This window comes from Gavia stellata, chromosome 1 (assembly GCF_030936135.1).
Source record: "Gavia stellata isolate bGavSte3 chromosome 1, bGavSte3.hap2, whole genome shotgun sequence".
In the NCBI taxonomy this organism is placed as follows: Eukaryota; Metazoa; Chordata; class Aves; order Gaviiformes; family Gaviidae; genus Gavia; species Gavia stellata.
In genome coordinates, this window is record NC_082594.1 from 75,922,179 (window position 1) to 75,983,126 (window position 60,948).

The 60,948-nt window shown below is 39.9% G+C and overlaps 1 protein-coding gene across 1 annotated transcript; it reads right to left on the bottom strand.

Moving 5' to 3' along the window:
• Window positions 1–45,112: 45,112 nt before the first annotated feature.
• CRLF2 (cytokine receptor like factor 2) lies at window positions 45,113–60,473 on the bottom strand. Its single transcript, XM_009808391.2, has 8 exons — window positions 60,398–60,473; window positions 53,386–53,497; window positions 52,457–52,629; window positions 50,724–50,863; window positions 49,822–49,984; window positions 47,701–47,815; window positions 46,571–46,655; window positions 45,113–45,385 (listed from the first exon to the last, which is right to left on the bottom strand). Exons 1-8 carry the CDS (start codon window positions 60,471–60,473, stop codon window positions 45,113–45,115), a joined length of 1,137 nt encoding a protein of 378 aa, XP_009806693.2.
• Between the last annotated feature and the right edge of the window lie 475 nt (window positions 60,474–60,948).

Sequence of the window (60,948 nt, forward strand, 5' to 3'; positions counted from 1 at the left end):
TCTTTTGAGGCTGATTCTGTAACAAAACAGTCCGGATAATTGAGTTTGTGCAGTAAATTAAATACAATATAAAGGGATTGGATTGTAACATTTTCTTAGACTGAAAAAGGTCTTCCCTAGAACCACTTTCCCACTGGAAAAATGCAGCTGAAAAATATTTTGAGATAACGTTCAAAACCCACAAGAGCTTCTAAAATAATCACCAAACTAAAAAAATCTTCATATGAAATTTGGGTAATATTATTAGATTCCTATTGATTTCAACAGAAGCCACATCAGACCCTAAAATATTTTTTCCAGTTATCTTAAATACAAAAGAAATGTGTGATTCTATGTGCAAGCACTAAACAATTTTAGCAAACATATGTACCTTCAGATTTTTTTTTAAGAATGGAAAGAATGTTCATTTTTATACACATGAAACAGGCATAGAAACATTTATATTCATAGAATACTATTATTTATTGTTTAATATTGCTCATGTTTGCTCACTCAAACAACCTAGAGAAAAATGGTAAGTAAGTAGACAATATAGGGAAGATACAGCACTGTCATAAAAGTGAAACAATCCCTCAGTCACCTGAACTAATGCACTTTCTTTCATGTGAAGAATGTTGGCCAAATTATAGAGGGAGTCCAGGCCAAATGAACTTTGTATTTTCATTAGGTTCCACTGGTCCATAGACCATTAGGTCCATATTTTATACCCACACAAAACAGGCTTCTCAAAGGATAAAATAAAATTTTCAGTTTACAGTGCACAGGACAGAAATGAAGAGCAAATTGAAAATTATAGTTTACTTGCTAGAACAAATATGGTTTACATTTATTCCTATGTAAATTTTAGCTTGTCTTGTCCCACTGAATTATTTGGCAGAAGTTGTTTGACCTCAGTGGAAACAGAATCCTCGCAGGAGGTCTGTGACCAGGTTGCCATGGGAGAGAACCATAATTTCTTCATCATGGTTTTGATAAGGATCTTTCCTGTGATTTTTTCCACGCTTCTACATTTTGTTCTCAATGGAGCTGAGCAGCACAGTTACTCAAGCAAAAGGAACCAGGGTAAAATCTAAAGATTCTTGAAGATGGCTAAACAGAGCTGACACAGAGCTGCCGAAATGCTCAATGGGAGCAGGATTGTAGGCACGCAAGGAGATCTAAGGGAGGAAGTTCTTCTTAGAGAGTTTACTTCCCCATATTTCTGTCCCAAGAGTTTTGCTCATTATTTGATTCTCAGAGGCAATCTAATCACTGTTGGCATCACTTAGCACTTCTGGGTTCAGTTCCCCAGTCTGCCATTTACACTTAGAGTAATTTTCTCTGGTCTCAGTGTATCTCAGTTTATTTATTTTAAATAAAACTTATTTTGCTATTTATTCTGGAGTGAGATTGATTTATTTTAAATATTTTTATATAAATAAACATTATGTAAGTAGGACATTACTTGTATAATTTTATTAAAATAACATAATATAGTCTTCTTAATGTAGTATTATTTATAAAGTACATAGACAATCAGGAGCAAAATGACACACACATTGTCTCTAGATTATTGGAAATTACATTGGTACTTGTGAATGGACAAAAAAGTCACTTCTGTTATCCCATTTAAAGTAATATCATCTTTACTTCTTTCCTCTGCATTGATTTTTCTTTTTTAAATTCTCTTATTTTTCTCTAAGTAAAGGTCTTAAGTGAAGAAATCTCTTTGCTATTCTCCAAATTAAAAGCAAAATTCCTCCTCAACACACTTGGTTAAAGGAATTGTTGGCCTTAACTAGGCTACTCACCTCCATTAGAGTAAAATACATTTGTCCCAGATGTGTATATAAATGTTTAATACATACAGTATTTCTACACTTAAATCTTTATTGAGGACATTATTTTTAGCGTGTGTCTAACCAGATGTGCTTTGTGCTCATTCTTTCATTTCTCTGACCATCTCTAAACATTTTACCTTACCCATTTTCATAACGATTCCATTCACGGGCAACTTCAAAAGCTTTGTACCAGTCTTCTTGTTGTATAGGATGCAAGGGGATCCGTCATCTCAGCCAGCATCCCTGCCATGAGCCATTTATCGCAACAAAAGGCACTGTGTTAACGACATGGCTCATCATCAGTCAGTCCTGATGCAGAAGATGTCAGATCCACTGCTGGAGAACAAGGATAATTTGGACTTTGCTTTTTGAAATGGAAAGATGGCAGGGGCTGTGAACAAAGTCACCTGTAAATTGGTTGACGATTTTCTACATTTTTCACAGCAAATCCCTACTCTGACTCTCAACACCTTTTTTTTTTTTTTTTTTTTTTTTAATTTTGCCTTTGGAAGGCATCTTAATTTTAAACAACCTGGACATTTTAGTTTACTGTCACATTTTAAATTTAAAAGAATTTTATAAATTTAAATTCCTGTTCTAGTGTGAAATGTTTTTTTCATGATCCTGTAATTGAAAGCACTGAGAAATCAGTACTATAGAAATTGCAAATATTTTTATAGAAGTCTCCAGAAAATGATAAACCTTCCTGCCACTGACATATATCTTTTAAAGTTTTGGTCTCATTTTTGACAAGTTTAACACTAATGTTAGCAAGAACACAGCTGCATGTTCTAATAGGAGTACGTCAGTTTTAACCAGTAGTTGAGCTGGAAATAATTGTACAGGCCTTTCAAAGACTTTTGCTCAATTTTTTTCTTCCTGAGTTTTTGTAAAAAGTTTGATTACTGGTATGTGAGTTTATCGTTATATCCTTTATTACTGCACTGTTTCTGATTTTTTTTTTTCCTTAAATATACTACTAAGCAAAATTGGACGTTACCTGTCACCGAGGATTTCAGCACGATATATGGCACTTTGCATTGAACTTCGGAGGGATACTATTTCTGGTGATAAAGAACTGATGTACAATAAGACCCCTGATTTACGATAACCATTTTTGAACTAGGTAAATAAGCCACCAGCTTGCAAGCACGTGTATGACTCATTTAACTGCAAGTAGTGTTTACTTGCACTTTCTTTAAACAAATGCTTAAAACTAAGCATGATCATAAGTGTTGAAGAATCAGGGCCTCCACAGATAAAAGGAAAAGTGAGAGATGTAAGTTATTTGCATTCAGCTAAAGCATTCAGTATGGAGTCTCATGAAAATTGGACTGAAAAATTAATTCAGTTTGGTTTGAATATACATGCTCTTCTGTGTTTTGAAGAGTGTTCAAAGGAACTTGGTAAACAGTTAAGTAGCAAGTATCAAACTAGGTTAAGGTGTCTAGTGAGGTACCATAGGGATCTCTATTAGGTTTTATTTATTTAAGTGTCATTAAGAACTGGAAGAGGGATTCTGTTAGTGAGGCATATAAAATGAATGTTAATGACTATAGTTTAATTAAATTCACAGTTAATGCTAAATTGGAAAGAAGTTGCAAACAATAGAGAAATAATACAGAGGGAGATAAGTATTGGGACAGGACAAAATAAAGTGAGGATCAGTTTGAGAAAACTGATACAAGCGGGGAAAAATATTGTAATGCAGAAGGTAGATGTTCCATAGGAGGAAGAAACAAATAATGCAGAGAATGACAGTGAATAGTAAAAAGCTCCACACAACTTTTTCTTCTTGGTGCGTCTATATTCATAAAGTATTATGTCATGAAGCTGCTTTCCATACTACTTTTGTGCACTGCCCTATAACATTTTGTTCCTATATTGAAGTTGTTTTTATTGAAAAGATATTGATTGATTCATTTAGTTGGATTACAAGGTAAAAAAGCACTGTCTCAGAATGCTGGAAGAAATAAGAATAAGAGGTGCAAGACCATAAACACCTGAAGACAGAATGGGTTTTATTTTGGATAGTAGAGAGCATCTTATCTGTTGTTAAAAGGATGGATGTAAAAAAAAAATGTGATGTGGGTTCCTTCATGTAGTGGGCATATGTGTGTTGGGGCAGGCTGGGGGACTATGAGGCACTGCCTGGACTTTTTAAAACCATAATCTTTACAATTGGGAATGATTCTACCTGAATGAGAGACATTATCCTCTTCAAAAAACCCCCAAAAGTTTACTGCCCACAGTGATTTTCTTGACAGAGGACAAACCCTGTAAGCAAGCCATACCACTTCTGACTCTGACTTCTAAGTTTCTGTGACACAAATTGTTCCTACATGTAAAATGCCAGTGAGGAGCCTGTAGTGTCTGGTTTATGTGCTTCTATACTCTGCTAGGAGACAAGATTTTCTGCATTTCATTAGTTTGTCTTAGTTAGTCAACCGTGTGTTCTACAGCACTTGTAGCTTCATCACTGGTTTGGAATATGCAGAGGTGCACCTTGCAAACTTTGAAAGCTCTAGCAGAGGTGTGCTTGCTGTCCTTATTCTGTAGCTCTGGGGAACAGGACAGTGCAGATTTCAACACGAAAGTTAAAAGGGGAACTCATTTGTTACTTTCTGCATCTTACTGATGTCCATTCCTTTCATAGGCCCCTCTGATTTATCATCCTAAAGTTACAGAATGGCTGTAGTTGATGTTCTGTCAAAGCTGAGAGGGGAATAGCTAACAGCTGTGTATGGATTGTATTGAAAAAAACACACATCCTATGATTTTACTTGTTCCTTTCTAGTTGCAGTTGGAAATGATACTAACAGATGTAGTTTAGTAGTCTGCACAATTTACGAGTTTTTTGCCTCAAACATCATGTGTCCAAAGGAGTGTTTAGACTTGATGGTTGATAGAAGATGGTTAAGCCACAACTTATCAGCTGAAATGCATCTAATGTTATCTAATTGGCTCTGTATTTACTACCTAACATAATCTTGTTTTCTTTCTCCATTTGCTTCTCAAACTCAGGACTCTTGCATATGTGGACATGTCTCGACATGGCTTCCTTCTCCTTGGTCCAAAAGTAAGGGTACACAAGACTCGAGACCAAGTTCCAAAATGAGGCATTAGCCACTTAAAGTGAATTGAAAAATGGTTGAAAATGCTAGTTCAACTGCTCCCAGCTGTGAATATATCACAAATTTTTCTCACATTGGTGCTTCTCTGCATGCCGAGAAGCACGGTTTAACTGGAAGCACGGTTTAACTGGATGCTATCTCATGGCAAAGTCTGAGAAGGATTCAGAGGGTGGTCTTCCTCTGCTGAAGGCGCCTGAGGCAGTCAAGCAAGCCTGTGTTCTAAGAGCACACCAAAAGCAATTAGGCAGGAGAAAAACTCATCACAGATGACAGAGTGGCCATAGCAGGAGATGGTTTGAGCACACTCATTTTATGACAAGGTGATAGCTAGAGAGCATTTGGCCAGGATGCTGGAGTCCTACATTCAATTTTTGCCTGTCTGACAGGATTCAAAAGTCCACACCTCCATTTCTCCCAGGGGTTCCCTGTTTATGCATTTTACCCAATGACAGTTTCAGATAAAACACATAAATACTTCTTCATATCAAGCAATCATTAAACAAAATATAAAGGACCAGCTTTTGGTGTTCAGATGGTAGTCTGAGATTTCCTATTCCTTCTCTCTCTTTCTCTCTCTCTCTCCCCCATCTTCTCCCATTTCCCTTCACCCAACCTCATCTCAGCTACCAGTTAGCTCTAGTACACTGGGTGTTTGGATTCACACTGTAAGACCCAATTCTGCATGCACTGGGTTAAGTGCTTTTTGTCCGATTTGCCTTCAAGATTTCATTCTGGGAACTGAATAAACTTGCAGAACTTGCTGACTGGGTGCCTGGGTCTCTGGTTTGAATGTATGTTTTCCTACAGGGAGGCAAATAGCATGCCTCTGAGAAAATGTGGTAAAGCCATGTTGTGAACATAACAAAAAAATCTTCTGTTTACATTTTGAGATCACTAAACTCAGGTATTGTCTTGGAAATGTCATTATTTAAAGGATAATAGCCAGTTGTAGTCTCACACTTTAGTGAGTCATTAAAATTGAAATGAATAGCAAACAATCTGAATTAGCAAGAGCATGCCTACAGCTACTGCTTTAGGTTTCAGGTTTTTTAACTTCTTTCTCTTCGGCTGCCTATGATAAGTGACAAAAAAATGCATTCCTGATTTTTCCTCATTATCCTTCTTCTTTCCTTGCCCTGGCTAAAGGACCTCCCCCAAGGTACAGTCTGTAGCTTACAGGTATTTGTTCTTTCTTTTATGAACATTGGCCTTGACTTTAGCAGGAGAGAGAGATTTTCCTTCAGTAAGGTACAATTAAGTGATCAGGGGCAAGAGCAGCCTGTCCTTAGTAGGCTAATTAAGACCTGTTAAAGTCAGCATCTCATTTTTACTACATGTATCAAGGCCTTATCTACTGCAGAAGTTTGGACTGCTCTAATGAGATCAAGATAAAGTGTCTTCATCCTAGGGTAACAGTCCACTAGGACTTGTACCAGTTTAACTATTTCAGAAGGAAACCACTCACCCACTGCCATATCTGTACTGATGTGAATGCAGACCAGGCCTATATAAAATGTGCTGTGTTCATGCCAGGAAAAATTCAGTGGGCTTTGATAAATATGCAAGAAAGATAAATTCAACAAAAAATAATTTCCAAATAATTAAAAAGAATTGCTGAAGGTCACTTTTTAATTTAAAAGAGTAACATTCTAAATAATTCTTGTTACTCATAGAAAAAAGTCGGTTGGGAATTCCCATAGTTGTGATCCTGTTTTAACTTTCTGAAAGGCTTCTTATGAAAAGTAAAGCTGAGATGCCTGTCATTTTTTGTTTTATGCAACTTTATAAAGAATGAGTTTTTTATATATTTCTTAATTCTACTGCTGTTTCAGTGAAAGCACTTTAAAAATTTGTTTTCTCATGAGCTTTCAAGAGCCATATTCACTCAATCCTCTGCCACCGATTTATGTCAGGGATGGCAAACCAAGCAAACAAGTTACTTAAAAGTATGCCCATTTGCAGTAAAAATGGGGCCAGTTCCAACTGCTCACCTGAGTTAGTGAGATTTTCACTGATATCAGGCCCATCTTCTCTTTCAACCAAAGGACGGAAGAACCTTGGGTTGCAGGTGGTTTTACATTCAGCTATGAACAGTTCATCTTATTGAGACCTTGTATTTAAAAGTGTGTTGAGACCCTCAGACAAAAGCAAAGCTGTTGGTGCAGAGTACAGACTCCCAGCACAGGCAGTATGAATGTCAGTGCCAGGAAGAGCAGGATCCAGGAAGAGCAGGATGTAGTGTTGGATTGTAGGGGTACAATACTGTGTCCAAGGACATGGTGTAGGTGTACCTGAGATGGCTTTAACTTACTACTGCCCTAACCAGCAGTACTATACCTGTGTTCACGTAGGTTTCATCAGCTGAGGGCTTAAAAACACTCTGGAGATCCTTGTAGCATCTATGCTGAGCTCCTTTCCACCACAACTGGACAGCAACTATAATGGAGTAATCTGTTTAAAGTTAACTTCGATATCAAAGTCACTGCTCTGGATCCTGGTATTGTTGTATTTGGATTTCAGATTTAGAGAAGGGACCTTCTGCAGGCCCTTTGTCGGGAAGATGTTGCTGACTGTGGGGCTGCAGAGTAATTCCTGTACTCTGTTTTTCTTTAACAAGAACACACCCATACCTCCTTCTGGAAAAATGTGTGCTATAATGAACCATTTTACCAAGTTTCTCTTGTGGGATTTTGCATAAATTCTTGCAGGAGCAGAAAAGGTAAAGTTAATGGCAGTTAACAGAAGTGAGGACCTGGAGAAGGTTACCTACTGTGCCCACAAGGCATTGCTGAAGAATGCTGATGAGGTAGATTCCCTTTACTTTCACATTGTCTTTTGTTCTCCCTGATTAGATAGACAAACAGCATTATCAGTAGCTCTTCATTCCCTAGTTGTCCCAGAGTCCTCTCTCAGATTGGTTTCCCAAAGAAGGATGTCGCAACAAATTCGTCACAGTTTCCTTATCAGTGAGTTTCTGTGAGTGAAAAGGGACAGCCCATGTTTCCCCCCTTCCCATCCTTCCTCCTACCCATCCAAAGCACAGAGTCACATCTGGAAAGTCCCCAGGGGAATGATGGCACACAGCAGTGGTGCATGGCCCTCTCATAGAGCTACTGAACTTCAAGTGAAATGTGCCTCTAAAAATGACCATTTAGTATAAACTTCATGAGAAACAAGAAGTACACTAACAGAGGTAGGTAAAAAACTTGAGTTAGTCCTTTAGATTTTACTTGAAGCTCCATATTAAAAAAAGGTGGGAAAAAAAGGAGTGCAATGGAACATTTCACGCCTTGATTTAAACCATTGTTTTTCAAAGGAAATGTAACTTGAAATAACCATGTATTTCTTGCTAAGTGGAAGCAAGTGTTATGCAAACAAAGAGTCATGTGTGAAAGTAATTCTTATCTTGCTGCCTGGACTAGTTGGGGGATAAAATAAAATAAATCCAAGTTAGGTCCAAATAGAAAATGGAACTCAAACCTCTGGAGCACATGGAGCAGAGACTGAAAATGCTGTAAATCAGGGGAAGTCAATTGACTGCAGTAGGAAGCATGCTCTCTTTGTGCACACCTGTAGGTCAAGACTAGCAAAAATGCTATTAAAAGCAATATCCCTACTTAATTTTTAAGGACTGTTTACAGATCAAAGTGCACTCATTATGAATATGGATGTCGTGTTTAAATAGTCCCTGCTTTACTGTCATATAAAGTACTCTCAAAGTATTTCCTTTTTACTGTGAAGTAAAACATTCTTGGCACGATCAGTCCTCCCCTGCTCTAAATATCTCTCCTACCAGCAAATAGTACATATACAAAAGAGTATATTTAAAAGTTTTTCACTACGGCTTACATCATCTTGAGGACATAAGAAAAAGTCCAAGCTACATAATCCATAGGACTCAGGAAAAGTTCTGGTTGTTTAGGACAGCTTCTGAGCCTGCTACAGTAAGGGGGTAATACTGTACTCTGTAGATGGTCCCATGCATTTTACAAGAGTTTGTATGAGGAGAGTTATTGAACACTATAAGTAAGAAATCAAATACCATTTCCGAGTAGCTCACAAGTGCATCTTCCCTGGACTTGAGGTCAGTGTTCCCATTTTATTGAAACCAGAATATGCGCCTACTGTCTCCTGCTCTCAACCCCTCTACTATGTCTTCAGCCATCCTTTTTCCTAAATCCTTTTCCCCCTCCCTCCACTGCAGGCTGTACAGCTTTCTTTTCATTTAAGTGCAAAGATGCCATCATGTACAAAGGAGCTCTTAAGCCATAAATCAGTAGAGACCAGGAACGTGTTTCACGGAAGTATTGTTATTAATTTTGAACTTTTTATGCTCTTTTAGAAGATATTAGACTGAATGGATCTTTGATCTGATGTACTACGACACAGGTTTCTTGTGGTTTTCCTCATCTGTCCAGCCTTCACTGCACTGGTGTACAGCCTACCTTAACAAGCCTGACTGAGTTTTGTGTCTTGATGCATCACCCGTGGTTCACTTCTAAACAACTTCGTCCTGAGATACAAACAACGGTAGGTAAAAATCAATAGTAAAATTCTTCCTACTATGTTTTTCCAGATGGTCTCTCTTCTCCAGAAAATCTCCTTCAGAATAAATGGTCTCTGCAGTGTGTTTTGAAGGTGGATGCATTCCGGTCAGGATGAACTAAGGCAGGAAACAGATCCCTCAGTAGGGCCCTTTGGTGAAATCACTCTGCCTTCTGTCAGTTGTCGGTACAGTGTGGGGTTTTAGTTCAAGCATCATAGTTTGGAAGAGGTTATTAGGACTTCCTAGTGCTTTCCCAATTTCCAGGGTAATAACCTATGAACTTTTGATGGGCCAAGGGTACTTTAAAAAAGGATTACCTTAACTCATCCTATTCAGAGACGATATTTGATATGAATGCTTTCCTGATATTTAAAGGTTCAGAACATGTATTCATCAGTGTCTGGGTTTAGCAGTCCTATCTTTAGTCTACAATGCTTCAGAGTAGTAGTGTAGGTGTTCTATGCATTTTGGAATTTCTGTACTACTTCTTATCTTCTAAATACACCAGAAGCAGTGGTCTTCACTGAGATCGATACACTGGAGAGTTTGATAGTCTTGACTACAGTTATTCTCTAGCATGAGTCTAAATTAGGAAAAATGTGACTGTAGTCAATGCAACCATGCATGTGTAAAGACAACATAACATGAACAGACAGGAGACTGACCTACAAGTTGTTTCCACCAGTGTAAAGTATAATACCTTTTTGTCATCCCTAATTTGAACTTTGTCTTCTACTTCATGGCTTGTGTTTATATTAGTTACTCTGTGGTACTATGAGTGGAATAATACATCTCTTGCCACTTGTAAAAAGCACAGTGGGAATTTTTTTTTTTTGTACAACCTGAAATTACAAAAGCAGCCAAGCAGAGTTTAGTCAAACTTAGAAAGCAAATATTTAAGTATGACTAAGTCTATAAATAGTAGTAGCAATCAGCTCAGTTTGTTACCAGTTCAGAAATCAGGGTTTTGCAAATGAAAATGCTTTCATGTCATAATTATAATGCAAGGGAAATCAACATCCTTCAGTCTTACAAAAGAGTTTGGAAAAAAGTCACTAGGAAAGAAATGGCTCTTATTCTTACCTCAGGTTTAATCCACAGAGGATTCAGCTCACATCAGTTTCAGCTTGAGTTGATAGAGGTGCACTCAATGTCCCACAGAGTCTGCCCCTCACACCTGCGTGGGGTTTCTTTCATCCTCTAAAGCACGGATGGCCAACTTTCATACCGTAAAAGCTATTTTTATTCCCAGCCAGGTGCTATGGGGCCAAACAGATATAGACATACTGCTACAGTGCTGCTCCAATTGACCAGACCAAACCCAGATCTGTACCTTCTCCCTCCTACAACATGATATAGGAACAGGCCAATTGCTGACGGGCCAGTGTTCCCCAAGCCAGAAAAATGTCCTTACAGGCTGAGTCCTGGCCCTGAGCCATCTGTTGTCTAGTTTGGCACAAGACTATTCCAAATCTCTTCCCTTTATTCTTCCTGAGGATCTGAGTGATTAGATTCCAACCTCCTTTCCAAAACCACCTTTTTTACAATACTGGCACTGTTTCTGCTAGTGACAACCCTTTCCTAAAAAATGAGCTCCTTCCTGTAAGTTATTCTGAAAGGTTCTGTAATACTAATCTGGCATAGCCCCACTAAACAGCATTACCCTTTGAAACCTTTGCTAAGAATTGCTTGTCTCATTATTTTCCTCTTTTTTCATGCCAATGGTTGGGCTTTTCGTGTGTTTTCCTTTGTTTCAACTGAGATGATGTTTTAAAAGGATCTGCTAGAAAAAGTCTCTCTGAACTCTTTCCCTCTTCTAGGAAGGAGGCAAAACAATTTTTATAATAATTGCTACAAGGTATATTCTATTTTTAATTATACCCACAGTAAATTAAAATAAACATCATAAAAGTTAACATTGTAATTAAATGGAATGAAAAGAGTTTAAAGCTAAAGGCTAGTGTCTGCTTTTAGTTATGTGAATGGAAAGTCATGTGGCGTGACTTCACTGACAGCACTGGTGCTGAGCTCGACGACATCCACTGAAAATCAGAGATGAGGGGAGATGAGGGTCCTTAACATGAGAAGTATGTCAAGTAAAAGACAACTATCAACTTGCTGATGTGCTGTGCCCTTGTCCATTACGATTTATTTCTTTAACATTGTCCAGTGAAATATATTCCTATCTGTAACAAAGTTCTGAATATCGACAAACAGAGGACTCAAGGATTTCCTGGTGGTGGATGCATTTCTGTAGGAGGCAAACAGCAGACACAGAAGAAAACTGTGGAATGCATGGTGCACTGTAATGGGCAACATCTTGATAGAAGGATGAGCAAGATTTTCCCTTTCCTACTGTAGATACCCCATGCTCTTTTGATCAAGTCACTGCTAGTTTATTACCTATCCTTGTGAGTCTGTAGCTGCTGCCTGTCCTGTATCAGTTAGGAATACCCAAACTGTAAATAAGGCACAAGTTTTAACTGTGCTGGTAACTAATCATCAGGAGTACTTCACATACAGGCCTTAGAGTCAAACCTGGTTATTTTCCCAACAGATGTATTCCAACTTAACCACCCGTGTCAGTGGACTGGATGCAGCAAAAGAGTGTGGCTTATGTTGTGCCCCAGGTCAGATGAGATGCTCACGCCACTCCCCTTTGGATTTAAGGATCCATGAATCAAACCCAGTGCTTTGGTTTATTTCCAAAGAAACTAAGTAAAACAATCAGAGACAGATCCCAAACAAACAAAACTGGCTGCCTTGCACCAGTGGAAGTAAATTCATTTAAAATGTGTTTTGACACCTAAGCTCGACCTGGAAAAAGAAAGCTTCCCTTTCATTGGTAAGCTCCACCTCACCTGCTTAAAAATATTACCACAGATGAAGTTTCCCTTTTTAACAATAAACTATTTAGTGAATGTTGGGCTTCAGCTTCTCACCTTTACAGCCAAATCATTAATTATGACCTTTTTAGTGCTGTTATTAAGCAGTTCCCTCCTTCTCCTTCAAATTCTTTTCCTTTTCTAACAGTGAACCTTCTGTGTCAGTGGCTCATAGTCTAGAGCAGTTGTAACGTGTAAGTAGCATCCACAGATCAAAGAGGGAAAAAAAGTTTACTGGAAAGGGGCAACGCAGCAAAGACAGGAGGAGGCAGTACATGGACAGGCAAAGCAATGACTCCTCTTTCTTTGTCCCTGTTATTAGCTGGGATTGTCTGGGGGTCGTTCTGCAGGGACAGCTATCGGGATTCACAAAAATGTGGAAGTTTAGATCATATGGGTGTCTGCCTTCTAGGGGAGATGAGAAGGCTGCAGGCATCTCTCCAGCAGGCGAGCCCCCAAAGCAAGCATGATGGGCTTCCATGGGCACCTGCTCCCAGCAGGGCTTCCTCTGGCACTGGCTCTGCTATGGCCTGGGCACCGTCTGGGGAGCCCTGCATGGAGGGAAGGGTCCCCATCTGAGGAGGATCCATCGTGACTGCCCTGGAGATTTCCCCAACACAGTTCACAGAAAGAAGGAGCAACTTTTCCTTTTGAATAAAAAAGGCCCTCCCTTTTATTCTGTCCAGGCATTGCTCCCAGAGGGGATGGGAAGGCATGGAGGGGCAGGGGTCTGCTCCTGGAAGGAATGAGAGCTGCATAACCCAACACAGTGGCTGCACTACAGATGCATCAGGCTTGTATACTTGCATTTGTTCAGTGTGAGTAAAGATTACAATGCTGACATGTTCGGTGTGAGAGCCAAGGCAACTTTTGCTCTTGCTCATGCATTCACTGAGGCTAACCACCAGCTGGCCACTGCCCAGGCTGCCATTCACACTGGGCTCCTAGCCTGATGGGAATGCTTTCCCTTCTCTGCTGAATATTCAAGGCATTTGGTGAGGGACCTGCTATTGAATTAGCGCAATGTGATCAGCAGAGGTGAGAGGCAGTCCTCTTGTAGCTACCTATGGCATTAAAATTGAGGTACCTTCCTTACCTTTCCTTCCTTACCTTTCCTCGGTAAGTTAATTTTAAACGTTATTCCTTCCTTCCTTCCTTGTTCTCTCTCTTTCTGAGCTGCTACGGAGCTTGAAATCACCTCAGGAGAAATGAAACAGAGATCTGCTGCCACCTTCTGATCACTTGGAAATCCTTCCATGTCCCCAACACAGAAATAGCGCTGTGCAATAGAAGTGGTTACATTTCACTAAATGATGAAAATATCCTTCTGTCATCTACAGCTGTACGTTATATTAGTTTTCATCAAAAATACACTGAGAAATTTGGAATGAATACAATATTGAGTGAAAGGAAGTGAAGGGAAGTGGGAAGGGGTCCCACTCTTGTGCGTATAATATAGAAAAGCATTACACATCCAGCTCCAGTGTAGGTACCCAAAGTTTCCAGTGAGCTCAGACAGTGTTAGAAGTCTAAATACTTCTGTGTATTGTACCAAAACTGGAAACAGCCACAGAATCCAGCTTATTCTGAACAATCACAAGAACTTTAAACCCGTCACTACTTTCATTTATTAAGAACCTCTTAAGTTTGTAATATTTGGCATGGAAAACAAATAATATTTGGATGGAAAAGGACGTGTGCAAACAGCCTATTCCTGGTGATGGAGTTTTTAAAACACTCGGGGGGCTATCTCTTGGCTGCCCTGTAGTCACTTATTTCAAACCTTGAATTATTCTGTTATGTAAATACTGCTAATAGCTAAATATAGCAGAAAGTGGCCACATACACATGTGTACACCATATTCATCTGTCAAGATATTTTCCTGGGTCTTCCGCACCAAACCCCTGACCTTTACAGCTTGAAATAAAGGCTCTTTTGTCTATAAGGAATGTAGCAGGCTGAACAGTAATTTTGGGCAGCCACAAGAAAGACAGTATTAAGCATTCACTTCTCAGAGGCATCGATATTGCTAATGATTTCAAACCCCTGACTCAGGTCTCCTGAAACCATTAGACAGGCCTTACGATCATCAGCGCTTAAGACAACAATAAAGATGTAAGGGTGTTTTTTTTATTTTTCATCTGTTTTTTGAATCTTTACAACTCTGGGTTTTAAATTTTCGTCAGTCACCCTGGCAGACAATTTTTAGGGGAAACTCAGCTTCTCCTGTGGGTTCAGGAACTGGGGTTTTAAGGGAGGAAGAACCACATACACACACACACACACACATGTAATAAACGCCCAAAGAAAATGTTAAATATTGGACGGCTATGAAATCAGGAAAGTCAGCAGCATAAGCATAAGCTTTTTGCAACCCACCAAAGTGCACAAGAATATTAGAGCTCCCTTAAGCTGCCATTTAATTGTGGATACTGTCCCATTACGGGGGTGACGGCAGCCCTGGCTGAGACTGACTGCTCAGGCTCATGTGAGAATTTGCCATCCCCACCCGGCCAACAGAGAAGACAAGACACCACACGTAAGGCTCTCTGTTGTCCTTTCACAGAGAAAACCCTGACACCTGGGAGGAATATACCTTGTAGCACCCCTGCTTAGGCATTGTAGGTCCTCACATCCCCTGGCCCCAGATGCCGCTGTGCCTGCAAGACGAGCTCTGCCCCTTGCCCAAAGGCAGAGCTACCTGGGTTGTACAGTGTGCCTGATCCAGTCATGGAGAAAACCACTCCTGACGAGCCAAGTCCTTCTGCGTGAGGTCAGCAGCCTGGATCACAGAGATAAAACTGTGTTTATCTGACAGGAACATCAGGACTGAAAGTCTTCAGTGAGTTAGGGAGAGGGACTGGGGACGCTCAGTTTTTGTTGCAGAGCTTAACGGAGGCTGATATTCAGAAAATGCTCAGCATCCACTCTCAGAAAATCAAGAATGGTGATGATCCCTAAAAGCAAATCTCTGACAGCATTAGTGTCTTCTGAAAATCTCAGCAGGAGTTTTTAATCAGGGTCAGCATTGTAACGGAGAGACAAGTAATGATTTCCTATAGTCTGTAAAATTCTGATGAGAGTAAAGTAAACATTGTTATTACAGGGTTACAGAGTCAATTTCCTATCACTTTTCACTAGGACTATTGTAGGGAAACATTTGGGTAACCACATGTTGTGCTAAAAAAACCCCTAAACACTAGCAACTTTTCCTTTTAAGGAAAAGAGACTTGTGAATGATTTAAAGCCTGATTTGGTAATTTGGGCCCTCTTTTACTCTGCAAAGGAATGGGGGAGAAGGGGGAGGGTGCCAAAACTATATTGCACATTACCAGATTTCCAGGATTCTGCATTTTCTTACTCATTAAACTTCACATTGAATATGCATCACATCTCCGCACACAGTTCCAGCCCTAGGGATTGCACAGTCCAAATGTATTTTAATTACATTATTTATTATTTAAATTAATTTAATTACAAAAAATAACAGACTCTGCACATGTTTGAAAATGCCATGCTGTACAACTAAATCTTGAGTAATTGTTAAATTTCTTGCAGGCCTCCTGCTAGGAAGTACTGTTTTTCTTTAAAAGTGAGAACACTATTATATCCGTCAGTGGAAAGTTTACACATTGTATTTCTTCTTTCATATGCCGTTAAACATGAGGCTCTCTCATTTCCCCCTTTCTTCAGAAGGCAGGAGACCCATCTGGTAATATTCTGCAGATCAGCATTTCTTAAGGAGAGTTTGATTTAAGTGGTGGTTTTGTTGAAGGCAACGAAAAAGAAACTTATGAACCTGGGTTGCAGCGCTATGTCTTGTGTTGTTATTAAAGTTACTCCATGCTTGTTCCATGCCAAAGACAGAGCTGTCTTTAAGCTGTGGAGAAAAAGTAAGAGGTATTCTCTTAGTTCTCATCCCACCGTATTTTGGACTAGCAGCAAAGAAAAAATGTCCAGTGTTTGCATATCTCTTGACTTGCTAGCTGATTTTGTTCTGAGAGTTGAAAACTGATGTGGATAAAATAAGAGCTCCTTCATAAGCTCATGTGTTGTTAAACTTTTAGATAAAAAAATTAAAAGAACCATTTTCAAGACTGATAAGTGTCTGCGTGCCTTTTCACTTCTGTGTTCTGGCTGGCACTGGGCGCACATATGTTGAGATACTGCAAAAAAGATATTGCCATCTTTCTTCCCTGGACGAAATTTAGCGGTTGAGCCTCTTTTCCTTTCTCTCTCTGAGCTGGGAATCCAGGGCAAAATGTGTGAAAATTGGGAATAAAGCTTTCTTGGCTGAGAGAAAGCAGCTAAGGGATTTTGCTACAGAGCAATGTTCCAACAAAGATCAGGAAACTCTTCAAAAGTTTCCTATTCGAAAAAAACAACTCTTGACCAGAAGTAAGGTTCATCCTACAATTACATTCTTCTTTTCTCAAACCATAAATGCCCCAAATTACCCCAGACTTCTGTCTCCTCTTCAGCAGGACTTTGATTGTGTAAAAGAAAACAGTGCATGAGATCCACTTGAGAATTTTCTGCTGCTGTTGCTGGTGTTTTGTATCGATTTTAGTCAACAGTGATAAAAGCTTAGTATAGGCATCAGGCAGGGAGAACGCTGTACAGGAAATGCCAAGTCAGATCAGTGATCAACATAGTTCATATTTTGTTTCTAAGAAAGGCTAGTGACAGTTAATTCAGTCATGGTGATTTAAGTAATTGCATCATCTGCAAATGTTAGCATCTCAATACTGAGCATCATATCTGAATGACTAGCAATTATGTTAAACAGTTCTACTGAAACACACTGAGGCAGCGAAATGCTAAGGTATGTAGTGGTGAAAAATGCACTTTTAATTTTAGCCTGGTTTCAGCCAATCTAGCTTTAGGAAATTAGCTGATGTCCAAAAATATAACAGTACTCTAAGCTGTCTTTGTAGTTGTTGTAGAGAGAAAAGCACTTGTAGAAGGTAACTAATCCAATCTAAGTGTCCCACTTGCAATATATAAATAGTCTACCTTGGAAGATCCTACCTTTCTCCCTCTTTCTGTAAAAAAGGCCAGCAGGACTATTCTCTTGACAGCAATAACGGACAATTTACAAATTACTTTTTTTTTTTTTTTATTCCACACCATAAGACAGTTTATTTGATGGATTGGGTTCCATCAGAGACTTAGACAAAGACTTCCTGAAAGTCCTTTCTCTCCCTTTGGGAGAGAGAGCAGTGGATATTGTTTACCTTGACTTCAGTAAGGCTTTCAACACTGTCTCCCATAACACCCTCATAGAGAAGCTGATGAAGTCTATGCTGGATGAGCAGTGATGTGGATTTAAAACTGTCTGAATGGCCAAGCCCAGAGGGTGGTGATCAGTGACATGAAGTCTATCTAGTTGGAGGCCAGTAACCAGCAGTGTACCCCAGGGCTCAAATGCTGTGATCAGTCCTGTTTAACATCTTCATTAATCACGGAATCACAGAATCACAGAATCACTATGGTTGGAAAAGACCTGTAAGATCATCAAGTCCAACCATCAACCAACACCACCATGCCCACTAAACCATGTCCAACAATGCCTCGTCCGCACGTTCCTTGAACACCTGCAGTGATGGTGACTCCACCACTTCCCTGGGCAGCTTATTCCGGTGTTTCACCACTCTCTCAGTAAAGAAATTTTTCCTAATATCCATCCTGAACCTCCCCTGGCACAACTTGAGGCCATTTCCTCTTGTCCTGTCACTAGTCACTTGGGAGAAGAGACCAACACCCCCCTCTCTGCAACCCCCTTTCAGGTAATTGTTAGGGAGCGATGAGGTCTCCCCTCAGCCTCCTCTTCTCCAGACTGAACAACTCCAGCTCCCTCAGCCGCTCCTCATAAGACTTGTGCTCCAGACCCCTCACCAGCTTCGTCGCCCTTCTCTGGACATGTTCCAGCACCTCAATGTCCTTCTTGTAGTGAGGGGCCCAAAACTGAACACAGGATTCGAGGTGCAGCCTCACCAGAGCCGAGTACAGGGGCACGATCACCTCCCTGCTCCTGCTGGCCACACTATTTCTGATACAGGCCAGGATGCCGTTGGCCTTGTTGGCCACCTGGGCACACTGCTGGCTCGTATTCAGCTGGCTGTCAATCAACACCCCCAGGTCCTTTTCCGCAGGGCAGCTTTCCAGCCACTCGTCCCCAAGCCTGTAGCGTTGCCTGGGGTTGTTGTGACCCAAGTGCAGGACCCGGCACTTGGCCTTGTTGAACCTCATACAATTGGCCTCGGCCCATTGATCCAGCCTGTCCAGATCCCTCTGCAGAACCTTCCTACTCTCGAGCAGATCAACATCCCTCCCAACCTGGTGCCTCCTGGAAACTTGCTGAGGGTGCACTCAGTCCCCTCATCCAGATCATCAATAAATATATTAAACAAGACCGGCCCCAAAACTGAGCCCTGGGGGATTCCGCTTGTGACCGGCCGCCAACTGGATTTGACTCCATTCACCACAACTCTCTGGGCTCGGCCATCCAGCCAGTTTTTTACCCAGCGAAGAGTGCACCTGTCTGAGCCACGATTCACCAGCTTCTCCAGGAGAATACTGTGGGAGACAGTGTCGAAGGCTTTACTGAAGTCCAGACAGACAACATCCACAGCCTTTCCCTCATCCACTATGTGGATCACCTGGTCATAGGAGGAGATCAGGTTGGTCAAGCACTACCTGCCCTTCATGAACCCGTGCTGGCTGGGCCTGATCCCTTGGTTGTCCTGCACATGCCCTGTGAGCGCCCTCAAGATGAACCTCTCTGTAATCTTCCCCGGCACCGAGGTCAGGCTGACAGGCCTGTAGTTCCCCGGATCCTCCTTCCAGCCCTTTTTGTAGATGGGTGTCACGTTGGCAAGCCTCCAGTCATCTGGGACCTCCCCTGTTAGCCAGGACTGTTGATACATGATGGAGAGTGACTTGGCAAGCTCCTCCACCAGCTCTCTCAGCACCCTTGGGTGGATGCCATCAGGCCCCTTAGACTTGTGAGTGTCCAGGAGGCATAGTAGGTCATTAACTGCTTCCTCCTGGATCACGGGGAGTTTATTTTGCTCTCCATCCTTGTCCTCCAGCTCAGGGGACTGAATACCCTGAAGATACCTGGTCTGGCTGATAGTGCAGCATGCCCTCAGCAAGTTTGTTGATGGCACAAGACGGGGAGGAGTGGCTGATATGCCAGAGGGTTGTGATGCCATCCAGAAGGAACACAACAAGCTGGAGAAATGGGCTGACAGGAACTTCCTGAAATTCAGCAAGTGGAAGTGCAAAGTTCTGAACCTGGGGAGGAACAAGCCCATGCACCAAAGTATTCTGGGGGCTGCCTAGCTGGCAAGCAGCTTTACAGAAAGGCACCTGGAAGTCTTGGTGGACACCAAGTTGAACATATGCCAGCAATGTGCCTTTGCTGCAAAGAAGGTTAATGGTATGACACACTCCCCCTTGACACCCTGCCCCTTGACCAGCATTGGCGCATAGGCAGGATGCCACACACATGATCTGAAATGATATGTAGGGCATGCTACTGCCATGTGAGGTATGATGCTCTCAAATCACTACCATTGGTGGAGCCAAGGAGTGACATGACTCTTACCCACATTCAAAAGGCATTTGCACAATCGACTGTTGCTGTCAGATGACCTGAACATTAAGCGACCCTGACGGTCTGCTGGAGCCATGGCATTGCTTATGATCCTGTGTTTGCTGCCGGTGATCAGGTGAATCACTGTGTGGGCACATCGTTGCTCTTCTTTCTTACTGCCTCAATAAAGTTTGGTTTATAACATGTTGTCAGATTCCATTACTTGTTGGACCACATAGTATCCTGGACTGCATTAGAAGGTGTGTTGCCAGCAGGTTTCGGGAGGCTTCCCCTCTACTCAGCACTGATAAGGCCACACCTGGAGTGCTGAGTCCAGTTCTGGGCTCACCAGTATGAGAGACATGGGCATGCTGGAGAGATCCCAGCAAAAGGCCACAAAGATGATCAAGGGACTGGAGCATCTTTCATGTGAAGAAAGGCGGGGAGAGCTGGATCTGTTCAACCTGGAGAAGAGAAGGCTCGGGGGGGACCTTATCAATGTATGCGAATACCTGAAGGGAGGGTCTAAAGAAGATAGAGCCAGGCTCTTTTCAGTGGTGCCCAGTGACAGGACAAGAGGCAATGGGCACAAACTGAAACACAGGGGCTTCTATGCAAACATCAGCAAAGACTTTCACTGTGAGGGTGGCCGAGCACTGGCACAGTCTGTGCAGAGGGGTTGTGGAGTCTCCATCTTTGGAGATATTCAAAAGGCATCTGGACATGGTCCTGGACAACTAGCTCTAGGTGGCCCTGTTTTAGCACAGGGGTTAGACCAGATGACCTCCAGAGGTGCCTTTGAACCTCAACTATTCTGTGACTCTTTGGTGATGTCAGAGAATTTTAGTTTAGAAATTATAGATTTATGGCTTTTTCTTATCTGTTAGATTCTCTTCCTACTTAAACTAGCCCAATGTTACCGATGTAGGTTGAAAAGCAATTTTGTATTTACAGTGATGATGTTGATGACTGATGGGCCCAAGCACACAATTTGCTTTCTGTAATGGACTTGAACTTTCTCTTTCCCAATTTCTATTTCTGTGGTTCCTCTTTTCTGTGATCTTTAAAAGGTCATATCCTTCGTTGAAAGGATTTCTTACCCTCTGTACCCCTACCTCTGATCTTTGTCATTGTATTGTATTTGCCCTTCAGTATATGTTATTTGAAGACAAACTGATAGTGTAAGACTGACTTCAGCTTTCATTCAGAGTGATACCATGGGGCCATATATGCTCCATGCTGTCAGGTCCAAAACAGAGTTTCCCCGTTTCTGAAAGTTTCATCTTCACTCTAAAAAGCTGTGTCCTTAGTGACCACAGAAGAGCTCACAATTTATAGGCCCAGAGGTGAACTTTAAGAGAGTTTAACTAAAAGCTTCAAGGTAAAGATCTGCAAAGGTCTCCTCTCCCGTGAAAATGCTGAAGAGATTTGTGGTTCAGTGAGACTTTCCATCCCTTAACACAAATGTCATGTAAGAAATTCATCCCTTGCTGCCAGATTAAACACTGTCCCACCTTCCCCAAGTCTAGCTTCGGTAGCTGGTCGAGTCGTGAAAGCAGGGATGAAATACTTCTAAGTCTGGATGTGTATTTTGGGTACTTATGAACCCAATATAAAATCCCAGCTGTGGACCTTCATGCATCTCATATACTCCTATTGCCTAGAGACAGGGTACATGCAGATGTGGTACCTGACACCTTTGGCTTCTCAGGAGGGTGGGACCAGGCAACTTGCAATGCAGAATAATCTTACCAGGTGAAGCCATGCTTTAGAAAGAGCTGTTCATTTGGCCCATTGCAATGAGAAAGAAAAGGCTGTGGAAAGGGGAGGGTGAATGAATACAGGGAAAAAGTGATGACTCCACAAAAAATGAGTGGGCTTTGCTGAAAATGAGGTGAGCCTTGGGGCAAAGTAATAATAGAATAGTAACTTAAATTGATAAAATACCTTTCAGCATGGTCTCAAAGCACTGCACAGTTATTAAAACCTAATGCCAAATTTAGCACTACAATAAAAAGACAAAACAAAAGCAGTTCCACAATATACTGAAATATATATAAAATACCAAAAATAGAGTAACTCTAAACCCTGAACAATCTTACTTTCCCCCTAAGTTTGGAAATATGAAGTGATTTTCAGGGCATTGAGTACTGGGCTATGTTATTTTACAAAGAGGGCCATAAAGTAAGTAGGTAGTACACATTTTTGGGTAGGGGACGCATTGTGGGCAGAAAGGAGACCTACTAATTGTGTCATGGAAATGACCTAGACTCTAGAAAATAGATTTTTAACATTGCTCAAAGACTCTAAATTTAAGACTGTCTAAGAGTTTGATCTTAGAGGAAGAGGAAGGCAGGTAAGGAAAAAATTGACTTTTTTCATTGGGTCACAAGTTATTTGGCTCAGTGAAAGGATTATCGTGTAAAATACCAGGTCTGGGTTATGCAGGAAATCAGACTATGTGATTGTAATGATCCTTTTCAGTTTCAAGAACATATGCATCTACCAGTAATTAATGTTATTTATTGTTGATATAAGAATAGCTGAGACATATGGGGGATTCTTCTTGCAGCTTATGTCTGGTCTGCACATCCTATTCTTTCCTTACAATTAACAGAGTGATATGGGCTCCTTCATTCATCATTCACCTGCCTCTTTATAGCTATCTCCATTAGGAGGTGATAAATATTGTCCTAGAAATTCCTGTTTCCCTCTATCAGCTTCACTTGGAGTTTAGTAGGACAGGCAAAGAGCTCTTCATTCAGTCAGATGAATTCTACCTTGGGCTGGGGGCTGATGGAAAGAGAAATATTTTCCATTTGTGTAGAAAGAATAGAAGAGGCAGAAAATACTGTACTGCGTGAAACAATGCAATCCTACAGAAACTGAAGTTAGTGGAAATAGTCTGGAAAATTATGAGCTAAATTTGTCAGAAAGTGAAAAGCTTCACTATTTTAGAGAAGTCGAATTTTTTTAATCTAAAACAAAGAAGGCATCACAGAGCAAGGAAAGGAAAAGTGTTAAATAAAAATCATGAAGCTGTGGTTGTTTGAGGGAATTTAGGTATAGCTGGACAATAATACGTAAAACAGTAAAAGTACTACTGTTGGTAATAGAAATATGAAGAAAGTGTGTATTGAAATGCATAATTCGAAACCCAAGAAGAAAGGAAAGAGAGGTGGGTATAGATTAACACAGGAAATGAGGAGGAGGAGGATGTGAAACAGAGAGTAATCCCCTTCCCAGTTCTGCCCAATGTCTTGATATTATGCTGCAGCTTCACCCTCGTGGCAGTGTGAAACCCTCCAGGTGTGACTTCACCCAGAAGGTGAAGAGGGGATGGGTGTTCCTAACCGTCGCAGGGTGAGGTTGAGTTTCCATGTTTGGGGGTAATGGAAAATAGGATTGTGGAATGGATTATTTGGTGTTCCATATGCATGGGCATTTGAACTGAGGAAGCAGCAAGGGCTGAGGAATGATGTGAGGAGATATTTAGCTGTTTAGGACTATGGTTAAGAAAGTTAATGTTAGAGGTAGGTTGTATAAAATGATGAAAGAAGAGAGAATTGAGAAGAGAAAATAGTATGAAATAATATGGCAATAGAAATTGTCTCCAGTTAGGATGAATGCATTTCCTATCAGCAATGCAATTTTCTGGAATAGCCGTAGAGAAAGAAGTTCTTTTTTCTGTCTCTGGTGGTTATGCTCAGATATAAAAATGTGCTGGAGAGAAATTACCATTGTAGTGGATAGCAGTATCCTTACAGGTCTCCTAAATTATCATGTAAGGAAATTCACTTTGTGCAGAATAGAAAAGAAAACAAACAATCAGAAAAAATCACCTGTCATTCCAGTGAATAACTTCTGGTAAAGATGCTACTCAAATGTGTAAGGAAATTTTCATCCCTCTCTCTCCTGTTAGTCATGAAAATATGATATGGGATATCCTGATACTAAAGGAATGATTCTGTTCAGGCAAGTTGTAAAGAAGAGGCAAAAGAGGCACAGATATTTAGAAATGTGGAATGCTTGTTGTAGGATGCACAAGACATACTACGGATTCAGTAAACCTAAATCCCAAATCAGATACTTTGAATACTAATAGTAATATTGGATGATATAAAGTTTCCCTAGATAGTGGAGGTGATTTGAACTTCAGAAAACTTGTCACCAATGATTTCTTCTGTAAAGTTATAATAACTTCAGCTTTAGACAGTTGTCTAGCTACCTGGTGTGTTTGTAAGATTACTTGCTGCTGTTTCTTGAGATGCCTGAACAAAAAAGGTCATTGTGCTCTTTCCAAGCGATACATGCACCATTTCTGGCTGTGTTTCTTACCAAACTTGCGACTGTGCAATAGGAATGAGGTGAGTGTCCTCAATTTCACTGTGTAGTTGATCTCTCACTCTGCCATAAGGCAGTCCCAAATAGGAATTCACTGTTTTCTGACCCGCTGACCTCTAAGAGGATATCAAACACGTTCCCTCTTTATCTGTGCTGGAAAGAGAGTGTGTATTTGTTGTATCCTTATGGAATTCATGCATGTTCATGGAATCATAGGATCATAGGATCTCTGAAATGAGAAGGGACCCATAAGGATCATTGAGTCCAACTCCCTGCTCCTCACAGGACTGCCTAAAAATAAATCATATGACTAAGAGCATCATGCAGACGCTCCTTGAACTGTGACAGGCTTGGTGCCATGACCACTTCCTGGGGAGCCTGTTCCAATGACTGACTACTCTCTCAGTGAAGAACCTTTCCTGATGTCCCATGTTGCTAAATATCTCCAAGCCAGCACAACAGGCAACTTTTATTCCCCAAATCTGGGAGACAAATGTGAAAGAGCAAATGATATGGAGGAGAAAAAAGGGTGGGTATTGGGCTAATATTAATTTTGAGAAAATAGTTATATTCTGAATTTATGTATCTTCTGTTCCAGTTTAACCAAACCCTGTAATACAGCCTTCTTTTTGGTTAATTGTATACTTTTAAGAAAAATACATTCACTATTAACATTTCAATATTAGACTACAACTAGTGAAATTTTAACTTCATTAGTGCCCTATCAAGGAATTATTTACCTCTCTCTTCCCTATTCAGAAATATACAGAAGGCATTAAAACCACCTCTGCTGCATTTATTTAAGTATAAATGCAATGCTTGATGACTATCAGTGTTCACAGTTGTAACAATATGTCATGAGACAGTTCTTGTAGGAAATAAAAAATTATCTCCAAGCTACAACACAATGTCCAGAGCACTGAGAAACTCATTCTAGAACAAAGAGAGTACCTGACCAAGCTTCAGGTGGGGTAAAATTTAATAGAAAATGGTAACACTGAAATAGAGACTCAGAAGGGACAATTTGAACAGTTAGAGGGGTTGATGTGGAAATGTTAAGCTCCTGGTTGACTACTGGGACTTCAATGCCCCAGTTCTCCTCTGCAGCAGGTACCACTATATCTCTCCTAGATGGTACACCTCATCTCCAGTGGTCCTTTCTGAATGCTGGTCTAGCACACCAAGCGCTGCGTGAGCAAGGGCCAGGGAGGCTACAAGGCCACATCTGCTTCACACACACATCGTGGGTCCCATTTAGTCACTCGTCATTATCTCATTCCCCACCATTCCCCTTCTGATGCAATATGCTCCAAGGGGGCCTTAGGAAACCTTGTAGAGCACCTCTGAGTGGTTCTTCATGGGCAACAATGGAAAGCTGCCACTGGTCTTTATCTCTCAGAAGTAGCATAACTCACCATGTTTGTAAGTACGGCAGGGTCTCAAGCATCTTCTCATTCTTCCCCCACCAGATTGGGGTTCCCGTGCCGACAACTATATCCATTAGGGTTGCTAACTCAATTTCCCTCACCCTAAAGTAATAGAACCCAATTTCATCCTCCTTTCTCCTCCACAACAGTGTTTTTTACTGCGATCAGAGACACCAATCCAAGCCTAATAAACATTAGTAGCACTGGAGCCTAATTTTTCCTGAACAGACCCCTTATTTAGTCAGATTCTTTTGTCACGTCATCCATCATAACCATTGGTTTTAGCCTGTTCCTGTGATTCGGTTACACTTAATGCAGCAGTTCAGCTAATTATGTGGTCTTGTACACACAGCAAAAGTTTTGTCTTATTTGCTGTTTGCTGAATTAGCATGTATGACTAAGCACTGATGACCGTCACTATACAGCCTCCTGACAAAGAGGAAAATAATCACTTACACCATGTCACATTAGAAATGGAGATCATTCAAGGGAAATACACCACTCAGCTGAGAATTGTTAAATGGGCTTGTTTACAGGGTGAAACTTCATATAAAGCAGAAGTCCCTATTTTACCAAACATAAAGCAATAACAAAAATAAACTTAAAACTGAAACAAAGTTGGCAATTTGCTTTGGTGCCAACTTGCTTAATCAGGAAGCTCAATAAAAAAATGTTCATTTTATGTCGGAAAATCAGCATGTCTGTCATTCCATGTTGCAACCTTTCCACATTTCAGTCAACACTGGCCTTTGTCAGGCTTATATAGTCTTGAATTTATTTTGACGAAGTCTAATGCCGTCCAAACTGCCAGAGGTACTTAACTTGGCTAATAATACACAAAGTAAAAAAGGCTGTTCTTCAGCATGGACTGTATGACCTTTATTAAGCTTGATGACTAGCCAGTAAGTTACTAGATGAAATTAAGCTTTTTATATATAATGTGTACACACACACACACACACATTCAAACATACATTCATACACACATTCATATGTAGACAAAAGTATATTAAATTCCTCCAAAGAAAAACCAGAACTCTTGACAAATAATTTTTCTAGAAAGGACTATATTAGGTTAGCAGAGAAATCAGTTGCATTTTCAGCACCGTGAGAAATTCAGGAATAAACAATTCCAGAAGAGCAGATGTACGAGTAACATTTTGACAACTGGATTTCCCAATTGCTTCAGGCACCTAAAGGTGTGAGTAGACCTCAAGGAGGACTTTCAGAAGTGTATAACCAGCTTCACTCTCTAAAGGGCTTTTGTTACACGCAGGAGGTGACCACTTCATGTTTAGATACTTACTCACATTATCAAACTTGTCCCCACTGCGTTTTGGAGAGAGTATTATGCAGATTGACAGTGGGCAGCACCTCAGAAATGACCAAAAAAAAATCTAACCATTTAGGGCTGAAAATCTACCGTGAACCCAGTTGTACAATGACCCTCTTGTACACTCTCTTCTACCTGAAATTTTTATACAGCTGAGAAATATTATGATTTGTCTGGCAACCTAATCTAGCCCTTATTCAGAAGAAGGTAGGATGACCTTCTGACCTTAGTCTTGTCTCTTCCAACTACCATGAAAGTAAATAGCCAGATGCCACCCAGACATTTTCAGCTTGATGCAGGAACGGCTGATGAGCTCCTTCAGCCCCTGTGGTTGAGCAGATCAGTGGCAACTGATACTGTCTGCAGTGAAGGCAATTATAACTTCTTTTTACTGATTATAGTGAGCTTTGAACCAACTTGTCTGACAACTTTAAGGCAGATTTTGAAAAACAGTTAACCTAGCAGAGAGATGTAACCATAAGGTAGCTTGGCAAAACAATCAACTGCTGAGATGTTGGCAGAATAGCTGCATTTACTGCAAAGATCTCAGATCCACCTGATGTTCTTTATACAACGTGTCTGAAAGCTTCTGCCATGTTTCACAACAGTCCTATGGCAGGTGGCTCTGGCAGTAACATAATTACAGACTTCTACTACCCTTCCCTGGAAGCTGGTGCTTTCAGCCACTTTGAACTTTGCTAACCTTTTTCTCACTGCCTGCTGCCCAGGCTGTTGCACCTCTTCAGTCAGAAATTTGGGCAAGTCTCACGGAGACAGTTCAGCATGAGAATAGCTGTAAAAAGTTTTTTCAAAGATTTGAAAAGAAAATAGAACTATCTTTCCCACCCATAGTCCATGAAAATGGCTTGAAATTCTAAAGCAAATTTTATTATACTTAAGAAATAATTATTGTTTTGCTTGGGGAAAGAAGAAAATTAATTCATATATGCTCAGGCTACAAAACTCTGCAAATCACCTCTTCAGAACTTCTTAAGAGGTTGGCTCCTCTAATCTCTGAGTAACCATGTGCATATGCTTATGAAAATAAGGCTCATATGTACTCCAGCCTCAAAGAACTCTTGACATTTGTTTTCCGTAGAGTATGCTCAATGACTGCAGTGTCACTTTCTGCATGCCAGCTTTACTCACCTTGCTCAGCTTCTGAGGAATATAAAGATTTCTTGGACTCCACAGTTACATACAGACTGATCGTACTTTATTTCACTCACAAAGCAAACAATACTGATGCAAGAAAAGGATTAATGTTCATGGAAGGTCATAGCATTTTCAGTGGTGTCCAAAGTGGTAGTTCTTCTGGTTCTCCCACAAACTTACCAGGTTATACTGGATAAAGAAATTAGAAAAACCCCAGCATTTCTTAAGCTGGGAGATAGCAATTTCCCACCTGTAACATTAAGCAATTTATTTCGTATTCTAAATATATGTTAATCACTCCACAATATACTTAGTAAAGAAATGTTACGATTACAAAGTCACAATGCAAAGAGAAAAATAAGAGAATTACAGTGGCCTGCGTGCATGCATTATGATGCAGTCTTTAATTACACAGCCATGTCCACCCGCAGGACCCCTGCCTCATTCAGTGCACAAGGCACACTGTGCTCACAAAACGAACAGCCATGCAGTATTTCTTTTTCTTCTCACCATTTAATATATGTCCTCATGCTTAATTTTCTGCACACCATCTAAACCTTGCACTGAATACATAATTATTCATTTCCTGATGGGCTTTTCCCTGGTGCTTTTTTTTCATAGTATCCTACTTATTAACAGAAATTAATGAATTTATCTTCATAATGTCCCTGTGGTATCATTCTCCCCATTTTACAGATAGGGAATTGCCAAAAGTACCAGCTAATTTGGGGTGGTAATTTGAGATGCCTGAGGTCTGATTTCTCAGAGTATATAGCAGTATATATGCTCAGAGTAGTGCTCCTATTTATCTTGGTGACTGCTGCAAAATCTCAGCAATTCTTCAAAAAAAGATTGCGGGATCACAAGTTGTATGTCCAAAATGGGAGGATACAGAATTTATGACATTTTCATAGAAAATCTCTGACAAAGACAGGGTGGAATCTGGTTTTCCAGGAACATTCAGTGACTTTTGTCACAATCCTTTTTGTTCATCTGCCTCATGCAGTGCCCATCTCCAAGGAATCAAGTGATCTTCAGTCGTGACACAAAAGTGATTCACAGCTAAGCACTGTTTATCCTATATTTTTAATGAAGTGAGAGTCTTACGATCTTTAATTTCAATCCTCAGGCATAACACATATTCATACAGTGATGAATTCAACTTAACTTTATTTGAACATTTTCTAATGTTGGACTACTGGGCAATTTTGCAGTTTAAAGATTCTTTCAATGTAGTCTTGTGGGTTAAAACTAATTAATTTGAACAGAGAGAATGTGGGGAAAAAAAAAATTGAACAACACCCATGTATGCATGTCTCCCCACACAACCAAACCCACTGAAGCAGAACCGGGCTTGTCAGGTGTGCAGAGCAGTCCTTTATTCTTCAAAGTATGGTGGAAACTGGAAAAGGGTGGAAACACTTGCTGTGAGGACCTCCCACTAGAGGGGGGTGGAGGAACACATTTGACCAGTGACTTTGGCGCCTCGTTAGAAAGCAGAAACATTGAGATTCAAAAGATGTTGATTTTACACAGGTGGAATTGTTAAGGGGTGTGGATCTATTGGATGAGCAGTAGGAAAGCTGTGGCACTCTTTTTTTCCCTTTTTCCTATACACATGTACTATATGTTCCCAATCACAGGACAGCTATGTAGTAGCTTCATCATTCCTTCATTGGATATAGCTGTACCCAGCTCTCCTCTACCCCACCACTTTCTCACTCTCATTATTTGCTCTTAATGCTCCTCTTGATCTTTATATCAAATTTTGGAGGAGCCAGAACATTTCCAAGGCACAATTTTCTATTTTCCTCTTTTGTTTGTAATGTGATCTAAAGAATATTTTATGTAGCATCATTCTCAGAAGTAGCTACACCTTTTATGCTGAACAGCAAAGTAACCTCTGTTATTCAAAAACCTTAAAAACAAAAAGCATTACGGAAATAAACCCTTCCTTTAGCAGTCCTATGACATGGGGTTTTTCAGCTCTACGGTTGAAGTTTGCCAAGCTATAAACAGCTAGTGAGTTTTAAACTGTGTAGTGATGTGAATTTAGCTAACATTGTATCTGTTGCATGCCTCCTGCACTATAAACCCTCTCTAAACATTACCAGAGCTCCATTAGAAACTAAAGAAGAATTTTTGATCATATTTTGTATAGTTACCGCAAACCATGAAATAATGCCAGTGACAGATGTTTGCTTAAGTAAGTACTCAGTGAAGTCCATTGATGGCATGTTCTCAATTCCTGTATTTAAAACTGTGTCTGGCAAAATGCTCCATGCCCTCATCATAATAAACTATATTGGTTCCTCTGTCACAGCAACATGATAAAGTAAGTGAAGTCATATAATCAGCATATGAATATGTCACTTACAACCAGGATGTGCTTCTGTAAGAGTAAGATCTCTCACACAAGTTACACTGTATGTTTTATAGACTTACTGATCTTATTTTTGGCCATGAACATTTTCAGTAAGTTGAAAAGATATTCCAGCTCATCATGAACCTGGTTTTTTAGATGGCCAAATATGGAGACAGACTCATAAAAGTAGATATTCAGCTTTTAAAAATTTCTGAATGGTTATAAAAGCTTTGAAAGAATAAATTATTTGGATTGAAATATTTTTTGAATAACCCAGGCCAGAAAAGTCCTGCCTCAAAAGAATACAAGTAAAAATAATGTGGAATGTCTCTACCCACATTAAAAATATTCATATTTGGTATGTTTTCATTTACTATTATTTATTTTCATCTTTCAGAGAATCCTATTAAATTATAATAGTATCTCTTTCTTGAGATCAAAAGAATCTGCATTTAATATTTCATAGGGGCAATTGTCCGTGTGGTCCCATATTATCTTATTGGAACATCAAAGCTTGTTTTGGATTTCTGCTAGTACCCCCCTGGGCAGATCCCATGTTCACATGGAAACCATTGGTTGAGATTCAGGACTGACTTTCATGTGGGGGAGGAGGAAAAGTCTATCTCATACCTATAAATGGACCACCAGGGGATGCTTTGAAGATGGGATGAAGGCAAAACATACACTATGTGCGAATGATTACTTAGGAACTTCTTTCATGTGACTGCTGGGAAGAAGTTTTGTTTCTAATGGACAAACCTGATGACAGACCTTGGGAAATTTGACATTTCCATACGCTTTCTTTGCTGTTTTGCCTATGAATGTAGGCATGTTTTGAAAGGCTCTTTAATGAGTAGCTATTGTATACAGGAATCTCTTTTTTGAAAGATTTGTGTAGCGGCTAATGACATTCATTGTATGTCTTTCTTAAAAGCCCCTGCTATCCTCTTGATTTATATGGGACCATTTTCAATATGTATTTAACGTGATTGGGTAGGGTTCCAGTCCCTCCTGTATAAAAAGCAAAACACAATAACCACAATAACCACGCTGACAGCTGCATTCTTGGACATTTGGGCAGGATTTATCTCTTTCAAACTTACCCATGTAAAATTAGTGGACTAATCTGAGCTGGCTGTCTTAGCCGCACTCTAATCAATGGAGAGAAACTGGAACCCCCAGAAATTATTCAGACTGACTTAGCTACCTCAGATGGGGTGAACTGCTCCCTAGAGATACCTGTTGCTTTCCATAGGGACACACTAGATGATTTGCTTTAGTGGATGTGAGACAGCTAACACCTGGTCAACTCAGCAAGCTAAATGCCGTGCTTTCATACCAATTTGCTTTTGGAGACACTGCTAAGGATGTCACGCTGTTTGTCTAGGACATTGTTCCTAGACATCAAGGGGCAAAAAACTACTTAAAGAGCCATGTTACGGCAGCTCATGGGCTGTTACCGACATTTGTCATTAGACATTAGGCAGATTATTTCCTCCCTGTGAAGTCTAGTATGACAGCTGGAGACCAGGCACAACACTACGGACATCTCAGGTGATGCCAGACTATGTGTGTACAATTAAATCCAGTCCCTGCATTCAGATACTTACGTTTAGATCCCTGCAGCTTGGTGCTCAACCTGACTTGCACTGCTCACTTGGTGTTAAGAAGAAACTTCCTTTGTCTGTCATTTAACTGTTCATTCTGGAGGTGTATATATCCTCTGAAACACCCAGGGGTCACTGAGAAAGGATACTACATAAAAAGGCACCTCAGGTAGCACTCATCCCAACTCAGTTTAAATGGTTACAGCATGTACACTCACATCTGAATTAATTGTCCTGAGCCTATGTTAACGTTAACAGAGAGAGGGAGAACCCTGGGGTATAATTCACCTGACCTACTTGTTACGTTTTCTTTAGTATTAAATGAATAGTTTCCTAACAGTGCTGTTTTTTCTGTACTGACTATGAAGAGGGTGGAGGGTGACTAGCTCTGAGGTAACGTCTGCATTAGAGCTGGCCCCATCTGACGGCACGAACCACACCTGCTCTGACCACCACCCACTCAGCAGCACTCTGCAAAGGGTTTCTGAAACAAAGTGTGCTTTACAGAGGCATCGCTAATCCTGAAAGTGGCGGAGGGAGGCTATGACATCTCCCCTCTCTCTGCAGCTAAAAGTTACAATATCAGCTCAGCAGAAAAACTGAGCTTGCTGTATTTGCCCAGTCCTTAACCTCTTCAGGGAGGAAACGGTAGGGTCTAATTCAAACAACAATTGCGACCTTTTGTCACTACTTCTTCAGGAAGCTGCCTCTGTCTCCCTCAGTTGTGTATGAGCTCACCAGTATGAGTAAGAGAATCCCAGAGAGTCTTTACGTAGTTTTTCTCAATCAGATTTTTTAAACTTATGTTCAGATGGTGGCAGTTTCTAATGGGCAAGAAAGCTGGTTGCTCATTATATGTGGTTCTGTGAGAGTGATGGATGTCCATAGCAGTATTTGAACTATATGCCTTACCACAGCGTATGGAAAACTACCTTCAAACTCCGGTGTCTAAAGACAAACAAGAATATAGGCATTATCTTACTAAACCAAACAAAAAAAATTGCTAGCCTGTTCCGCTGTTACTGGTATATATACTAGACAGATAGGTGAAAAATCTTCCAAGTAGGCTGAAAGGGTCCTCTGTTAACACTCATGCTTTAATCTGAATTTAGAATAGGCAGTGCAAATTTAGTTTTATACATTTTTTCAATTTCTTAAACTAACCATTCTATTTCTAGATACTATGATGATATCAGTGAGACATCTTTACCAGAGGCTTTGAAAAAGAAGATAAGTACTAGGGATCCAGAAGTAAAAAATATTCTCCTGCAATACAATATAGGGGAAGAAGAGCAAGCAAACATAGTTCTCACTTTTTGAGAAAGCTAGAAGTAATGCTAGACAAAATGGAGAGCTCATTTTCTTTTATTTGCAAACCCCTGAAAGATTATTTTGGCCTCATTTTTTCAGTATTTATCCAGAGAAAGCATTGTGATGCTTTTTGTACTTGAAACCTTGTTTCACATGATTATATAGCTTGGATACAGTATTAAACCAGGCAGAAATTGAAAGATAGTACTCTTGTTTACACATCCCACCAGACTGTAAACATAAGCAGCATGAAAGATTTTACCCCTGAAGATTTCATTGCACTTGATGGGATTGTTGCACCAGGGAGAACCACCTGTTTGGAGGATGTTCTGAGGGAAGCGTCCTGAGTGATTTTTCAGGTTGGGTTTGGTGGAAGAAATACACACTGCTTCAAGCTATTCTCGTCATGTAACCAGAGAGAAAACAATGTTATATTTTGCGAATATGTGATGTGCGTGTTGGTTACTGAAATGATGTTTTAAGCAATTTGTAGTGTTCACTGGAAACCTACCTCTTTATCTTCATCAAACTTTGTAACTTTCAGTGTCAGTTCTTCTGACCAGCAAGGCTATTCTTTGTCTTCAGCTGTCTAGCACTTCTCATAGCCCTCCTTCATATGATGTGCATGCTCATGTTATCTAGTCTATAAGACCCCTTAAGGCTTCTTGCACTTAAAAAGTTAATGTACTGAAGCAATAAACTGAACTTCAATGCAAAATAACATAGGACGTAGTGATAACGATATTTTTCCAGAATACCCGGAGGCAGCTGACTGTATTGTCAGAGTACTACAAGGACAGAAATACATCTGATACTACTAAGATGCTTTCTACGTTAGCGTGTGGTCCAATAGCTTATCTGTATCTTAGAGGACATATTTTTGTTAGATTTACTAAATCATTTTGTCCTTCAGGCTGACTTTGTTTGCAAAGTTTCTTCCTTGTCTTCAAAGACTGAGCTGCAAATGCCTATGTAAATGCTGACAGAATGTGTGAATGGCGTCAGAGCATTTGTACTCCATCTTCAGCTCTTGCTTCTTTTAGAGCGCTGAGAGTAAAATCACATCAAGACATCAAAAGGGTTTGTTTTCTACTGTTTGAGAGCTAAGTTTACTACAGTATGTGTGCTAGCCCTTCCTCGCCCACGTACCTCCCTGCTTCTTTTTTAGTTCAGCTTTTTGCTCTCTGTAGATGCTGCCTGTAATTCTGTGAACTCTTTGCACAGTTTCTAGTACAACAGTGTCCCACACTCAGTTTTCTCTTAAATACGACCTTACTGAACTTGATAAACAATAATTTATTATGCTATTGTTATAGCAATGGGTGTTATCAACTGCCACCCTCTACAGTGTACTCTTTCTTATACTGGAGCAGGTCAAAAGAGTGGATAAACCATGCATTTTGCATTTACACAGAAGTGTCACCTGTGCAAAATAATTTGCTTATCTTTAGACAGTGATCTTGAAAGGCTGGAGAAACAGTGTGACAGGAACTTCATGAAGTTCAGCAAAGAGAGTGCAAAGTCCTGCACCTGGGGAGGAACAGCCACAGGCACCAGCATAGGCTTGGGGCTGACCAGCTGGAAAAAGGCTTGTCAGGGAAGGCAAAACTAGTAGACAACAATTTGACCATGAGCCAGAAATGCACCCTTGCAGCAAAGAAGGTCAATGGCATCCTGGGCTGCATTAGGCAGAGCTTTGCCAGCACATTGAGGTAGGTGATCCTCAGCACTGGTGAGGCACATCTGGAGTGTTGGGCTCCCCAGTACAAGAGACACATGGCCGTACTGGAGCAACTCTAGTGCAGGGCCACAAAGATGATTAAGGGACTGGAGCACCTTTCACTCAAGGAAAGGCTGAGAGGGCTGGGACAGTTCAGCCTGGAGAGGAGAAGGCTCAGGGGGAATCTTATCCATGTGTATAAACACTCAAATGGGGGCAGTAAAGAAGACAGAGTCAGGGTCTGCTCAGTGGTGCCCAGTGACAGGACAAGAGGCAATAGGCACAAACCAAAAAATATGAAATTCAATCTGAACACAAGAAAGCACATTTTACTTTGAGGGTGGTCAAACACAGGAACAGGTTGCCTAGAGGGGTTGTGGAGTCTCTGTCCTTGGAGATACGCAAAATCCATGTGGACATGGTCTTGGGCAACAAGCTGTGGCTGACCCTGCTCTGGTAGTTGGACTAGATGACCTCCAGAGATGCTTTCCAGCCTCAGCCCTCTGTGACTCTGTGTGGATCCATGATTTCTCTTCTACCTAAGCAAGGCCATAAGCTTGAAAACAAAAGATTCTTCTCCTTTTTGCAGAAGGAGAAAGAAAGGAAGAGGAACATACTCGCGGACTTTCCTCTTTTTTTCAGGTTTTATTATTGTCTAGGAATGACTGTCTAAGTGTCTTTCCTAAACAATACCTGGAAGTCTGTAATAAAATTTAAATCTTAACTGCTCATGGAGGATGTCTATATTGCACTGATTATAAATTTTCTGACTCTGTGGTACAGTTAATGTACTTGCAATACAAAATCACTTAGACGCTTATATAAACAAGACTTTTAGTCATCACTTTCAAAAGTGTCCTTCCAGTCAGATTGCTCTTCCTTTTCTTAACAGAGTTATTTAATTTTTCTATGAATTTCCCTGTTGCTGCATAAGCAGCACTGGAATAAAAGGTTGTGGGTTGCGTAAGTTCTCTGTCTTTCAACTCCTTTGGCTTCTCAGCTTCAAAGAGCCACATCAAAATATCTTGCAACAGAACAAACACCAACTGGATTTTCTTTCAGCATTCAACAGGTAACACATTCTGCCAAGTGCCAGCAAAAAATGCTGCCAAATTCCTCCTTGACATACAACAGAGCCCATTAATACTGAGGCAGCTTTATGGGTATGTTGCAAAATTTTTTTCCTTGGTTTCTTTAAAGACACTTTCACATCAAACCAAATGATGCTGCAAAAGGCCAATATATACCATTTGAGGTAAAATTGTACTGTTGAAACACATCATTCAGTTGTCTGAGCTTTGTCTCTTAAAGCTATGACACTTAGATGCTCACACTTTCTCCCCATTCCCTTGAGTCCTTGCTGAGGACAGCCCTCCCACTGAGTCCCATGGTAGCAGAAACAGCACCTCAGCCAGGATGTAAACTTTGAAAACAATTCTGATTTGACTGGTTTCAACCCAAAATGTGGAATAACTTCACAGTTGTGGGTTTAATCAAAATTCAGAGGGAGTACAGACTCTTCTTACTGCCTTTTACCTCTTGTTTTTAATCTACACCATATTAGTTGTGCTACCTGTTTTAGTCTGGGGGGTGGTAACCTGCTGAGATTTTTCTGATGTGGAGATCTTCTCCAGCACCTGGGTGTTCAAATCCTTTGTGTTGTTGATTGTGATCTAACACCTTCTGCAAAATAGCATGCAAGAGACATGAGACATTTGCACGCATTGAGATACCGTGAGTGATAACGCTGCTCTCAACCATCTGCTAGACCATTTGTTTACTGCTGCTCTTTGTACTGACGTTCAAATATTTTGGAATTAATGGGGTAAAAATTGCACAAGAAACCCCTCAACTCAGCTTTAGTTTTTTTATGAACAACATCTGCAGAATATGATAGGAAACAAAAACATCTGTTTCCAGTGGCTTTGCTGTATTGTGCCTTTCTAGTGACTCATACGCAAACCTGAGGCCAGGCTATTTGGGGCATTCTCTCCTTTTTTATTATGTAAAAAGCTCTGGGCAAACTCAACACACAAAGGTAAGATACTCAGAGGTGGAGCAGGTATTAGTAGGCCCACAGTAAGCCTGCTTCAGCTTCACAATTTCTGGATGAAGAATCTTTTGGATGGTAATGAAGATTGAGGTCTTGGCTACCTAATAAGAGAGAAATCCCAAAACACACCCATTTTCTAGTGGCAACACCATTGCTCATGGCAAGATTTACTTTAAAGTAGAGGCAGACTTTTGTCTGTTATCTATCAATCAGTTTCATCTGGTCTATGACAATTTAATGTACTGGAAATGCGGTTGTTTGCCTAGCATACCAGTGTGCCTGGTTCTGCTCTCCTGGTTTGTGTTTCACTTGGATATCCAAGAGATGCTGGGTAACGCCTGTGTGACCTGGTAACTGGCTGTGGCGTCCCACTGCCTCTATGAACGCATTTAAGAGGTGGTAGAATTAATAATTAAAAATCCACCCTTTAAGAATTTCAGGTGATAAGCATTATTTACTGTTATCATTGGTCAAATATAGCTTTAGAGTTTAGGCCTCCTTGTGCATGCAGAATTGAAATTTTCCCTTCATTTTACCAAGGGGAGGGAGTGACCCTCTCCTCACTCTCTCCATGCTTAACCTTACAGCTCAGCAGTTAGAGGACTCATAGGACTTGTAGAAGTCAGACTTTTACTGCTCTTCTTTTTAGTAAGAAGGACCTCCTATACTCTTTTAAGACCATGATGCGTTTGTGTATGCTGTTCTCACCCTTCTTTTGAAGCTTGGCTCTTTCACAAAAATAAAACTCTTTTAGCCTGGCTGGCTCAGAGGGGTAAGACAATATATATGGCTCTGCAGCCCAGAGATGCAGATGCCCACCAAAAGGGGCGCTGATCCTTTTTCCATGGACCTCATCACACTAAAGAGTCACTGGACAAAGCAGAGCTGTTTGTGCTGAGATACAGCACTGTGGGTAATAGATGACCCTCTCCATCTTACTATTGGTGACTTTAAGCTCTTTCCCAGTTAAGAGGTATACTAAGGACACTTTCTGAGGGAGTCATATGCCTTGTATGGGTATCCAAGCTTCTGCGCAAGTGACGGATATTAGGGGTATCTCATCCTTTAAGGCAATTGTGTTGAAATGTTTCCTCTTATTTATATAATTACCTAGCAGTGCAGAGAGCTGATGTTAGGATATAGCTCACTCTGTCTCTCGACCTTATAAGACCTATTGCCTACAATTTATCAATCCATCTTGTTTTCTTACTAAAAAGCTGAAACTGATTATATTCCTCCCTTTAATAACCTTCCAAGAACACAGCGATAGAACTACTTTTTAATCGAAGGCTTCTGCAGAGCAATACAAAGCAGGAAAACATTTATCAAAAAAATGGTGATCCTTGGGCATATTGCTATGAGGAAAAACAGAGAGGAAGAAAGCAAAATAGAGCTGTGAGAGAATATTTGTTCCTCTCCTGTTCTGTATAATTATAATATTATATAATTCAGAAAGGTAAAGGTATTTCTTTGGTGCCTCTTCTGGTAACATTTTCAGCCTGCCTAGATATAAATGAGGAGTTTTTTTTTTAATACGGTGCATATTGTTTCTTTCTCACACTTATTGTCTAAGACTAGGAAGCCAGAAGCTCCAGCCACAGAGCAGGTAGACATGAATCCTATCACTAATCCCAGGGATTTCGATTTGAGAAAGAAATGGTATTATTTCATTAGGAAACAGACACAGGCTCCTTTGTCTGCAGCCTGTGATAGAGCATCCTCTGTGGGGCTGCGGGGCACGGAGGGAAGCCAGGCTCTGCCTCCGCCTGCTCCTCTGGCCCTGCCTCACCCAGGTAAGGAGGAGAGAGGAATCCCAAGCAGCTGTAGTTTCTCCTGATGCAAGTTTGGGGTTTCTCTCCAGGCTTGCCACATGGCAGGCGTGGATGCACGCAGGTACCAGATGTACCCTCGGGGTGAGTGTACACCTGCTATTTTCCATCCACAAAACCTTGTGCCAGCAGTTGCCAGCAAGAAACTGAGCAGGAGCAAGCCCCGCAGGTGACACTGATTCAGCTCACGAATCATAAGGGTTATGAGAAATCTCCAGGAGAGGATGAGTTATTATTGCATTTCTTCTCTTATTGCATAATACCGCTCTTTCGGCCACTAGATTAGTCAGTGACAGATGTCTACATAGATAGTGACAAAAGGTCAATTAGAGCTGTGTTTTCTTTTCCCACGGAACATGCTGACTATTTACCCTTGGTATTTTGACAAGTTTAGACCCGTGTGGCTTTTCCAAAAAAAAATGGTTGTATCTAATCCAGACTTTCAAGCATTTAGTGAGTGTGATCCTCCATTTTCATTTTTGCAGCTCAGGTTGTTTTCAGGAAAAGGGAAGAAAAAACCCTGTGTTTTGCATGGCGGAGTTTAGTGAGTGTAAAAATGTAAGCTACTAAAAAAAGCAAGAATGGTTTTGAAAGCTTTTATGAATACCCTGCAAGAAATTTCTAGGTTTATTGCAAAAGAAGCAACCATCTTCTGCTCAAAGTTATGCATTTGATAATTGTGTAAAACATATTTCCAAATAAATTGAAGAACACTAATATAATTTAAAAATAAACAAAAAAAATAAGGGAAAGCAGAAGTTGCATGACTGGCTTCAGTAAGTTCTGTTACTTGTTCAAAAAATCCGTGTGTTTTCCTACTATTCTTCCTCTCACTGAAAATCAGACATCAAAAGCGAAGCAAACAGTATAGATGTTCAATCTATCAATGTAAATTGGCTCAGCACTGGTATAGCTAGCACATAAATTGCATGAGGAATAAATATACAGTCTGTTTGTTCTGCTGTTGAGAAAATACAGTTCAATTAGTCTGGACTACTGTATGATACCCAGTTTCTCCCTTTCTGTGGGATATAATTAGGAACAAGCTGTAGCATCTAAGGGACTCATGCCTTTGAAGAACATGACAACTTTTGAATAAACAAGAAGGAAGATGTGAAAATTGCCGTGCACCCTTCTTCTCACTGTGGGGAGTTGAACAGGCCTTTTCCTGTCTCGCCGTTTAATTTGCTCTTTTGTAGCCAGGCTTGCATGAATCACTGCAAGCCTGCTCTGAGAGATGGGCTGCACAGCTGTGTGACCGTCTGGGAAACGGGAAGGGAGGAGAGGAGAGGAGAGTGAACAGAAGAAAAAGTGGTGACAAAATGATGGAAAATGGCCGATGAGCGATTAGGGAAGCTTCATGTTACTGTGCTTCAAAGTAGTCACTCTTTGTGAGAGTAGTTGAAAGCAGCAAGCCAGCCTGCTATTCTGCTCAGTAAACCATGAGGAGCAAAGGCTCTTGAATTTTGCTACACAGCTGCCCAGCACTCTCTTGCAAAATGAGCATTAGGCCAACAGGCAGACACGTGAGAAAGCTTCGCTTTTATAATGCAAAATGCCTCTTATTTGAAGAGCACGGTAATATGCAGCACTTTATCACAGTCTTAGAACATCAGGAGTTTTGTTGGAGGTAGCCATCTCTCCTGAATGGCTTGGGACTGAAGGATGCCCCAGCTTCCTGTGAAAGCGAAAGGAATTATTTCAGTCAATATGTCATAAAGTTGAAACCAATCCTGATATGAAGATGGGCTCATTGGTTATACAGCATAACTGAAAGGAAACTGTATTCTCAAACTTATCTGACTTGCTAATATTCCTCTCTGAAGTGCCAGATCCATCCAAACCCCCTTAGATTTGGTGTAGAAAGCATACAATTGTATTTTCATAAAGACATTTTATTCCACCCTTCAGACACTTTTTACTTAGGTCCAGCTTCTTATACTCTGACTGATCTTCTCATTGATCTTTCACTAAGCAGTGGTTCAGCCTGAAGCCACGGTGTGTCCAGGAGCACTGGCTCCCAGCTCTTCATGCCAGGAGCTGGGGCAGAGGATGCCATGGGCACCAAGCATCCTTCCTGGGAAAGCATTGCCTGGTGTGGCTGAGGACTACCAGGGTCTACATCTCATCAGAGACGAGATACAGCAGGCACCAGGAGAACAGAGCTCAGGGACATGCTTGGGTTCCCCCAGCAGCCCCAACACCCACAAACAATGAGCGTTGCTGATCTGATATATGTGTCTTGTTGTACCTTGTTTGATAGAAACATACTTCAGTACTTGGGGGAGGACTTTTCCTGTTGCTTAAATCCCATTCTTCATCATTCTGTAGACTTTTTTCTGGAGTTCCCCAAAAATGGAAGGGTTTTTTTGGGAAAAAATGCTTTGGTTTGAATTTCAGTAATTCCCTATGTTTTATTTTCTTCATAAAGGAATGTTTTTAAAATAAATTTTTGAGATATGTGGGTGTTTTATTTGTTTTATTTCTAGTCTGTTATATACAATGTGAATATGGTTGTATACATACACAAAAAGAACCTTTATGTCTGTAAAATGTAATACAAGATATAGTTTGTACTAAAAGCTTAAATGAATAACATTTCAGTCCAAGAACACTGCTTAAATAGCACACTTCAGCATGACTATCTTCCTTTTTTTTCACAGTAAAATTTCTGGAAAATACATGAAAACATTTTGAATTCAGACAGAAAAATATTTGCTCAACAGAAAGTGGTTTAATTGAGGTATCTAGCTAGCTCTGTAGACAACCATATGTATGCATGGTTCAAACATGAAGTAACTAAGCAATACATTCTGGGCTTTACTTCCCACTTTATTGTTTGAATCATTACTGGAACAGTTTCTTATCTGTTGTAAATCACTGTAACTTCTTTGGTTCTCGTGCAATAATGCCAATTTATATCAGATGAGAAGAGTTTAGCTGAGCTAGATTCTGCTCATCAAATTACATGCAGCTTGCATTACTTTAAAATCCATTGCATTCTTACAGTGCTATTGAAACTTTGCATGGTTACTTTTATAAAAAATTTCCAGAAATGCAGGGTGTACAAAAGGCCCCCAAAAACCTGCACACAACTGTTTTAGATAGGAAAAGGCAGAAATGTTTTCAGGATTATGGGAAATCCTTTGTTAGCATGTTAATCTTGTTAGTGAACAACCAAGTCTGAGGTAATGCCAAGAAAAACTTGGGGAATGTGCCTGAACTATCCTTCCAATTAAGTTTCCCAGTTATTGTCCTGAAAATTTCTGGATTTTTCCTTGTACAGCAAACTGGGCCACCTAGAAGCAGATTTTGAGACCTGATAATCCATATTACTGTTTAGTATTCCCGAGGAGAACTGGAGTTGAAGTTTTTTAAGTACTGAATTAAAAATATTTCACTAACCACTGTAATTTTCTGCTATGTACTATTTCCAAGTTACACTATAGATTAGTCAATGAAAGTATGGAATTCGTAAAACTTAGTCAACTGATAAAGTCATTTAATGACTGACTGATGTCCAGGTAAATAACTGGAGGTAATTCAACATATAATCACAGTATATCTACAAGACCTTACGCATGTCACAGATGCTTTTAGCATTTAAACTTTTTTACAAAATTTGCCTTCAAATAGCATGTAACCTAAGTGACGCAGGGAAACTCAGAATAGTCGTGGTTTTTTTTCTGAGGTCTAATTGCACAGTATATTGCATTTTAAATTTAAAATTAAACATACTTTAAAAGCTGGCATGTTTAGAAAATTTTAGAACGTAGTTAGAGAACAAGAGGATGGTATATGCAATATGAATAAAAAGTCCTAATTTGGGTCTACAGCTGCTGCCTGCACCAAAAAACAGTTTGAAATAAATGTGACTCAGTTAAATATAAGTATTGTCCAAAATGAACCTCTGCTTTCTAGAAGAAGTTCATCTTGAGGGCGCTCACAGGGCATGTGCAGGACAACCAAGGGATCAGGTCCAGCCAGCACGGGTTCATGAAAGGCAGGTCCTGCTTGACCAACCTGATCTCCTTCTATGACCAGGTGACCCGCCTAGTGGATGAGGGGAAGGCTGTGGATGTTGTCTACCTGGACTTTAGTAAAGCCTTCGACACTGTCTCCCACAGTATTCTCCTGGAGAAGCTGGCGACTCGTGGCTTAGACAGGTGCACTCTTCGCTGGGTAAAAAACTGGCTGGATGGCCGAGCCCAGAGAGTTGTAGTGAATGGAGTCAAATCCAGTTGGCGGCCGGTCACAAGCGGAGTCCCCCAGGGCTCAGTTTTGGGGCCGGTCTTGTTTAATGTCTTTATTGATGATCTGGATGAGGGGACTGAGTGCTCCCTCAGCAAGTTTTCAGGAGACACCAGGTTGGGCGGGAGTGTTGATCTGCTCGAGGGAAGGAATGCTCTGCAGAGGGATCTGGACAGGCTGGATTGATGGGCCCAGGCCAATTTTATGTGGTTCAACAAGGCCAAGTGCCGGGTCCTGCACTTGGCTCACAACAACCCCAGGCAATGCTACAGGCTTGGGGACGAGTGGCTGGAAAGCTGCCCTGCGGAAAAGGACCTGGGGGTGTTGATTGACAGCCGGCTGAAGATGAGCCAGCAGTGTGCCCAGGTGGCCAACAAGGCCAACGGCATCCTGGCCTGTATCAGAAATAGTGTGGCCGGAGTAGGGAAGTGATTGTGCCCCTGTACTCAGCTCTGGTGAGGCCGCACCTCGAATCCTGTGTTCAGTTTTGGGCCCCTCACTACAAGAAGGACATTGAGGTGCTGGAACATGTCCAGAGAAGGGCGACGAAGCTGGTGAGGGGTCTGGAGCACAAGTCTTATGAGGAGCGTCTGAGGGAACTGGGGTTGTTCAGTCTGGAGAAGAGGAGGCTGAGGGGAGACCTCATCTCTCCCTAACAATTACCTGAAAGGGGGTTGCAGAGAGGGGGGTGTTGGTCTCTTCTCCCAAGTGACTAGTGAGAGGACTAGAGGAAATGGCCTCAAGTTGTGCCAGGGGAGGTTCAGGCTGGATATTAGGAAAAATGTCTTTACTGAGAGAGTGGTGAGACACTGGAACAGGCTGCCCAGGGAAGTGGTGGAGTCACCCTTACTGGATATTTTCAAGGAACGTGCGGACGAGGCATTGTTGGACATGGTTTAATGGGCATGGTGGTGTTGGTTGATGGTTGGACTTGATGATCTTACAGGTCTTTTCCAACCGTAGTAATTCTGTGATTCTGTGAAGTTGCTTAGTCATACAAAGACTGTAAGATACTGAGGACCTGAGCTTGGAGGAGGCCCATGAAGCCCCACTGTTCTGGAGGAAGCTGCCTACACAGCACTACTTGCAGGATAAAATGTGACTCAATGCTGTACATCTTCACTCGTCTGTTCATAGACATGGGGCTTATTCTTTATCTTTGTAAAACCTTTGATGAATGCCATGCAGCATAAAATTTCACAATCAGAGAAGCAGCTTACAAAAGCGAGCACTTCTAGTCTAAAAAGAGCTTGCAAAGCAGTATCCTATGCATGCGAAAATGAGCAGTATATGGTCTGGTCTTTGTGAGACACAGACCATTAGCAGAAAAATCCCTTTATTTTCTATCTTCATTTGGGAAGAATAACAGCGCAGTTTGCACTGCCCTACATACTCCATTAGCGCAAGGACTGAGTCTTGGCTCTGCGAACATGTATCACGGAAGAGCTCTTATTATATAACAGGAAAATGGAGCTCAGTTTAGTCTTTGAGATAAACCCCAATTAGAACAACAAATTCTAACTCTTTAAATTGTCAGGCATTTATTTCAAACATTGAGCCTGCCCAAGTGGTCATAAGCGCTGGGAAAGAACAGATCTGAAACCAGATAACACAGCCTAGTGTCTTTCTTGATGTGAGTCTACTCATGACAAACTTTTCTATTCAGCCTCTCCCCTAAACTCATCAGGATCTTTTATGTAATTTCCTAACATCTTCTACATTATGCAAATTTTATAACATCACATACATGTCATCATTCATTAAAATCTGGAAGCCAGCAAAAGAAGCTATAGTGTTGGATGTTGGCATCAGACAGGCAATCTGAGCTGCTTTGGGGTCATTATTTTCAGCTGCTCTTGAAAAACTGATGATTTTTTCTTGAGGCCCCTGTTTGTCACTATTCTTCTCATTTTCTTGCTGGCTTTCTGCCTCAATGATGCCCTCTGGCTCTTCATATTCTAGCTTGGTTTGTACCATTGCATGACCAGTTTTGTCTATCCATTCCTAGGAAAATGAAAATGTTGATGTTAGCAGGGACTGAGATATCAGTCAAAAGAAACCTGGCTGTACAGACACTGATTTTCCTTTAGTAATGGCATCTTTCCAGGATAAGCCACAATGGAGAAGATGAAAAGGAAGCAATATAGGCAAGCAGGACATAAGACAGCAGGATGGAAGAAAGGCAGGATGGCAGGAAAGCAGACAGGATTCCACAATTACATACAAATTCCTACTTATTATTGAGACTACAGTAAATACATCTTCATATTTAATCAGGGCCTTTAGAAAAACTTGGATGTGTAAAACACCTGGTGTTCCCTGCTTGATAGACTCATGCATTCTTTGACCAAGCCCTGGCTTAATCTAAATTGAGACTGAGTTCACATGAAGATTTACGCAACACAGCATTTCTGTATTAAAGCTTCAGTATTAATTTGCATTTATATATTTCTTCTTCAGTTTCAGTGTAAAGCTAACTTGTATACAGAAAGTTTTCAGTTTGTCACTGAAACATTATTACTGCTCTTTGATATTGTCGTTGGGTTTGAAAATGTAAATATTTCACCTGTCTCCACTCAGAGGAAACTTAGTAGAAATTAACATAAAGACAGCCCAATTAATACAGAAAAATATGTCACAGATGTGATGTCATGGACTCAAGAAACAGTAAGAAAACAAAAGCAAAATCTGTGATCTATTCATTTGACAACCATTTCATGTCTAAAGTTTTAGAGACCATACACCTCTGTGGTTAAGAGAGGATGCTTCCTACTGTGACTGATGCCTCCAAAGGCATGAGTGCCATCACTGTCTCAGTACTAAGTCTCACAGAACTTCACCAACATAAAGGGGAAGATCAGGTTGAAGCAAGGAATGGATGCAAACACCACGATGGCATCTCACCAGATATTGTGCCTCTGGACACCCTTAAATCCTTCTCCAGCAATTTCTCTGTCTCTTTCTATAGTAAGTGTCTTTTCACAGTGCTAAAGTAGCACTACAATGATTGTACAAGCTCTCGTATTTGTTCTGTCAATCCTCTTGGTGATGTTGCATGAGGGGAAGAGCTTTTCTCTTAGGTCAGAGAGCTCTTGTGGTAATGTCTGTGAAGAGCAAGTATCAGTAGCTACTTTCAAATTACTCTCAACACCGCAGAATTCACAGCCTTGTTAGGAAGCGAATGTTTACCTGGAAGTTTCCATTATGATCATTGAAGAGATCAGCAAATATGTATTTTGGATCTGGTATAGCAGGCATGACTGACTTTTGAAGCCTGCAAAGAGGAAAGAAAAATACAAATCCATGTTTTGTTATAGTGGAGTCATTCATACAAAAATCTACTTCAGCACAGTTCTGTAGCCACGAATATATTTTATGTGACAGTACTCTAGGCTTGACTTCTTTTAAAAGTGTTCTAAAGTCAAAAAGCAGTATGAAAACGCCATCAGTCTAAGAGTGATTTTTCTGCTGGATTTTCAGCAACACCATCCCAGTAAAATCTGGACTCTATACAAACTTCCAGCTAATCAGCAAGTGCCATTCTGCTCCATGCAGTAATCAGAGCTTTACAGTCCCCTAGACAGGGAAGATGGTGCAGCAACCAGCGGGACTGGCTGACTTTGTGAACACGAATGTAAACTTGAAACATAGAAGTATGGGAGAAAAAACTCAACTTATGATCTAAAAAGGTTATCAGGGTCCCATATGCTTTCAACTCATTTTCTGAAATACTGCAATTTTGGCTTTTTTTTTTTTTCCCCCCCCAGCGAAAAAGCCAAAATTTGGGGCATTTGCAGATTTTTTTCTGTTGTTTGATGGTTTTGGGGTTTTTTTTTAGATTGTAGATTCTAAACATGAACAGAGTCATTCAACTGCAGATCCAAATATCGAGATAGTCTTATTAAAGTTGAATGCACTCAAGCTTACTTCAGCCTACCACAAACAGACATTGAGTCCGATGAAAGTTGCACAAAAGAATGTCAGTTAGGAAGAAAGGAAGAAATAACCAAAATAATTGGCTTCTCAGGATTTAACTAGATTTCTAAAAAAAGAGAAGAAATTAAGTGAAAGAGACAGAATTTTATCCTGAAACATTATCTTTTACCAGAATTGTTCTGTTTTTGAAAATTAAAGGCCTTGGTGTTTAGAAGGCCAGAATGCATTATCCCTCAAATAGTAATTAAGCTACTGACTTCTACATCTTCATCATGACTTCATTTATCAGATAAGAATTTTGTCTGCTAAGAGACTTGATCCTGAATGATAGCTCTATTTTCATGACATGGTTATTTAGTAGTAACCAATAAAATTATATTTACCTCTGCCATTTACACAGAAGAATCAAGAGGATAAGTATCATTAGAAGTACTGCCAACAAACAACTTAAAACAATTACTGTGTGTGACTGAGATTTTGTATCATCATCACATGAATCTAGGAATAATCACAAAAAAAGTATGTGAAAAAATTATTTTTTGCTTTAACAGTAAATATTTCCAATCGTGCTAGAATATTGACTTTTCTTTAAGAAAAAAAAAACAAAAAACTTTTTAAAAACAAATAAGACAAGTTCAACTGAAACTGAGAAGAAAAGCCATCTTTCCCCAAACCTTGCAACAAAAGAAAATTGTGCTTTTATTTATCTAAATTGACCTGGTACAGGACAAAGGAGCAGGTTTACAGGCAAAGAGTCGAGGCATTATGAATGAATTGAGTATTTCTTTTCATCTTCATCACATTGCATTGATAGTGATTCAGCAACTTTGTGCTAAGATCTACATTACATACACCTACTTACAATCACTAAAGCCGCAAGTAAAATTTTACATGTAGCCTGAATGTCTTATTTCTCAAGATAAAACAAACAAGCAAACAACATCTCCCCCATCCCAGCAAACAAAAAGCCAGCAAACCACAAGTGCTGATACCCAGAAAGTAACTGGTGGCAGGATATCATCTAACACACAGGTATGTAAAACTAATGCATTTGTTCACTTTTTGGCATTTTCTCAGTGGTTTTCCTCCAGCTTTTGTAATGCCACCTCAAAACTCTACCTCCTACTACTGACCTTCTGCTCTCCACATAAATGCTATAAAACCTAAACTGATTATTCATAAAGGAGCAACTGCTCAGCTTGTTCCACCTGCCTGCTTTGTTCAGCTTGCCAGAAAGCCACAAGAAAAATTGTGATCCCCAAGTAAGGTATTCAGAGTCTATGAAATTTCTTGAGCACAGCTTTGTTCACGGCTTCCTCTGATGTTAGATTTGGAGTCAGTAATAACTCATTAAAGACCTGAAGTGATGCACTTACCCCAACGAAGGGGCTGTACCAATGTCACTTCTGATCCAGGGCACCCAGAGTGACTGAACCACTAGTCTGTCTCCTCTGTGCTTTCTGTCCTTTCAGTTACCTGCTGGCAGCCTCTGGTCAAATGGTCCAGGTAGGGGTGTTATCTGCTCACCTCTCAGAGGTGCACAGGGAGACATTGTCTTCTGTGTTTTCTTAAGGGCATTTGCCAGCCACACCTGAGGACATGCTTGCAGGCTCACAATTTGCATGGTGGAGGAGGCTTCTGTGGAGGTCAGCACTGTGGCTACTACTAGTGCACAGGCTGCACATACCTGTGCTCCAGGATTTCATCCCAACTTTGTGTATACAGATTTTCTTCAGGTGAGCTAATAGCCCATTGCATTTTAGAGAACTCGGATCTGGGTATACTGGATATCTGGGTGTCTCATAGTTCTGTTAAAACTTAGTGGGTGGCATTTTATGCTTAGTTGATATGACACGAATGTGCTGGGATGGTGTACAGTCTTTTCTTTACTACAGCAAATCTGTTTTTTGGTTTTGATAACTAATAGAAATACTGTTTCCATCAAAGATAGTCAATTGCACTCGGTTAAATGTGTCTTTCTGGTGGGAAAGCAGTGCTGATACTGACTTTGCTTCCATTTCATCTCTTTTCCCCCATCCTCCCTGTTTTGATCAATCCAGCACATATGAGCATCAGACTGCTATGACCTCTGGTTCTGTAGTTCAACTGGATGGACTTTCAAAACAAATGGCCTTCAAAAATGGGGGATCAAGTATTTTCTTGGGGTTCGGGTTGGATGTCCATATATCATATGTGGACAACCGCCCGCCCACCATGCATCATATCACTGTCATTGGTGGACCCTAGACACTATTGTAACACAAATAATAAGGACACTCTAAACTTTGCTGATAATGGCATAAATTGATAGTGTTATGGGCCATCAGGAACAAAGTGGACAGGAGTTAAACGTGGGCAATTAGAGATCCACATGAACTTTCTTTGATAACAGAAGATGGAGCACAACAGTGCAACATTAATTTGCTGCATGTTCCCAGCCTCTTTTGCAGTCACCGCTTCCCCATTTGTACTTAGACAGTATATGAATGTAGCACAACTGTTACCTAATAATGTGCCATTCATCCAAAATGTTTCTGCTTCCCAGTCACTGCTGTAATTAACTACGTTGCAGTAGGGTACTAGCCTCTTCAGTCTGACCCGGAAAGAATAGCATTTCCTCGGATCAAAGCCTTGCTCTCCAACACTGCAACACTTAGAAGTTCTGGACTGAGAAGGAAGGCATATCATCGTTAATTCTGGTTTTCAAGACAGTGCTTCAGAATGCTACACTCAGTCATGGTCACAACTAGGACAAGGGATAGGCCAACCCAAAACCTCAGAACTGCATTTTAACTTCTCTGAGTTTCGAGAAATTCTGTTTCTTGACTGAGTCTTCACAGTTCATAGCCATTCCTCATTGTCCGATATTGAGTTGAAGGTCATAAAAATCATTACATAGTGCACTATGTTACAGTTGCATATTTACAACATGCAAAGACACTTCAAATCCACAAAATATTTACAAGTTATATTTGAGACTGGAAAGGTTACGTCAATGAAATAATATTTAGAAATAATTAACAGCTATGTTTAGAATAAATAAAAATCCTGTCTCTTCTCTTTTCTCTCAGTCTATTTCATGTTTTTTTCTCCCTTTCTCACTCTTCTTTTAAACTCTACTCTGCTTTCTGCTTTTGTCTTCCAAAACTCTTCTATTCTGAATATATGACCTTTCCCTTAGATTGTCCTCAGCTCTTCAGGTGGCAACTAGGTATAACTCAAAAAGTAAATTATTTCTGGCATGGCAGGGATCCAGGATCCTAAAAATCTAACTGTTTTCTGCAACCAGCTATATTAGAAAATATAGGATGGGAGAACAATTCAAAAACAACTCTATTTTACATTCTATGGACATGTTACTTCCAGCTCCTTCCAATGTTGATTAAAAATGTTATGTCCAACTCACTTGCCAGTCTTTGTCAAACTTGCTTTTGTATTGAAGCTCAAGTCTCAAGCACTTCACAGCTCTCTCTGGTTTATTACAGCTTACAGTAACGGTGTCTTCTTTCCAGAAGAAGGTCACGTTTTCTGGTCGGTTGGGCTTTACTAAGAAGAAGAGAAACAGATTATGTGATAGTATCTTAAAAAGAAGTACTTTGCAGTTAAAATTATTGTTCTTCCTTCCTTGTCTCAATGTTTCTCTGAGTAGTAAGTGAAGAAGGTGGACTTTCTTCTTGGAGAACGCACTTTTGTAGCTGACCTCCCTATTAAACATCAAAATGGAGCTTGACACCATGACACTATTCATCATTCAAGGTGCCACATTCAAAGGTAGATACTATCTCATATCAGGAACCTATTGCAAGTACTTAATGAAAGACTCTAGTCTCCTCATACTCCCTGCAATCAAGAGAAAGAAAAAGTCTTCTTCATTGGAAATGGACTGACAAATTCAGTACCATAAAACCTACAAGACACACTTGTGCAGCTGCTGGAGGCTATGGGGATACAGTGGGGCATGTGCAAAAAGCACTGGGTGCCTACCTGTGCACAACTGAATCTACTCCTCACTGTTTTCAGATGGTCCGAAGAGCATTCAGTGGTTCGATCTATGTAGCTGGTTAGTCTTCAGTAGTGGGAAATAAGGGATGAGGAGTGTTACCTGTTTTCTTAATCCTTCTAGTTGCCTTTTTGTATTATGAAAATTCTGCCTTCCTAGTTTAAAGACTTAAGTCTGATCCCTGATATCTGTGTTTTGTTACCTAACCCTTTTGAAATTCATTTGACTATCAGTGGGTGTTTAATAGCCAAAATTCAAGAATCAGGCTGCAACTTTCCATAACTTATGAGATATTGGTAAAATTATGAGATATAAATGTATTCTCAAAGTTAGATGCCTTGACAGGTTTTTGTTTAATCCTTTTTGCTAAAACTTTATTAATAAATGCTAATAATGTATTTGGAATATATATATTTTTTCAGATAATTCTGCGGTTTATATTTTCTGTGTGATTTTTATCGGAAAAAATCCCTTCACTTTAAATGCTGTAACTATCTGCAATTCCAGAAGATTTTGATAAACTAATCTCACACTAGATGTGAAATATGTATTTGGGGGCAGGAGGGATTTAATAAAAACAGGAGCATCGTCTCTCTACTAGTAGGAGGATGTCTCTTTTATGTTGTCGTACTGTACCGAAGCCACTCAACTAATTTCTACTGACATCTGATAATGGGTTTATGACAGCCTTTTTGATAAGAAGTAGTTTGCTGCCTCGGATCCCATGGAAGATGGCAAAAGAATGGAAGGTTGAACATATGAGAAAGATCACACAGTCAGCACTAAGACAAGAAACTATCAACTTTTATTCATTTTCCTGATATGAATACTGAGCAGGCCTGCACTAGATTAAGCATATCCACATATTTTAGTATTTTCATTCTGATTTTGAAACTCTTTTGGGACAAATCTGACTGTCTCATGTAATCTCACTTAGCTGTAGCTGCACACAGGCCTGTGTAACTACTGATGACAGCAAGGGGTGAAAATCAACATGAAATAACTATAATTTGGTTCTAGCACACAAATTAATAACATTTTATACACCAATATAATTGATTTCTTCTCAAACTAAGGACAACTAGAGAATCAGTGAAAACACTAGGACTACCAACGTAGTTGTGATATTACATACTTACTATAAAAATCAGATTTTAGTCTTTTAGAAAAAAGCTCTTCACTTCCATTGCTATTCCTGATAGAGATGGCAAGGGTGGGTCCTTCTGTCTTAAAAAGACATCCAGAATTATAATCTTGATCCAATAAATAGGTGGGACATGGCTTCCAAACTTTATGCTTGCCCTCATCAAATCTATAAATGAAATAATATTGGTGAATGGAACACTCTTACCAGTTAACACAAGTTCATTCCTTTTTGTCATTGTTCTTTCTTCTTTCTTTCTTTCTTTTTTTTTTTTTCTTTTTCAAATGCTCCTACCAAGGGAAGTCTGATTATGGAATTTCTTGAAGCAGCAAATTTCATAGTGGTGTTAGAGAATTCATTACCCAAACCTCATTGACATTCCAGCTCTGGGTTTTGATGCAGTCTGAAATTATCAAGTTTCCTTCATGTTGTTGTTGTTGTTTTCTAATAAGAGAATTACTTGTTCAGACAGATGTTTTCATTAATCTGTTTCCAAGATTGCACTGCTAAAAGTTCTTTCACATATACCACCCAGAAAGAAAAGGGAAGCTCAAGCGCTATGACTGTCTTTAACCAAAACATTAAATTTCTGTTAGTAATTAATGACATCAGTTAATAAGGAAAATATACACACATGTGGAAAAAACACCTTCAATAGTGTAATTAACATTAGCATTTAGCACAATGACGGAAGAGGGACAAATCTTTCATATAATGTCTGTTGTGACTGACTATTCAGCAGACTTACTGATTTGTACACTTCTGTAGCAGGTTGTGAATATAAACAGGTTTCATGCTGGATGATTAACAAACGTTAAAAGCATTTGCAGGTATGGATCACAGAAGACTCAAACGGACTTAGATATTTCAGTCTCCCAAAATAAGTCTTTTAAGAAGAGAAGAATAGGCATTGTCAATACTCACGTATAAGAAAATGACACATTCTCAACGGGAAATAGTTCCTTTGCTGCCCATGTGATCTGCATCTTCTCATTATTGAAGTTGATTATTGTGGTGCTGATGGCATCTTTCCAACCTGCCCAGGACATTGACAGAGAATGTGATTTTTGCAGTGAGTATGAAAAACATCCCTTGACATTGGTAAGTTATCAGTATTTCAAGGATATGTATGCAATAGACTCAGACGATCATACAAGAAGAAGACAAGAATATCTAAAATGCAAGGAAACAGAGTAAAATAACCTAGGGAGGTTGCAATTAGAATTTTAAAATAGTAAAATGAAAGCATGCACAGCAACACCAGAGAGCACCCCATGGTCCCTGAGCCAAAAGGTTCCTGTGCATGCAATGCATAGGGCCTACACCTTGAGGCCAACCTTCCCCCATAATACCTGCTAAGGTTTTCCTGCTAAGGAAAACTATTTGGGAACTAATGCCCCGTGGACCCTGTGTGTAAACTGTCAAATGTTTACTGTAGGAAACAAGGGACAAACACCATGGGTGAAGACCAGGTCAAGACCCACAGGAACCCAGAGCAGATCAGCACAAGCAGGTGTACTGCATATTTGATCTATGTGGTTGCGGCCAATTCCACCTTACAGACAAACAAGATCACTTAATGTCCTCTGACTGCACGCAGATATTATTTCCTCTCCTGACCCTCTCCTTGTTACAGTTCTTGCTAAGGACACAGGTATTTTAATTGTGTGTCCATCAGGATTCCACAATCAGACACTGAAGATAAATCTGTCATTGAAAAATGGAGAAATTAAGAAGGCAGAAGGATTAGAAATCCATTCTATATCAAGGAAAAGGACGAATTATTTATTTTGCATTCTATAGGATGTGAAATTATATTTACTTGAACGAACAAAGAGGATGAAAATGTATCTTGAATATCAGCAAGAAACCACTTGAGGGTAAAATTTGCAGATTGATGTCTCCAGACATGAAGTGCTTACCACTAAAAACTTTTGTTGGAATATTCCTGCCTAGCGGGAGAATAGAGGATTTGAGTTTTGATTGCTGTCTACATTTTATAACACTTTGGACTTTTGAAGGGGTTTAAAGAGGAAAAATTTTAAAACATTTCTTATGAGCTTTTTATCACATACAGTGATCCTGAATGTTCACGGGAATGAAGCCTAACTATCCTTATGGTTGCTATCTTTTGCTCCTTAATCAACACTAAGAATGTGAGAAAGGCATGTGGGTTCAAGTAACCTTTTCGCCCCTATTTTCAGGGCTCTATCTCTGCATCTATACGTTTCATGACTTCTGTAATTAGAGTTAGTCAAAACATTTTTGCATAGGTGGAATTATGTTGTAACATACCGTTTTGTCAAAATCATTCAAGAGTCAGTAATGACAGAAATCCAAGAGACACTGGGTAAATGTAGCTGCAGGTCCCTGCTATATGATTCATGGAGGTCTGGTAAAAAAGATTCTGCTCTTACTCAGGAGAAGGACTTGAAACTAAAACTCCTGCATCTTCTAGCTAATGCCTGCAAGCTTGTTCTATATTGTTTTCTCAAATGGAAAATCTCATGTGCTTTTCTGAAGAATAAAGAAGTCAGTACTATCACACGCTGAAGCAAAAACAGAACTTCAAAACCTCAAAAGCTACCATAAAATGGAATTCATCTAGCCAGTTCTACCTCTGTTACAGAGACTGCCTGGCCCTTGTTTCCTAACTCCTCAAGCCCTTTGTAAGTCAGTCCTCTCAGCAGGTCTAAGAGATGATCTTGTCTTTAACTAAAGCCACTGAGAAATATGATGGCAAAGTGCCTAACAGTGGATTCTTGGTCTGCAATTGCACTAACACATTTTAATTCTTATTGACTAAATTCTAGTATGGTTGTGCTGTGCAGTATCTAGTGTTATGCTTAGTGTAACTGAAATCCATATGACTACTTGCACTTAGATTTTCTATAAAGATAGTTAAAGGTATATTTGATGTATATTTGAGTGTATAATTACATGTTCTCCATCTTTAAGTAAAATTAACATTATGAAAAAGAATATAGATGTTAGTGAAAGGACAATACTGTACTGCCCTGAGGTAATTTTTATAAGTATAGAATGAATCCTTTCAATTCCCTTTAGAAGCAACAAAATATGTACTTTCCACTTTTTGATGAATAGTCTGATTGCAGATATTCTTACTTTGAGAAAGAACTGTTAATGTTCATGCTTCAATTATGAAAACAAAACCAGGAAGAGTACTTGCTTTCTTAATCACATATTTTCAAGGATAATTAATTTCAAAATTAATTTACGATGATTTTTCTATGAGCACAATAGTTTGGTATAATGACAAAATGCTGTTTGTAGGGCATGTTTTTGAATCAATTTTTACACATGAACAAAATTCTTCAGTTTAATCTCAGAAGGTGGCTTAACATCTCTGCAGAGAACTGTGCACACCCGTCTTCCTGCGCTTGACAAAAAGATTTCAAATAGGCTATGTGCTAAGCAGAGAGGCATGCAGTCTCACCAGTAGGACATATCAAGGAGTAGGTATCTGAGAGTTCTATATTCGGCATAGCCAACTAATCCAGGCTGTACCAGGGCCCTTACCAGATGAAGGTTGCCAGCTCAAAACCCTCAACTTGGATTGGGCACCTGGGCAGACCCAATGAAAAACACAGCAGTGATTTTTCCGTTATTTGGAGGGTGGGCTCGACACCCAGCGTTTATTCCATTGCTCCCCATCTGTGAGGTTGCAGCAGTTGGCCTATGATGTGAAAGATATGCTTGCATTGATTTCTAGTGTTAAGAAAATGGTGTGGGTTGGGTGTATATATGAGACTGCTCTCAGGTTGCTCAGTATCATGGAGTTGCTAATATCTGAAGTCTGAAGGGAATAATAGAGCAAAGACATAACTTTACTGGTGAAAAGTAGGTGTTTGCAGATGTCAAATGATCTGTAAAGGTTTTGGAGGATCTTGTAGAATTTGCTGCGAAAAATGGTTCTAATCGCTCTGAGGCGTTCAGTCAATTTGGTCACAAGAGTCGTACAGGCACAGAAAAAAGGGAGGAAGAGGAAAAAGGGAGTTTGTAACCTAAATAGGCAACACCATTAAAAGAAGAGAAGAAAGGAGAGGAAAAGCATGTTTTAAATACCTCCAAGACGAAAATAATGCAATGCTATGAGTTTTATCCCTCCAAGTTCAGAGTGGTAAAATAATATTGTACTAATTAGTCTTTCTGAATGAATTTTCTCTTACTGGGCAGTATAAATAACTTTCTTTTTTTAAAATAATGTTTATAGGGAAATTGGTGGAATTAACACAGATAGCACTGGTTCATTAATTGTGAGAGAGATCACACAGAATTTGCTCATGCAAATTTTTTGTATACACCTGAGAAAAACTATGGTGACAATATTTAGATTGAATAGTTGATGTGTGCTTGGGAAACTCCTTGAACCTGTGACTATGTATCTCACAACCCTGACACTGCCAGCAGAGAAATAAAAGTAAAGATTTTGGTAAAGTGGTAACCCACCCTTCCCTCTCTGTACAGGCCAACTCTTGAAATCCTTTTTTAGGTTGCCATATTTTCCCTCAATTCCAACGCAAAAAGGATACCAGGATCAAAACCCTGAATCCCATAAAGTTCCTTCAATGGGGTGTTCGAGCTCTTCAAACTGTTAGTGGGTGAGTCAAGGCGTGATTGGCTCTGGAGATGGATAATAAGGAAATCAGAGGGTCCACAGGGGATTTCTACAAACTAAGGAGTGGACACTAAAACCTGAGGGTCTGATCTGACTGGCATGTTGGAAGGCAACAAAAGTCACCAATTCATTCTGAATCTTGGAGAACTTGGACTCAGTATTCTCTATTTTTCAGTTACTTTATGATAGCTCTATACTACCCATTACAGGCTGCAACTCAGAGATGCACACTAAATCTTGGGTTTGGCAATGCATATTTTTTTGGATGACAGAGAAGAGTATCAGTTTGGCTCCAGTCCTGCAGTGATTTATTGATGGACTTAACTTTGCACACTCTGAGTAGTTCACTTGACTTCGGCAGGATTACTCAGAGCGCAGCATCTTAACAACACATATAAATCTTTCTAGGATCAGAACCTTCTTCTGCAAAAAACCTACATGAATTGAAACTCTGGGATTTTAACGTTTAAATGTAAAGTCCGGTAACTGCAGTTATTTATGTACTAAAATGGAAGGTAATACATTATTAAATACTTTAACAATAAATAGAACCATTTAATAGAAATGGTATAGAAATTGTAATAAACTGGTGATATATACATATTCTTTCCTGTGCTCTAGTTTTTAAGGACTTCATAAGAAATCAGTCTTAACATAATTCATTAGCTAGGTAGGACAGAAAAAGCTTTACCAATCTTTTATTATTAAAGACTGTGTTTCTAGAGCTCTAGTCAGGGCAATTTTCTACTGTGTTTTCTGATTTCATGAGTTTTGTAGCCTTTTTGAATGTGGCATGAGTTGGGTTTTGTGTAAATGTTCAGGAAAGGTTTGCATGCATCTTTTCAAATTATAGCATGTATATGTTGCATAAATCACATTTTAACATGAAAAGATGCATAGCCTAAGTGAGGTTTTTAAAGTTTGGATTAAACGGACATCAAATCCTCTGAGGACATGTACAGGTTATCTGAAATCTGGTATTTCCTTCTGATGATCTTTCCTTTACCTTTAACTGAAAAGATGTTCAGTTTCCTTTTTCTTTTTTTTGAAGTGCCTATACACCTATACTTCTGGAGGCAGAATCATTCATATCTTTTGTTAATGGAAAGAGATAGAGAGAACGAGAATAGAGGGGACCATTTCTCTCCCTTTCTTTATGATGGCATTTTTATGAATCCACCTGTAACACTGCAGATCGTTCTCAGTTAATGTGCCAGCTCTTCCACAGTAATTGCAATTATTTAAAACATTCTTCTATTCATGATCCTAGAGGCACACAATAGACTGAAGTAACACATTTATCATTATTCTCTGTATTATGATAATGGGTAGATGGAAAGGTCAAAAATATTATGAACAGTCAGTCCCTGGGCTAAAGAGGAGTGTCAGCAACTTTCTGTCTGAGGATGGCTAGGTCTTTCTGTCTGAGGTCTAGCTAGGTATGCAGTATGTTGCAGTGCTGTAGGACACATACCAGTGCCCCAGAGCATAAGCTTCAGAGAAAATTATCCAAGTCTATATCTTCGGTAAAACCAGACAGGGACTGGTAGGGCTCCATGCAAGTCTTTAACCTCACAGGCACTGCTGGGCACCTAGCTCTTCTCAGGACAGAGAAGCACGGAAAATACCACTCTGGTGTGTGGAGAAAGTATTTTTACAGGGGAAAAAAAATAAATTTCCTTAAGCGATTAGTTATGCAGACACAACCATGAGCAAGAATATGAGCAAGTACATTCCACCTCCAAGTCACTTTTCAAAGTTTATTACTGAGAAAAAATACTATTGAAGGGAAACATTGTAAAAAGGCTGAATGTCACGGAACAGATCAAAGAAAAGAAAAAGGAGAGGCAGAATGTCAATCTGCAAAGATAACAGAATGGAACATGCATGTACTGGAACAGTTGCAACCTCATTGAAACATAACAACGAAGAAAAACCACTTTTGATTTCCTTACACTGATGAAACCTGATAAGTAACCACATGTTGAACTTCCACATATTGCAGCACACTGTATAGAAACTACTGGCTAGCCAGACCCAGATCTGAGCCTACAGTCTTTAGTTACCCTTAATACTAATGATCTATGAGAACAGTTTAATTTCGTTAATAGGAACACATGTAGGCAAAAGTGCAACTCCTTGCACACAAGACTGCTGAATTCAATGTACAGGACAGAGACTTAATAGAAAACCTCTTTTCAAGAAAAGGAACAAGTCAGCAAGAGATATTTTTTTATAGACACTTTGAGGCAAGGCATAATCCTTATAGCATAATTCTCGTAACCCATCAAACTGAGTGGGTTTTTTTTTTTTTTCAGAAGATCACCAACCATTGCTATGCATCACAACATTTTGCATCAAATAAACACCACAACTGTAATTTTCAACTTTTGTTCCACAAATTCATGCCATCAGCACATCATGGCTATAGGTGGTTGCCATCTCAGGACAGGGAAGAGTCATGTCCCCTCACAGGAGAGCCAGTGACTCACAGGAGCAATTAACACTGGAGAATCAGGTGGTGCTGCATTGCCGAAAATAGTACTTACTGTATGTACAGCAGAACAGAGAGCTGATTTATAGGTTGATAAGACCAGAGCATAACTTTAAAGTATTTCTTTCTCCTTATAAAATGAATGAGAGGGAACTTGTCATAAATTAAGAAAAGTGAAGATTAGATTATTGGTCTATGTGTTGGGCTTTATGTTTGATTTCTGTAAAAATCCATTTATCTTTGGCAAGCTATAAGTAATGGCATTGCAGACAAACACATGAAATAGAGATGTTCTTATATTTAGGTAGCCAAATAATAATGTCTTTCTTAATTTTGCTGTTTAATACTATTTTTACCTTGATGCTTTCTCAGGTGCAAGATATTGCTGGATATTTTCCCATCATGTTCATTCTTCCAGAATACTAAGCGCTGAAGACTTACCTGGAATCTGTTTTATCCACCTTTGTTCAATGTGAAGGCTAGTCTTTATTGGATGCAGTCTACTCTGTTATAACCTATGTCTTAGACAGTAAGTAGCCCTGCTTAAAGAACAGACACAATCTTAGCGAGTTCTGCTTTAATTTTTAATTAGAAAATTTTCATAGAAATCTGTTATTATCATCATCATTATTGGGTTTTTTTAAGAATCCATTTTCATCTCTGCTGGATATCAGTTTCTGTTTGGTTGATTCTTTTCACCAAAAAAGTACTGAATATTGTAACACATGAGGTAAAGTAGGCACAGAAATATTGCTAACTAATATATCAATTTCTTAAATAAATATCTGTGGATTCAAACTTACCAGGAGATTGTGACTGAGAAGCCACCAGGTTGCCCAGAATGAAGATCACTGAACATGTTTGAAAGATGAGTCTCATGGTTGGAATGACACAACAGACTGTGAAGAGATGAGTAATCATAATCTCTGGACGTTGCTATTTGATCACTTTATACCAGAGGCTGGAGGGAACTGGAGGAAATGACTACAGGAAATAAAAAATTGAAATATCTCTAGCTATAAACAAATCAGAAGTGCAGGACTTTGGAATGCACACCTTCTTCATAATATGTTAAAGAAAATAAAATTAATGTCTCAGAATATGAATTATCTCATCAGCACTTTGCTTTATCTTTTCACAGCTGTATCAATCAGAGGTGACCATAGCCCTGATCCAAATGAGAACCAGGTAGCTGTGCATAGCTGTGGCTACATCCTATCATGGATGAAGACACTGACCTCAAAGTGCCCAGTGACCTGCAGGTAGGAGAGGTACAAACACCCTGTCTCCCCACTTACTTACAAATCAGGTGCTGTTTGTGCTAGCAGATGTTTATACTGCCACTCCACATGCC

Coding starts and splice junctions, on each gene's coding strand:
- CRLF2 (XM_009808391.2), bottom strand. CDS start 60,473: ATGAGACTCATCTTTCAAACATGTTCAGTGATCTTCATTCTGGGCAAC. Junction 53,498..60,397: donor TTCTCAGTCACAATCTCCTG/GTAAGTTTGAAT, acceptor TGTCCTGGGCAG/GTTGGAAAGATGCCATCAGC. Junction 45,386..46,570: donor ATCATAATGGAAACTTCCAG/GTAAACATTCGC, acceptor TCATTTTCCTAG/GAATGGATAGACAAAACTGG.